Source organism: Mustela nivalis (genome assembly GCF_964662115.1).
Source record: "Mustela nivalis genome assembly, chromosome: 20".
NCBI classification, from domain to species: domain Eukaryota; kingdom Metazoa; phylum Chordata; class Mammalia; order Carnivora; family Mustelidae; genus Mustela; species Mustela nivalis.
In genome coordinates this window covers 33,456,643-33,528,731 of record NC_139039.1, presented here as the reverse complement: position 1 = coordinate 33,528,731, position 72,089 = coordinate 33,456,643, and the positions used below count along the sequence as shown (strand labels likewise).

General features: G+C 38.8%; 1 long non-coding RNA gene and 1 pseudogene across 3 annotated transcripts; one reads left to right on the top strand and one right to left on the bottom strand.

Annotated features, from left to right (window-relative positions):
* Positions 1-30,871: 30,871 nt before the first annotated feature.
* Positions 30,872-52,279, bottom strand: LOC309855479. 2 transcript variants are annotated; one of them, XR_014306825.1, is made up of 3 exons: positions 51,729-52,279; positions 40,976-41,143; positions 30,872-30,975 (listed from the first exon to the last, which is right to left on the bottom strand). It is a non-coding gene; the product is annotated as an uncharacterized lncRNA (long non-coding RNA). The 2 variants fall into 2 exon arrangements; XR_014306826.1 differs by lacking the exon at positions 30,872-30,975 and adding an exon at positions 32,741-33,817 and having other exon boundaries at positions 51,729-52,278.
* Positions 42,908-43,592, top strand: LOC309855478 (large ribosomal subunit protein uL22 pseudogene; annotated as a pseudogene). The gene has a single exon. The product of its transcript is annotated as a large ribosomal subunit protein uL22 pseudogene (transcript).
* Positions 52,280-72,089: the final 19,810 nt, after the last annotated feature.

Here is a 72,089-nt window from a genome sequence, read left to right as displayed (position 1 = left end):
AAATAAAGCAATAGGCTGCTGGCCTGGTTTTGATGTTCAAGTTATCTTTAAAATTCTCATTCATTTTACCTAGCATTCTTATTAATATTTTGCCCTAAAATTGAAGTACAACAGTAGTAGTGTAATTTATTTTTTTTTAAATTTCTTTTCAGCGTAACAGAATTCATTGTTTTTGCATCACACCCAGTGCTCCATGCAATACATGCGCTCCCCAATACCCACCACCTGGCTTCCCCAACCTCCCACCCCTCGCCCCTTCAAAACCCTCAGATTGTTTTTCAGAGTCCATAGTCTCTCATGGTTCACCTCCCCTCCCAATTTCCCTCAACTCCCTTCTCCTCTCCATCTCCCTACGTCCTCCATGTTATTTGTTATGCTCCACAAATAAGTGAAACCATATGATAATTGACTCTCTCTGCCTGACTTATTTCACTCAGCATAATCTCTTCCAGTCCTGTCCATCTTGTTACAAAAGTTGGGTATTCATCCTTTCTGATGGAGGCATAATACTCCATAGTATATATGGACCATATCTTCCTTATCCATTCGTCCATTGAAGGGCATCTTTGTTCTTTCCACAGTTTGGCGACCGTGGCCATTGCTTCTATAAACATTGGGGTACAGATGGCCCTTCTTTTCACTACTCTGTATCTTTGGGGTAAATACCCAGTAGTGCAATTGCAGGGTCATATGGAAGCTCTATTTTTAATTTCTTGAGGAATCTCCACACTGTTCTCCAAAGTGGCTGCACCAACTTGCATTCCCACCAACAGTGTAAGAGGGTTCCCCTTTCTCCACATCTTCTTCAACACAGGTTGTTTCCTGTCTTGCTAATTTTGGCCATTCTAACTGGTGTAAGGTGGTTTTAATTTGAATCTCCCTGATGGCTAGTGATGATGAACATTTTTTATTGTGTTTGATAGCCATAAAATCTATCTATGAAAGACACATAGAAAATATCATCCACAATGGGAAAAAGCTCACAGCCTACCCGCTGAGATCAGGAACACGACAGGGATGCCCACTCTCACCACTCTTGTTCAACATAGTATTAGAAGTCCTAGCAACAGCAATCAGACAACAAAGAGAAATAAAAGGTATCCAAATTGGCAATGAAGAAATCAAACGCTCTCTCTTTGCAGATGACATGATACTTTATATAGAAAACCCAAAAGACTCCACCCCCAAACTGCTAGAACTCATACAGCAATTCAGTAAGGTGGCAGAATATAAAGTCAATGTACAGAAATCAGTTGCTTTCTTATACACTAACAATGAAAATACAGAAAGGGAAATTAGAGAATCGATTCCATTTACTATAGCACCATGAACCATAAGATACCCGGGAATAAACCTAATCAAAGAGGTAAAGGATCTGTACTCGAGGAACTACAGAACACTCATGAAAGAAACTGAAGAAGACACAAAAAGATGGAAGACCATTCCATGCTCATGGATCAGAACAATAAACATTGTTAAAATGTCTATACTACCTAGAGCAATCTATACTTTTAATGCCATTCCGATCAAGATTCCACTGGTATTTTTCAAAGAGCTGGAGAAAATAATCCTAAAGTTTGTATGGAAACAGAACAGACCCCAAATCGCTAAGGAAATGTTGAAAATCAAAAATAAAACTGGGGGCATCACGTTACCTGATTTCAAGCTTTACTACAAAGCTGTGATCACCAAGACAGCATGGTACTGGCATAAAAACAGACACATAGACCAGTGGAACAGATCAGAGAGCCCAGATATGGACCCTCAACTCTATGGTCAATTAATCTTCAACAAAAAAGGAAAAAATATACAGTGGAAAAAAGACAGTCTCTTCAATAAATGGTGCTGGGAAAACTGGGCAGCTATATGTAGAAGAATGAAACTCAACCATTCTTTTACACCGTACACAAAGATAAACTCAAAATGGATAAAAGACCTCAACATGAGACAGGAATCCATCAGAATCCTAGAGGAGAACATAGGCAGTAATCTTTTCGATATCAGCCACAGCAACTTCTTTCAAGATATGTATCCAAAGGCAAAGGAAACAAAAGTGAAAATGAACTTTTGGGACTTCATCAAGATCAAAAGCTTCTGCACAGCAAAGGAAACAGTCAACAAAACAAAGAGGCAACCCACGGAATGGGAGAAGATATTTGCAAATGACAGTACAGACAAAAGGTTGATATCTAGGATCTATAAAGAACTTCTGAAACTTAACACACACAGAACGGATAATCATATCAAAAAGTAGTCTAATTTATTTTTATTCTAATATTGAGGTATAATAATATACTTAGTCTAAATTCATTATCTATAGGTATAATATCTATAACCTAAATTCACAATACAAGATATAGTTGAGAAAGCATGCTAAAAAGAATGCCCTCCTACTAAAAAATTTATTGTGCTTTTTAGATGTATTAGAGCTACAGATTCCAAGAATTTAGTGATTTTTTGGTATAATATTGCATCCAAATTTCTTTTATTCTCTGTTTCATGAAAGTATGTTAGGATATAGCTTTACTAACAGACATTACTCACGTAAGAAAAACTGACATTAAGAGTTAACATGTTCCTCTCCATTTGGTTCATCTAGACTCATAATTTTTAAAAAATAGGTAGTCAGTGAAAATTTTACAGTCAGTAATACTAGTACTTGTGGCATCTGTTCTAGTGATTAGACCTTTCAAAGTGGTAAAAAGTACTTTCAACAGCTTAGGGGATAAAATAATCATTCCAGGTAACTTTTCTTTGTTTAAAATACTTTCCGTGGGCAAAGGGTAGATGATAAATGGGAGCAATATTTTAAACACTTAGCATTAAAAATCCCACCCAATGCCATGGTAACTGGATTAGAGCTGGTAGCTGGTAGTTATTTATTTGGTTCTGAGCCTGACTTTTCATTGTGTAGACAAACTTAATTTTTCATAATTCTGTCATTAACAAACACTGCATTTTCCTGAGAGTAAAGATAAATGACAATGAAAACTATTTTCGGAAGAAAATCTTTTCAGAAGAAAATCTTTTCAGAAGACTTCACAGATTTAAAACATCATTCTGGTGCATGAAAAATCCAAGATTCATATCTCTGGGTTAAAGAGCTAAGATAAGCACCTTTACAACGTCAATTAATTATTTTTATTTGCTATTTTATCTTGAGATATAGATTTTGAATGCTAATTGAAACTGCAGTCCAGTTGCTGCCAAAGAAAGCTAAAACCTTAAATCTTCCTTTTTTTAATATATAGTGTTTTGTAGTAATAGTTTAAATAATGTCTTATGTAAGTTGCCTTAGATGAGTAAAAATACCCTTCATCCGTAGGTATTTTATATTCAGTATTATTTTTCCAGATCTCACAAATCTGCTAAGAACTTTCCACTCCTTTTTTTTTTTTTTTTTTTTTCCTGTTCTCCCTTCAAGAATTTAAACAGATATTTTTCCGGGATCTTTCTCCAAAGCCCTAAATTTTATGATAAATCATCTCTTTTCCTATTTCTTTCAAGTCCCTGATTTTCTTTATTTCTCTCTTTGTTACATTGTGCACCTTTGTTGCTCTCTGCAATATTGATTAGAAATGAAAAGTGAACAAAAACTAATACAGCTACCAGAGAAATGTATTGGTCTGCAATCTTGACTTCTGTTTGCTTTATTATTTCTTTTGTAAATGATCCTAATATTTCTTCTTTCCTTTCCGGTTTAGCTAATTCAACATTTCTTATTCTCCAACCTGTGAAAGCTCATTACTAGGTTTCTGAGATTAGCAGTTTCTCTGTATTCTACTAAAAAATACTTCTTATTAACTTTTTGGTGTTCGGCCAGTTTTACATATGGTTGCCTCACATTTGTCTTTATTACAAGAGAATGATTTATAGCTAGACATTCAAGGAAGCAATCAATGGCCGTGTGTTCATATATTTTAGGTTTATCTTTAATATTAAAAAATTAATAATTTGACCCCACCATCATCCTCACAGGGTATACAAGATCAAACCTAAGGACAGCCATGTTTAACATTCTAACTGGCCTTGAGAGGGACACAGCAAGTCATGCCATGGATTGCACTCCACTTAGAATTTCTTCTTTTAGAAGAGTTTCTCTGTTGAAACAGGAGAAGAATGCACATCTCTGTGTCCATTCGTGTATCAGGTTATTTCATATACAGTCCCATTTTGTATTTCCATCTTGCCTTCCCTGTTTTACACATAAAAATGTTGAAGCCAAGAATTTAAGTAATCTTCCCAAAGTCATAAGAGCTCTAGGTAATGGATCTCTGATTCAAGTCCTTATAGGTCTGCCTTTGAAATACCACCTTGGGTGAAATATGTCTCTGCCTCCTTAAAGAGAAAACGTATGGCCCTGTAGGAAAGAGGTCTCAACACTCTTCTTTATCATTTGGGGACTTAAAGATAAACAGAGTTCATGTCTTCTCACAGTTTTCTCACTCCCTCCCCCAAACCACCCAACATCATAATCTTAAGATTTTTGAGATTGTTAATCTAAGCAGCCTTCATTGCACACGCTCCTGCTACTGATAATGGTATAAAATGTGGAGGAAACGTAAAGATGAAATACGGGCTCCAACCCCCAAACGTAGCTACTTCCCCTCTCCTTAAGACTTTTGTTTCTTCATCTGTAAAATGAGTAAAATCATGTACCTTGTTTTACTAACGAGGGAACTGAGGCATGAGAAGTTAGGCGGCTTTCCCCAAGGTCAGGTAGCCAATCAGTGACAGAATCGTGATTCCAACCCAGGTATCTGGTTTCAGTGCGCATGCGCACGCAGCAGCTCTGTCCCGCTGTCTGAGTGATCCGTAGACATCACCTGGGAAAGCCGTGTGACGTTATCTTCTTTCAGTTTCCGTACAGGTGGGGGATAAGCTCTCTTGTTTCTCCATTTGTGAATCTTAGAGCTTTTGGTGCCACTGTTAGAAAACTATGTCAGATGCCTTATGTGTTAGTCTAGGAAAACACAAGGACCTAGGAAACTACTCTGTCTCTTTAGCCAGGTTTAAAACGAAATAAAATTAAATTTTTCTTTTTTTTTTATAGTGATAACAATAAATAACTGATTTCTCAGAGCTGTTTTGAGAAGCAAATCAGATAACATAATCCTATAATGTTTTAGGCACAGGATAGATGCTTAACAAATTTTATATGCTATATAAAAAGAAACTTGCGGAGGTATTGTTGCATTTCCTGCTGGGAGAGATCTGTTCGTATCTTTCAAGAATGAGAGAGAAAATAGACTTCTTGTTCTAAATTTGAAATGGTTCGTTAAATCTCATTAAAAGTAAATCTTACCCCACACTGAGGTCACAGGGTGTGGATCTCGCTTACTGCTCTGCCCTTCCCCCGCGCCCCCCAGTCCAGAGCTCAGGCCTCGGTCATTGTACATGGTTGAGTATAAGAGGGTAAGGAATGCATTTGTGATGGTGAACAAAATTAGAAATCAATTAATATGTTATTTCTAATTTGATTTTGGAGGACAAAAGCTGTAAAGAATGTTCCAGGAAAAAGGAAATAAAAGTTTATGCCCATAAAATCCCTAGTGTAAAATGTGCTATATAAAATGCAAGGCATTTTCTCGAGTATAACCGTATTTATTCTTTTTATAACAACCCTTATAAACACTGTCAGTGGACACTGAATTAGGCTTTCTCTAGGACTTGGGAATAAGCAAAACCACCTTGCCCCTGACAGGTTAACTATGAAACCTGCACATAAAGGATGACTGTAGAACTACTCACAGTCATCTGCCAGATCTCTAGGTCTAACCCTCTGCGGAGAGGACAGCGGAGTGAGAAGGGGGAGTGGTGCGCAGAACTGGAAACAGGGATAACTTCTACCTAACGAACGCTTACCCAGTGCCAAGCAGTATACTGAGTACTTTTCATTCTTTTTCCAACACTGTAAGAAAGTGTCAGAGTTGGAACTTAATGCTCCGTCTGCTGACACTGACGTGGATACTACTGAAAACCCCGCCACAATGTCAGCAGCTCCTGACCTACCACACCACTGTCTGGGGGAGGAGGGTGCTTATTGTCGCCACAGGAATATTTGCTACTTTTTTTTTTTTCCCCAACCAACATCTAAATTCTGTTCCTGAGCTTGGAATATCCATATGGCATGTGTCTTGGTAGGAGGCTTAGCCAGCTGGAAGCACCTATCAGACCTAGAATCCAGAGCTAAGGAAGCTAAGGAAGCAGAGAAGCAGAAGCAATAGAGACACTGTTGTGACTCTAAAACACGGCTATAGCACATCGAGGTAAGGGACCCAGTGTTGGAGGTGCACTGGTGGCCCCAGTGACCAGCACCAGCTATAGCCATAGGCAGCATAATTCTGTTCATGGAGTTCCCCTATCGTGGCTTTAGCACAGCCTTACTTTATTCTTGTTCATTTTCTGATTCTGGCGCCCAGTCCTTGTAAGATCCTATGAGTTAACCAATAGCCGTTCAATAAATTCTTTTCCTGCTTCTACTAGAGCGCTGCCCAACACTAGCATCATAGTTAGCATAGCTCAAGGAACCGCTATAGGGATTGGGTTGAGTTGTTTTGACCTCGTCCACTAAAAACTTAGTCATAAATTCACTCAACTTGTTCTTCTCACCAAGCAAAATTTTTCATCGTGATTTGCTTTTAGTTATTTGGTAAAGAATGAACTAGTCATGCTCACGTGAGAATTCTTAGTCACCAGAATGGTTCTGCTCGTTGTGTGGAATACGTTGGTCTTCTGACTTTTTTAGAGTGCCGGGAGTTTGGTTAACATAAATGTTTTTAAAAACTAGATTCAGGGGCGCCTTGGTGGCTCAGTGGGTTAAAGCCTCTGCCTTTGACTCAGGTCATGATCCCAGGGTCCTGGGATCCAGCCCTGCATCAGGTTCTCTGCTCGGCAGGGAGCCTGCATCCTCCTCTCTCTCTGCCTGCTTCTCTGCCTACTTGTGATCTCTGTCTGTCAAATAAAAAAATAAAATCTTTAAAAAAATAAATAAAAAATAAAACCTAGATTCACTCTACTAAGCCAATAACCCGTGTATGTACCCAAGGGCCAGAATGAAAAGATTTTGGTGAATTCAGCTATGTCCACTAATAGAGCCTCTTATGGGAAAAATCTGCTCATTTCCCAGCTCTGCTGTTGGCTCAGGCTTGCCTTTCTCCAAATTTTTCCATCATGTAAATAAATACAAACAGATTTACATAGAAAAAATATCTGATAATAGAAGTGTCCCCAAAAATGACATTTGAAGTTTTTAAAATTCAATTTGCATATGGCACCCGTATTGGAAATTTTCCAAATTGTTAACAGTATCAGAAAATTCCAAGATGAAAATTTATTGAAAAACAAATGGAAGAATATAGGATGGAGAAGTAATCTCTGAATTCTGCCTGAAGGTATACAGAGCCAGAGACAGAATATAAAATCATGTCTGAGAGATCCATGGTTAAAAGTAGAGCGGATTCCCTTAGCAGATTACAAAGCAAGAATAATCTGAGGGCAATACTGGCAGACAGAGTTCAGCCCAAGATTTTCAAAGAGCCACAAGTAGAAAAAGGAACTCCAGGGCAAACATCATAGCTAAGTCTTTATCGGTTCCCAGAAACAAGGTATGTAGGTGCACAAAATCCAGTTGGTGAACCTGAGAGTCAGTGGGCAGATGAAGTGGAAATAGTACATCAGGAGACACTGGAGGTGAGGGGCCAAGCTTGGAACTTGGACCAGAACTATGAGACAATGGATTTTAAGCAAAGGGGATGGAAAGAAGATGGGTTTTGTAGCTTCCATCGAGCTTAACTATAGTGTTTGTAAAATTTGAGATTTTAATATCATGTATACACCCAATGCCTCAGATCCTTCTTAGGAAAAAAAAAAAAAAAAAGACTACATCAAACAAAAAAATTCTGCCCAGCAAAAGAAACAGTCAACAAAATGAAAGGCAGCCTATGGAATGGGAGAAATATCTAGAAACCACGTATCTTGCTAAGGGCTTACTTATAAAAATATATAAGGAATTCACACAACTTGATAACAAAAAAAAGGAAATAATCCAATTTAGAAATGGGCAAAGACCTGAATAGATATGTTTCCAAATTCAAGGAATGCCTGGGTGGCTCATTCGCTTAAGTGTCTGCCTTTGGCTCGGGTCATGACTCCAGTGTCCTGGGATCAAGTCCCACATCAGGCTCCTTGCTTATCAGGGATCCTGCTTTTACCTCTGCCTGCTGCTCCCCCTGTTTGTGCTCTGTCTCTCTCTCTCTGAAAAAGAAAAAAATTCAAATGGCTAATGGGTACATGAAAAAGTGCTCAATATCACTAATCATGAGAGAAATGCAAATCAAAACCACAATGAGCTATAACCTCACACCTGTTAGTATAGCTATCCTCAAAAAGACAAGAAATGACAAGTACTGGCCAGGACAGGAAGAAAAGGAAACTCTTGTGTACTGATGGTGGGAATGTAAATTGTTTGTAGCCACTATAGAAAACAGTAGGGAGGTTCCTCAAAAAGTTAAAAATAAAACTAGAGGGCGCCTGGGTGGCTCAGTGGGTTAAAGCCTCTGCGTTCAGCTCAGGTCATGATCCTAGGGTCGTCAGCAGGGGCCTGCTTCCTCCTCTCTCTCTGCCTGCCTCTCTGCCTACTTGTGATCTCTCTCTCTCTCTCTCTCTGTCAAATAAATAAATAAAATCTTTAAAAAAATAAAAAATAAAACTACAATATGATCCAATGCATATATCTGAAGGGAACAAAATCACTGTCTCAAAGAGATATCTGTTCCCCCCATGTTCATAGCAGCATTATATACTATAGCCAAGGGTTGAAAATAACTTGTGTCTATCAATAGTTGAATAAAGAAAATGTGTGTGTGTATACACACACACACACACACACACACACTTATAGATACATATATATACACAGCCACCATATGTATGTGTATATATATATATACACGCATTATAATGTATATACATAAAAAAGAAGGAAGTCCTGACCTTTGAGACTACATGGAGGAATCTTGAGGACATTATGCTAAATGAAATAAGTAAGAGAGTGAAAGACAAATTATGCACAATCTACTTACGTGTGGATTCTAAAAAAAAAAAAATTAAAATTAAAAAAAATCTGACCTCATAAAAAAAGAATTAATTGGTGGCTTCCAGTGCAGGAGATTGGAAGGTAGTGGCCAGAGCAACCTGGAAATGCAAATTTCCAGGTATAAAATGAAAAAATTCTGGGGATGTAACGTACATCATGGTGACTAAAATTAATAATACTGTATTGTATATTTGAAAATTGTTAAAAGAGTATATCTTAAAAATTCTCATCACAATAACAAAAAATTATAATTACCTGAGGTGACGGATACATTAACTAACTTTATTGTGATGATGATTGGCAATATATACATATATTAAATCATTCCATTAAAAACTTACACAATGTTGTATGTCAATTATATCTTAATAAACCTGGAAAAAATTAAATTGCAATTGCAATGTCAACAAAATAAATAAATAAAATCTCTTAAGATTTTTTTTTGTTCAAATTGACCGAAAATACACGGTATTTTTTTACTATTTCTGTTTGAAAGTGTTGAAATTTGAGATGCATTAAATAATCTGTTTGTTCAATCTCTAAATGAAAGCAGTCAAACTGGTAATATGAATTCTCAGGTCCCCAAATAAGATTTTATGCATCCAGCTTTCGTGCTGTAAATGCTATATTTTGTAGCTTATCTTTTGTCCATGTTAAAAGGATATCAGGGGCTTCATTCTTTGAATTTCTGCTGAGAAACTAGTTATTTTTTTACCCATCACAGAATCAAGAAAACTTTTAGTTTCAGCTAAGGCTGATCTTACGTGTTGTGCTTTATTATTCAAAACAACCGAAAAAGACAGCCCCGTATTTTATATCAGTACCTTTAACAATGTATGAGGTTGTGCTCATATGGTATTGTCACACGATTTTAAGACATCATCGATCTTTAAGAATCGTCCTCCTAAATCTACACCAGTGTTCTCAGGTCACTGTAAAACATACATTTTCAGATTCACAGCATCTTAAAAGCTTCCAAGAGTTTAAGCTTTGAAAGCTTTTAAAATGGTTTATTGATCTAATGCGCCTGTTGGGAAAGTCTAATTTATGTTTCCCAGTTATGATCCTATTGTCTGTAGTAACCTATATTCTTCTGTCTGTTGTAATCTATATTCTTCCAAAGTTTGACAGCTTTATTTTCCACCATACTTAGTACCTTCACCTACTCCATCATTTCAGACATAATCTACATAGCTAAAACCCAAAAAATCAATTAAAAGGGGAGAGAGGCACATTATATACAAAAGTATAATTATTTCTTTTATTCTGTTTTAACAAAAGTAGATGCTAACATAAATTTTCTACTGAAACATTGCGTCAATAGGGAAACCTCTCTTATTGCAACTAACCAAATTTTCCTAAAATCTCAATAGCTAACTGACACTGAATTTAGCTTCAGATAAAAAGAACTGAACTGTTTGAATAACTTATTTTATTTCAAAAAAATTGACATATGAAAACGAGTTGTGCCCCATTACTCCCAGGGAATAAAGAGCCATTGTCAAGGTGTATCTTAGTGTCAATGAATCCCCTCCGAGTAATGGCAGCTTTTCTGATTTTACCTCTCAGTGTTTTAGTTACTGTATCCAGTAACTAAATATAATGTAATGCATTAAATATGCAATAGAAAATTTATAAACATTTTATGTCACTTAAACAAGACATAGCAATAGATAATACCTACAGAATTAACTACCCCATCTACATGAATTAGATAAAGACAGAAATAAGTGACAAGGCAGAGTTTGCAAACCAATAATAATATGGTGACAGAGTTAACTGTATTTCTTTATCCAGACTCTTTGTCACAGGGTCTCCACACAACGTTCTAGAATCTCTTTCTCACCATTTATCCTTAAGAGATGTCTGTCACCGCTGAAATGAAGCACATATAATACACTCGTGAAATATCACGCCCCAGTGGAAGTGTTAAAATGCTGATTGCTTTATCAAGTCTTATGCTTTTCTTTAAGCTCCACTTATCACGCATTTCACAACTTACATTTATTTTATTTATGTTTCTGTAGCGGTTGTTTGTCTTTCATTTGACTATTAGCTCTCTGAGAGGACATTGACTTTTGCGCACTGTTAGGCTCGTAATGCTACATGGTAACTGACACGGACTGGGCTCCCATTGAACAGTCAAAAGGGGCATATGTTTGTCAGACATTTCTCATGGGTCTGTTGTGAAGCCAGCCCAGTAGCATTCCAGAACCTCTGGAATACACCAAGAAGGAAAAAGCATAAGAAAACAGAGGATGTGGGTTTATGATTTTGTGATACTGCCCAGCTGTATGATAATTCACTGTTGCTGCTCCCAAACTTCCTCCCCAGCAGTGGTTACTATCTCTACCATCCTACTAATCCCGGCTTTCAAACTGGCTTTAGCAAAGAAATCCTCGTCAACGCTATCTGGTGGGTTAGTGCTGGAGCTGAAATGTACTTTTCATCCCTGTATTACTCCTTCTCTGTCTTAGGTTATTGTCGGAGTTGGGGGGAACATATTCTTCCTACTACATAAAACAGCTGCAATGATTCAGAGACAAAGACAGCAATAAACTAGAATGCGGTCCAAATATTGTTGGAAGTCGTATAGACGTGTCAGAAGTTTTACACAAATTTTAGAACATTTTTCATCATGTGGAAGTTGAATAAAAATGCTGATGTTACTCGTATTTCTAGGCTAATGTGTAAAGTATATTAATCTTGAAATGTATAAAGAAATACTTTTGGGGGAAATTATAAAGAAAAGATGCACAAGAAAAATAAGTCTCATTGGTAATGACTCTTTGGGAAACTAATGTGTTGGGGCAGAAAATGGGTGACTACTAATGACTTGGTTTCTTTACCTGGAATTTTAACAGGATTCCAGAGTACGGATACAGAAAAAACACCTCAGGTGAAATTCATTCATGGCTCAATTCAAAAGAAAGCAATTACAATCAATTATTTAAAACCCAGAATTTTAAGGACATCATCCCTGTGGCTAGTTGTAGTTTTTGTTTATCTGTTTGTTTATTTGCTTGCTTGCTAATTTATAGATGAATGACAAAGCTGTCGTATTTTGGAGAAGAACCAGGAAACCATTCTATGCTACATAGAGCCTTATTGGTTCTCTCCGTCATTCAGTAACTGGATTGTTCAATTTTCTAGCATATATTTATTGAATTCTTAACATTTGAAGAACTTAAAATAAGTTGCACATTTTGCATTTACAGAAAGATACTGTCCCCAAACTGTAATGATTTGGGTAAAAATGACTATCAAGAATAAGATGCTAAGCAGAACATTTTGAGACCATAATCATATTTAATAAACTTCTCTAAGAAAAAGTGACATTTCACAGTGAGACTGTAACATTATTTTTAGAATAACAGTTTGTATTAAAAACTAAAGCTTCCATCATTAAATATTACTTTTTGCTGAAAATAATATGTTGTTGCCTTAAGACTCTCTTACATCCATATTTGAAAGTTGGAAACAGAATTTCTTAGCTTTTTTAAAAGACTTTCCAAGATGTCTTAACACCTGCAACCAAGATTAGAGTTTCCAAGCACTATTTCCCCAAAAAAATAGTAGTTTGAATCTTGGCTTAAAAGTATAAAAATTCAGTGACTTCTGATCATTTTTTAAAAACATTAATATATAAGAGGAAAAGAGAAATTAGACAAACCATAAGTGACTCTTAATCTCACAAAACAAACTGAGGGTTGCTGGGGGGAGGGGGTTTGGGAGAAAGGGGGTGGGATTATGGACATTGGGGAGGGTATGTGCTTTGGTGAGTGCTGTGACGTGTGTAAACCTGATGATTCACAGACCTGTACCCCTGAGGATAAAAATATATGTTTATAAAAAATTAAAAATTAAAAAAAAGAAATCTTCTAAAAAAAAGCTCAATTTAAATTAAAAATTTTACATAATTGAAAAGATTGAAAACCAAGGATATTTTCATAAGTCATTTTATTTAAATCTTATATATTGTTTTAGCTTGATAGTCATTAAACTGAAATAATAAAATAAACCAAATTAAGAAATGGACTTGAATTTTCAAAATAATAAAGTATATTCAATTATCTTATGCTCACTAAAAATAATGCATTAATTGTGGTAGTGAGAGCAAAGAAGTGTTTGTACTGTTAATAAAAAATTAAATTTTATATTTATTTTACCTTCTAATATTTCTGAAGTTGTGAATATTTTTTAAAAAATACATAATATGTTATATTACCACATGTACATTATTTTTTATAAATAGTTATATATTGGGAGTACTTTCTGAAAAATAGTACTGGTAAGGGTGAGGAATCCAAAAATTTGAAATATCAATTCTAAATAAGCATGTCCTATGTGTGTAATAGTGGATCCTGTCTGAGAGTTGAGGTAGAGAGCAGGGGTAGAGCCTCAGAAATTACCCACCAATTCTTCTCACCTCTGTCCTCCCAAATCCACAGGAAACTGTTTAGGTGCCATGCTTCTAATTGTCACATTATCAGGTCAATGTGGGATTCTCCATGGCATAAAGCAGAACAGAGAGCAGAAAGAACCAGCAACTGCCTGGAGTAGGGACCCCAGGCTTTCTATTATTAGTATTCCACTTCTCAGTCTATGGGATCAGATGCCCTCCTGAAAAGGGAATTAACTGACACTGAGACAGATTCTTTCTGCCTCGTGGCAGAGCAAAAATACAACTTGAAGAGAAAAAAGCCTTCAGAGCTCCAAGCCCAAAGCTATGAAAATTTAGAAACTCCAGAAAGGTCTGGGCATGCAGAAAAATAGGGATTCTTTCACAGAAACACTAGAAAAACAGGGATCTTGGCAAGATGATTGTGTCAAATTATCTGGAGAAGGGAAGCGAGAGTCCAGGGAGCATCTACACACCTCTGCCTACCACCCCAGCGGGGGGAGACTCCAAGAGGCTTTGGGAGCAAGAAAACTAGACGAAGGGGCACATCACCTGGTTTTCTCCCCTCATGCCCACTTTTTCTCCACCCATACTTAAAATGCTTTATGGGAGAGATTAGCCAAACCCTTTCTTGAAATAAATTTCTAATCCTTGTGCAACTGAGGCAGATGAGGGAATATTTAGAACAGACAAAGCAAATAGCTTTCCCCCCACCCAATCCATAGGAAGCCTATGGACTAGCCAGTGGCAGCAGAAGCAGGTCCAGATGGAGAAAGCATGGAGTCTGTCTCCCTGATCGCTCTCTCAGCAGAGCTGGATTCACATCCCAAGAGGCTGAGGAAAAGGGGAGGAGGAAGAGGGAGAGGAAGATACCATGGTGACCATGGAATTGAATTACTGAAGAAGTTTCATCAATTTACTGAATGATTCTAGTCGACCACCAACAGCAAGAGTCTAGTGATGAGGAAATATCAGCCCATCAATCTTCTGCACAAAACACAAAAACTGATTTCAGAATAAAAGATTAGCTCCCTATTGCTTCACCATAGTGAACAAACATTAACCTTTGATTTTTAATTAAAAGTAGTGTGAATTTTCTCACCAACATAATTTTAGTCAATTATATAGGTAACATACTGCATAAAAGCTGTTTTTATTTTGTGAGAGAAATGTGTTGTGTAATTATTTTGTTTTTCTAAATCAGAACTAATTTTTTTTTTTAAACACTTGGGCAACATCTAGAACCCAGTTCTTGACTTCTAAGTACCATTCTCAAATAAAAGGAACCAGCTATTTGGAGAAATGGCAGATTCCATGGCTGGACAGGGAAAAGTTCAAGATGAACCTGAGCTGTCTTCTGGTGGCAGAAGTCAGTTAAGTGTTCAAAAAGTATGGAAGCCTATCAAAGGGAAGGAGAGCCCACTGGCAGGAGTTCCCAATGGCTAAGGAAGGAATCATTTGAGTAACAAATAGATTATTACTTGTAGAATAAAATATATATCCATGAGTCCATATCTATGTAAATATTCAGTTGAATAAATGGGGAGAAGGAACAATTCTTCCTCACAGAAAAACATTCAACTAATAAGTGTGAAAGGCATGAGGGAAGTACAAAATCACTGTTAGGCAGGGGTGCCTTGTTAGCTCAGTTGGTGGAGCATGTGATTCTTGGCCTCAGGGCCACGAGTTCAAGCCCCATGTTGGCTGTAGAACTCACTTAAAAAAAAAAAAAAGAAATCACCATTAGGCAGATATGATAGTAATGATTGTAGGAGAGAAAATCCACTAATATATGCTAAAAATCAGTGGATAAAAATGTTAGGGAATATAGAATATTACCATAGCCTCAAAGAAGTTTGCCCCAAATATCAATCAAGTATGAAGGAAAAATAGCAGTTTTATAATGGAAAACCCCAGTAGACACCATCCTATTTGAGTAGTCCTAGTCAATTTCACCAGTAATGAGACATACCAAGACCATGTACTCCCTGAGAACGACTCCAAGTCCCTTCTGTGTTGTTTTTGGTAAAAAATACACAACAAAAAATCTGGTCACGAGAAAACATCAGACAAACCCAAAATGAGACATTCCGCAAAGTAACTGACATTTCACCAAGAAACAGACTCTTAACTCTAGAGAACAAACTGGTGGTTACCAGAGGGGAGGGGCTGGAAAGATGAGTGAAATAGGTGGTGGGGGTTAAGGAGGGCACCTGTCACCATGAGCATGGGGTGACGTACGAAGCCTGAATCACTACGGTACACACCTGAAACTAACCTAACACCGTATGCTACCTATATGGAACTGAAAATTTAAACAATAACTGATGTGTTCTTATCAAAAGTGCCGAAGACATGAAAGACCAGGAAAGAACAAAAAAGCTGTCACAGATGGGAGAATAGTAGATAACACAGGAAAATGCCATGTAGGGTCCCGGATTAAATTCTAGAGCAGAAAAAGAACATTGGGGAAAACTGGTAAAATCCTACTAAGATGTGTAGTTTAATATTGTATCGTTGTTACTATTTTGGGTTTTGATAGTTGTGCTGTGATTACATACGCCGTAAATATCAGGGGAAGCCGGGTGAGGGATATGTGAGAACTCGTCACAATTTGCAGATTTCCTGTACGTGTAAAACTATTTCAAATTAAAAAGTTGCTGGGTGCCTGCGTGGTTCAGTGGGTTAAAGCCTCTACCTTTGGCTTAGGTCATAATTCCAGGATCCTGGGATCCAGCCCCACATCAGGCTCCCTGCTGAGCGGGGAGCCTGCTTTCTCCTCTCTCTCTGCCTGCCTCTCTGCCTGCTTGTGCTCTCTGTCTGTCAAATAAATAAATAAATAGATCATAAAAAAATTTTTTTTTAAATTAAAAGTTGCTTATTAAAGTGTGCTTGTTCACTTGTTGTAGCATTTATAGCCAATCTGTATAAAGAGAATTTATCATGATAAAAAGCAATTTAATTAAGTACCGTGGAGAGAATAGAGAAATGAAGAGCATTTCAAAAGTGATTTAGCAATGCCTTGAATAATGCAAATTGTACATGCAAGCCAACAGCTGAAGTGCTTCTAGAATAATCTCAATAGAAGAATAAATGTTGACCATTTTACTAGAGCAGTAGATATGAAACCATCCATGTGCACAAAAAAGTGAAAAAATTAATAAAGATAGCTGATGTTTATTGAATCTTATTTGCCAGGCACATTAAATCTCCTAGCAACTGCTGAATTAAATACCCGATCTGACCTCTTCAAACAGCTGAATCCCTTCCACAAGGTTACACAGCTAACAAGAATCAGGGCTGTGATTTTAATGCAAACCGATGATGCTCTAAGCCAGCACACTCGACCATGAACCTACACGATATACCTTGAGTCTCTCTGCTCCATGTCTATTCTGTGGCAGAAATGCTAGCCTTGCATTTTACCACTTGAGGCGATGACTTGATGAAAACCAAACCGGCATCCAAGACTGGAGGAAGGCCTCCGGTTTGTGGCTGCCGAGCAGCTTAAGTCTTTGAGAAGCAGGGAATGATCACAATCTTGAGTTCATGGTCACCATACACTAACCTACTCAGCTAAATCGGTGAGAGTGCGCTGATGTCACAGGTAGGCTATGATGGCATCTCAACCCGTCTGAGCAGTGGGGCCCTGCCTGGGAGTCACAGATTCAATCCAGTATCAAAGGGTACCATGCTGAGCCACAGTCATACAGCAGTGGAAGAAGTCCCAGACACCCGCAGTGGTCCCTCAGCGACTTGGTTTTGCATTTCTTAACTGCGTTATGGGGAGCTTTGTTCTGCATCCTATATACACTCCTCACAGTCCGCATCTCCAGTCCCCTAAAGGTCTAAGAGTGGGGAGGTTTCCCCAAAGGCAGCCCATAACTTCAGTCTTGTATTTCAACCCAAACACATCATTCATTAACGAGGAGTTTAAGGCAACTACCTGGTTCTCACCACTACAAAAAACAGCTAATAAAAATAAAAAAGAAGAAAAAAAAATAAAAAAATAAAAATAAAAATAAAAAAGAAGAGAACAAAGTTTCCTACGGAAGAGCTGTATCTTGTTCTACTACTACTGGCAACCTTGGCTCTCTTAGAGGTCAGCTTTGCTGACTATGCCTAACCATGTTAGATAATAGTATCTTTTAAAATCTGAAATTCTGACATATGTTTCAAATTTATAAAATGAAAAGTAAGAGGGGGTTTCCAGTCCACAACATGTTGGGATGGGGAGGAAGAATTTTAACATGAATACTTAGCCAAAAGTGATCTGAACATTCCTAACCCACTGAACTAGAAAATCTTGAAAGGGCTAGCTTCTAAGTTATGCGGTACCTACTGGTGACAGCCAGACTGGAGAAGTCATAAGAAAACTAAGCCAAATGTTAATTCCCTAATATTCCCACCATTTAGGTCTCTGATGGGGGGCAGTGAAAAGGGTCATATCTGACTATTGAGGGACTTTTTTCTAGCAGTTTCTGCCAAAGCTTGAAATAACAGTCACATGATTTCTGGTCAACATAATGAACTTCTGTGAACCTCAAAAAAACATTGCAAGTTCACTTCAGTTTGGTGATCTAACCGAAAGTGACTTTTAAATAGGAAATTTGAATTTTAAATTAATTTTATTTTAATGACCAGTGTGGTATAATTTTAATGACCAGTGTAGTGTATTTCCGTAGACTTTTAAGAAAGTCTGTGTATGATAGATGAAGAACTGAGAGTCTGAGTTAATTTGACAAACATATATTTTCTTCAGCTTTTATTTGATCAGTTGTAAAGGTACCTGGCAAATCCCCCCCTCCACCCCTTTGACTCCAGAACCTTCCAGAATCTTTGACTCAGTGCTAATTAGCTCAGTGCCTCTGGGCAAGTCACTTAACACCCTTGGCCTCTGGCTTGTTATCTGCAAAACGAGTGTTTGTGAGTAGATCAATTCTAATACAGAGTTCAGTTCTGGAAAAAAAAAAAAAAAGATTCTAAATTTAAATTTTATATTTACAAAAAACAGATACTCACATTTTAGGGTTTGTGGGAATGTACTCTTTCAGAATGTTTTATAAGTTTTGAAGTACAGCTTTGTTTCTCTTTTATCTCAAGCGGTTAAAAAAGAATTCTACAGATAACTGGAGAGTGGTGTTAATCAGTTTACCCACATCAGTAATTGCTGAAAGAAAATAAGTTTGAATGTCAAGCTGGAATCTGGTACCTCCAGGTCATACTGACTGTTTTATTTGTTTCTGGCAGCCCAGTTTTGTACCATTCTGTGTGAATAAAAAGATCTTTTCCTAAGGGTATTTTTTGAACACTAAACTCATGATTAATGACTTTGTCCTGAGACTAACAAGAAGAGGTAGAGAAAGTATTTTATTTATGATTGGACTGCAAAGTGTTACTCATTAGATATGCCTTCTAAAATTGTCTCACCACATTTCATCAAACTAGTCTACATATGAAAATCTTTGCCTTTCCTTTTTCTCCTTGTCCATTTTTTTCTATAATCCTCTCTCCGAATTGTCTAGGAAAACACAAACCTGTGATTGGACCTACTGTTCATCAATTCAGAGGACCTGATTCTCTCCTTACATATGACAGACTCTAACCACAATGGCCTGAAAGTTTTGGTCTGAAAGGGAGGGACTTTAGCGTGTGGCTCCGATCCATATTTATATTTATTCATTACAGGATTGTAAACCAGACGTTTTTTCTTTTCACATCTGCTGATTCAGAAGAGTGAGATGCTTTCATTGTCTTTGTAAGCTCTGAAGAAACAAGATTTTCCCAGCTGTTTACTTGAACGAGTGGTTCCTGATTAGCATTATCATTTCTTAAATATCACTTTTTGGACGCCTGGGTGGCTCAGTTGGTTAAGCGGCTGCCTTCAGCTCAGGTCATGATCCCAGCGTCCTGGGATCAAGTCCCACATCGCTCTCCTTGCTTGGCGGGGAGCCTGTTTCTCCCTCTGCCTCTGCTGCCACTCTGCCTGCCTGTGCTCACTCTCTCTCTGGCAAATAAATAAATAAAATCTTAAAAAAAAAAATATCACTTTTCAATCTTGGGCTAAAGAGAGCAAGTCGGCTTCATTCAAACTTTCCCTAAGCAATGGGGCCGTATTGCTGTTGTTCAACCAAACTCAGAGCCTAGTGTAACTGGTCTGCAGATTGCATAGGTCATGGAGAGCTATTAACTTGGCTGGCCACAAGATCCCAGCGTCCTGGGGTCAAACCCCACATCAGGCTCCCTGCTTGGCAGGAAGCCTACTTCTCCCTCTCCCACTCCCCCTGCTTGTGTGTCTCTCTTGCTGTGCCTCTCTGTATCAAATAAATAAATAAGATCTTAAAAAAAAAAGTCTATGTAAAAAAATGTTTGGGTCATAAATCGTCTCCTAGCCGTATATGAGAAACAGTTACACACTTTTCATTCTTTAAAAAAAAAATCTAACCCCCCCCCCAAAAATCTAATTCATTCTACAAATTAGTCAAATATGAAATTGAAGGCAACACCATCTGTGGGAGGAACAGCAGGTCGGGCTTGTTGAGGGCCGACGGGAGTGAGCCAGAGCCACCAGCGAGGTATACGATTTGGACGAGCTGCGGTGGAGAAGCAAGAACCCAGCACATTCCCACACGGGCCATTTCGTTTTCCTTCCTGAGGCTTCCATCCCCAGGTCCTTCTCCATGTGGATCCTGACAATGCCTGTTACATGATTATGAAATTAAAGTCGTGTCTTCTATAAGATTATGACCTCAAAGTTTGATGTGTCACGAGATGTGTGACCAAGCGCATTCAGCAGTAACTAGCCAAGGGCTGGGAACCCCAAAGGATGCGAGTTGTGTCGCATGACAGGGAGTCTGGGCTTTGGAAGTGATTTTGTGATTATTTGTTGTTGGTCTCTAGAGAGCGTGTTTCATGTATTTCTTCCTTTTTACCCAGAATGTCATTGAGCCTCAGTGGTGAGAACAGTGGCGCTGTGGGAAGCGGGTTTGTTCAGTTTTCATTGGAATTTGAGCAGTCTCGATAAGCAGTTTGTCTAAAAGCTGTTCATATAAAAACACACAACTCCGCAGTAGCTATTTTTCCATGGCTGTGAGACATGGCGGCAGACTGACTGTCAAAAACCGATGCGTAGACTAATAACAAATGTTCTCCCAAGAGATTGTCTTTCTGAGATTTCCCCACACCTGCCTTTATATTAGAGCATCAGGAAAACAAAACAAAACAAAACACGGACAGTGAGTCAATTATCAATGCTTGAAATTTAAAAAAAAACAAAAAAAAACTTGGGTCTATGATGTAGAAAAATCAGGTAAAATGTAGAGCAGGATGATACTTGGATTTGAGTTGGCAGGAAAACCCCGAGGTCATTACTGATCAGTCATTGATACGGAGTCCTGGAGGGCTGGGGCTGTGCCTGGCTTCCCATCTGTCATTCTCAGTCCTTGATATTAGAAACGGGGGAATCAGATTTGACTCTTGTCACTTTCTCTCTACATCCTCAATCATCAATTCTAACTTCACCTTCCAACTATTTCTCACTTGTGATTCCCCCCCGCTCCGGATCTCTGAATGCTATATTTGCTCAGGCACCATCATCAGGTAACTGAACTACTGCAACGGTCTTGTTACTCCTCTTTCTGTCTAGAATCTTGTTTCTCTCAATTTCATCTTCCAAACAGGCACTACATGACAAATAAAATGCAAATGTCACACTATCAGCGTATCCTTGGCTGAGACTCTTGCTTAAGGGCACATACGCTGGTCTCTGTCTTTGTCTCTTGCTACTCCGCCTCCCAAACATCAACCAAGCCCAAGTCAAAATCTTGTCTGGTTACTGTAACTGCTTCTTCACTCTTCTTGCATCACTCACCTCTCACCTAGTTCCCACCTGCTATGACCAGAAGGATCTTTTATTTTATTTTATTTATTTTTTAAAGATTTTATTTATTTATCTGACAGAGCAAGAGATCACAAGTAGGCAGAGAGGCAGGCAGAGAGAGAGGGGGAAACAGACTCCTCACTGAGCAGAGAGCCTGTTGCGGGGCTCAATCCCAGGACCCTGAGATCATGACCTGAGCCAAAGGCAGAGACTTAACCCACTGAGCCACCCAGGTGCCCCCAGAAGGATCTTTTAAAACTGCAAATCTAATCATGTCATTCCCCAAATCTAGAATTTAGCACAAGTTTCTGAGCAAATCTAGGGTGAAGGGAAAACTCCTGACCTGGCTCTTGAGACACTGTGGCAGTCTGTCCCCTTCTCCCTCTCTGCATGCCCACCCTGCAGAATATTCTCTTTGCCTCCTGGCCGGCCCTCTACTTCCTCTCTGTTGTTAAATGCTCCTTATCCCTCAGGGCTCGACTTCAACATCGATTTCTTAGAGTGGCAGTCCCTGACCCTCGTAACTAGGTGAGATTATTTCCCCTGCATGACCGTAGCATCGCTCCTAGCACACATCTCACTTGTAATTACTTGTTTAATGTCTGTGACTTCCTCAGAAAAGCTCTCCCTAATGCCCTGAACAAGGGGAAGTGTCGGTATTCAACATTCTCTTAGGCCCTCGCACTTCTCCTTAGCATGCAACACAGTTCAGTAATTATTTGTCGAGTTGAATGAAAAACACATCTCTAGTCCTCAAGGAACAATGAGGTTTGGCTCCAGCAGTACCTACATCCTCCTAGAGAACGTGCTCTCGTGTTTGGAGTCCCAGCTCACCCGTGAGCAACTCTTGGAGCCTTTGCTGACCAAACTGTACACCACTCCCCAGCTAGATTAGAGCCCTGTTCTCTGTCCTCACACAGTACCTAGTGAGCATTTCTGTCACTGTACTCACTAGGAACGTGGTACAGTTTCACACAGTAGTTTCTCTGAAATGAGGGATGATGCCTTATTCATGGTGTGTGTTTCAGGGGTATTGGGGCCCACACACATGCTCACTCCATGAATATTTATCAAGTGACTGGATGGACAGTTACATGGGACATAGGAATTAGATGACCGCTTGTTTTCACGGAGCGTAGGAATGAGCAGGGATCAGAGGCATCTCAGCAGCAAACGTGTGTGGACTAAAGGGTGAGGGCCATCTTGGGTGCCCCCCCGCAATTTCCACCCTGGGCTTTGACATTTTATGGGCACACCCTGACTTGACAGAAACTGTTCTGGAGATCCTTATAAAATCAATGATCAAAAGATAAATTAAACTGATTTATTAAAAAAATCTCCAACATTATATCTCTTTTAGTCCCAAATTTGTACACTGAGAATTATAGCCACAAGACACATATACTTGTGTGGGAGTGACATAGAATCATGGTCCCCCAAGGACGTCGTGCTGTATCTCCTGTGCCTCCGTTGCTGGATGAGCAAAAGGGACTTTGCAAATATGATTACGGTGAGGATCTTGAGATGGGGAGATTATCCTGGATTATCTGGGCAGGCCTAGTGTAATCACGAGGATTCTTGTGAAGGGGAGGTAGGAGTGTGAGAGTCAGAGAGAGATTGGAAGGCTCAGTGCTGCTGGCTTTGAATATGGAGGAGGGGGCCTGGCTCCCAGAAAGGCGAGTGACTTCTTTGTTCTTGAAGAGAGAAGGAAATGAATTCTCCCTGCAAACTTCCGGAAAGAGCACAGCCTTGCTAATACTTTAATTATAGCCCAGAGAGACTTCTGACTTATAGGAATATAAGTGTGCGTTGTTTTACGCAGGTAAATCAGTGGTCATTTGTTACAGCAGCAATAAGAAACGTGTGTGTGAGTGATATGTGTTTGTGTATACCTGTTGTCCAGAGCTCCAACGCTGTTGCTTTTGCCTCGCTTAAGAGTCTAAATGGGGTGGGTGTGCCTGGGTGGCTCGGCGGGTCGGCGGGTGAAGCATCTGCCTTCAGCTCAGGTCATGATCCCAGGATTCTGGGATCAAACCCCGCATCGGGCTCTCTGCTCGGTCTGCTTCTCCCTCTCCCCCTGTAGCGCCCCCGTACATGCGCGCGTGCACGCTCTCTCCCTCTCGCTCGCTCTCTCTCAAATAAGTAAATACAACCTTTAAGTAAAAAAAAGTCTAAAGGAAGACACAGATAATAATGAACTATACACAGATGATTACATACTCACAACAACGGGGTATTAAGGAGAAGGACGTCCACTTAACCCTTAACACCCATGTTTTCCTTGTCAAGGATGAAGGACTTGACATACACACACACCCTTTTTCCAGTGGGTCCAAAATTAGACAGACATAGTGATCTGCCTGTATTTCAGGAGATTTGATTCTGTATCATGTATATAAATTCAAAAAATAACTCTCTGGAAGAGAAGTAAGATCCTGGGAGTTTTTAAACACACCCCCTGATTTCTGACTACATCTTCCTTAAATCTACATTAGCAGTGCACAAGTGGAGAGGATTCAGACATGTTTTATTAAAGCAAAAAAGTTAATGATAGAGATGTCAAAAATAAACTTCTAAGCCTAGGAAAATCTTAGGAGATTTTAGTAATTTGGACTATTTCAGTCTCAAAGATAGAACAGCACCCAAATCCCCACATATTTTCCCCCTATTTTAGAATTCTGTGCTGATGAATACAATTAATCTCCTTTCAGTCCAAGATGTTTTACCACTAAGTAATCAAAATGTTTGTGCTTATGTCTTTTACAAGACTTTGAAAATACACTTCTTCCCTCCTTTACTCATTTCAACGGAACTGTTTCAAAAACAATAATTACATTGGTTCAGCATTTCCCCATTGTATCTAAATCATCATGATTGCTTTTATTGTCAAAAATAAAACCACCTCCCTCACTGCCAACCAGTATATTCTTCCAGGAAAAGATCACCCCCAAATTCTGCTAATTAGATAGTGCATATTAAAGATAACAAAACAGGGGCGCCTGGGTTGCTCAGTGGATTAAGCCGCTGCCTTCGGCTCAGGTCATGATCCCGGGGTCCTGGGATTGAGTCCCGCATCGGGCTCTCTGCTCAGCAGGGAGCCTGCTTCCCTTCCTCTCTCTCTGCCTGCCTCTCCGTCTACTTGTGATTTCTCTCTGTCAAATAAATAAATAAAAAATCTTAAAAAAAAAAAAGATAACAAAACAATATTGATATAGCCATCAGTTGGCATACTCAAAAAAAAATTGAAATTATACATAAAATCACAACCAATCTGTACTACTTAATCATGGCTTGTAGGTTGTTGTTGTTTTTCCTGGCACAACTGATTCTTTGTTGCATAACAAGAAATGTGTGGAAAATTCATTTGAACCATTTATCATAGCTTCCCTCAAGTATTATTTTTTAATATGCTCTTCCAGGAGAATATGTGGTGAAGACCACAGAAGACAAATATTCAAAGTGGGTTTTTTAAAATAGTTTTCTTGAAAAAGGGATTAGCATTGGAAATATGCATCTTTTTAAAAATATGTTGATATTTTAGGTCAGAGAGTCTGAGGTTAATCTTATTTTACCCCAAGAGTTTATGATAAAAAGATAACTATCTTGATAATTTTTCTGGTTTCACAAGAATTGGATTTACATTCCAAAATTATGTTAAGGAAGAAATGCCCTTTAAAGAATTTAATCGAGAGAAATAAATGAAAAAATTGAAACTCAAACAGTTGATTTAATTCAAGATAGATACATGTAATCTTCCTTTTCTTAAGGATAGGACCACTTAATAGATCTCAGATGTCTTATAATACCCATTTATGATGACTATATCCAGTAGTAGTATTAAGATTTCAGTTATGCCCATGGTATTCTAAAGAAACTCTAAAAATTTTAACATTTCATAGATGAAGAATATTTCAGCCTCCCCTAAAAGTCTTAAATGCATTCTGTACCAAATATGCCTGAGAAATTCTTGATATAAAATAGCAATTAGATATTTTTACTACAGGACTTATCAGAGTCTTAAAAATGTTAATGAGTATAGTACATTTCCCAAAAAAGTTAAGATGTAGCATGCAGTGCTTCCTCATCTAGGAAAATCAGTCCTGGTTCTCTTCACCCTATAATCCTGACCTCTTGCTGCAGGTAAGGGGTCTAAGTTGAAATGAAGTTACTCCCACGTATACCCAAATTCTCTAGGAAAATCTGTTAGTTTTGTTCTCTCTTCTTACCAAGAACCCTAGAAGCTGAGGATATTCATTGAATTGAATTTTGGATTTAAACTGAAATTAACTTTGATGATTTATGGATTTACCAACATTCATTCATCCTTATGAGGATTGAATCCCTATTTTTAGAGGTACACTTCTCTAATCACCTTATTCACCCTACCAGTGAGAGAGGATTCCCACCCTTGGCTTATGGAGATGTCTGAAGACATGACACACAACACTGGACAGAGGAGCTTGGCATTTCTTAGTCACATTTCGTTACAGCCATCTGGAGAAGGACATGGCCGGCCACATAGGGCCACATGGAGGTTGCACAGAAAACCAAGTGCCCAGAGACAAGAGGAGGCAGGCTTTGTAGCCTCAAGGGAGTAGTGTGCCCTTTCATTTCTTGCAGGGGGATGTGATTCGTTCATTTGAATAATTCCACAGGCTGGTAGGGATCTAAAATCCACCCCGGGGGATAAGCAAGAACTGTATTCGGTCCCCTTGAAAAGAAGTGTTGATTGGCTGGGGGCCTTCCCTACACAAGACCCCAGGGAAGGGGTCTTGTGGGGTCAGCTATTCCAGGCCCACCCGGTTTCAGACGTCAGGGCGCACATCATATCACATGCTATTTTGGACTTTACACCCCTCCCTCTTTCACCCCCACTTGGTGCATGTGGTTTAGGTAAGTCCTATCCAAGCCCTAGTATTAGACCTAGGTTTGCGTTTACATGGCCCCATCCACAGAGATTAATGAGGATTGAGTTTATTGCCCAACTCATGCCAATGTAAGCCAAGCTAAGGAGTTTTGAATGGGGAGGAAAGAAATGTTCTGTCTTCTATGCAGCCGCTAGCAGTGAGAGTGATGGGAGCCGGTTGCTCTCAGGGGCCACGGTACAGGGTCTGATAAGCAAGCCAACAGGGACAAAACAGGGCCGAGAAATGGCAACAGATAGTCTTTCCACCTCACCTGATCTGGATCCAGCATGCCTGATGCCTTTCTTTCTCTGGTCTTTCTCGGCATGTGAAACATCCCTTCTCCATTTTATGATTGAGGTGATTTGAGTTGAATTTTGTCACTTACATTTTTAATAGCTCGGATTGATACATGAACTATATTGAATAATGCCTGTCAGCCATGCTGAATGATTTTGGTAAGGACCACTTTTGCGAAGTTACCTCAGGCGGTATTCTGGAACTTGGCAATTTCTTCCTTCATGACCTAAACTAAATCACGGCTCTCTTTCAAAGTCACTTCAGTGGATAACTCTTCATGTACTGTTATTGTTATCCAAGATGGATCAGCGTTTCTGCTACTATATGGTAAGCGATCTTTGATGGCCATGTGCACAAAAATAAGAACACAATGAAAAAGAAATGAAGGATAATTATCATCATGGCATGAGTCTATTTTAGAAGACAGAAATTGATTTGGTCAATTCAAAGTCAATCTATCTCAATCTATTTATAATTTGAATAAATATTACAAAACCTTTTAAAGAACCCTCATCTCAATGATAGGAAATTAGAAATTAATTTTTAAACTCAGAGCAAGCAGTCGGCACGTTTTGTTAATAAAGAAGAAAGACATGCTCTAAGAGAGGAGGGCAAATAAATGTGATGATTATGGCTCAATGAGTATCTTTGAAACATAAGGAAATCAAATGGTAGAACTTGTGCCTCTTAACTTTTAATATTTTCTTAAGGAAACGTTAGGGGAAATATCAATAGAATTTACACACTCTTTGATATTTTCATCCAGATAAATCCTGCAGCCCGTCGCCACTCAGCAGTGATTTGCAGCAGCCAAGCTGCTGTTAACATTTACACTTGCTTGATGAGAAAATGCTGAAATACTCAGAAGTACACTTATTAAGTAAGAGAAATGACAGTGCACACCGCCTGTCTCCAAATGTTGACAAGGGACACAGAAGTAAAGGAAGCAAGTGCTTTCGAAATGCTAAGTCACCCATGAAAAGAGAAGGAAGCCAGCTTTTTAATGTTTGTTGACTCATCCTCATCCATGGCTGTTGATCTGTCCTGACTGTGTTTTCTAAATATAAAAGGAAATATATGCTATTGGAAAGCGATGGAGAGGAATTTGAATGTAGAGTCACATCATCTGTGATCTCTATGATTGGCCAATAAGATGCTTCAGCGCGTGAATTAGTCACGCATGCCCATTTGCCTCTGGTGACTGTGGGCACGGAGGCAGTCATGAAAGTAATGTATTTATCTGCTAATTTAGACACTTAATTGATGGATATAAGAGAATTTTGCAGGAAGGCATCAAAGCTACTTGGAAATACTTTTTCAGTGCACTGGAATATTTGCAACAAATATAGCATATAAAACTTTCTACATACATTTGAAGTATCAGAAGACTAATTCGTTATAGCACTGTAAGAGTGGGTCAAGGTGGAGAGGAGTGGGATTGCTTTCATGTGCTTCCTATGGGCACAAGTCGTACACTTCATGGGATCCCAAGAGCTGTAGTACAGGGGGAAAGACGGGAATGTTCCAAATGTGCTTTCGCTGAGCTGTGTTTGTGTTCTTTTCACTGGCTGCATTGGAGACCCAGAGGTGGAGGTTTAACAGGCTGAAAGGGAAAAGACGCGGTGTATGGAATTCTTGCTAATGCCGTGGGAAGTCCATCTCCCATCAACCATGCTTCGAGTGGTGGTTTTGTCCCTTTACAAGCTAGAATTTCATAAAATATACTAACCCTATTTCCCTTTGAGTACAGATGTTAGTCTGGTGTAGTATCCAGTAGACATATTCTTAAAAATCCTCTGGTTTCATGAGCTTTTAAGGCAGTATTTGTAAGATAATATGTGAAGATACACCTGCTGTATGAAGCATGGCTGGATTGTTTCAAGGGTAGAGCCGATGGGAAGATACCGTTTATGGGTTGGCTTGCTATGTTTTTATTACAACATACATGCAGTATAATAGAGGCAACATTTAAGAGTAACACTGTGTTTCTTCAGTCTCTCAGAAGACGATTTCATTTTATGTTTTTGTTGTGGATAAGATTGGCACATTTAATTTTTTATGTCAATATTTCTCTTGGATTAACTTTTATATTTTTCTCAGGTCAGGCTATTGTCAACTTGGAATCAGAGCCAAGAGTCTTTCCATGTTTAAGTGTAGATCAGTATTACCATGGTACAAATGGCTTCTACCAAGCTTAGTTATGTTGAAGCTGCGGATAAAGGCATATGCCAGATCTATGGATTTGCGAGGGCTCCCTCTGCCTAATCATCCGCGCGTTGCTTTTGTTTCTTAGGTCTCATAATATAGAAAACAGAGCCAAATTCTCTTCAAAATCAAAGGTAGGTAACTGAGACATGAGGCCAGTTACATGTCATACCATGATATTTCCTAACCACTCAGTACATTTGAAATGATAATAGTATTGGCAGTAGTAAATGAATTTTCAAGAAAACATCCACCGGTAGGCCACGATGAAAAAGTTATATGACAGTATTGAATATTGTGATTACAAATGAGAAAACACAGCAAAGTTACTAAACTCAAAACATGGAAAATAGCATTGGCTGTGCATTGTTCCTGCTACATTTTGGACCATCAAAGATAGAAAATGCAAGACGATACTGAAGATATTCTAAGAATCAGAAAGTCCATTAATTTCATCACCCACCAAGTGTCACCTCCAAATGGGTGACTTCTCTGAATGAATCACCCAGGAGTAAGCTCTCTGTGCACTCACTGTCAGCTTCAAAGGTATATTTTCATTTTCATTTCTACAATCCATCCCTGGATTCTGCCTCAAGACTGCAGCATCCAGACCTGTTTAAGCTTCTAGCCTACCTCCTAACTCTGTGAGTTTCAAACTCAAGCCTGGGACATCAACCCTTGCCTTAGTTACCAGCCTATTTGGTCTGCTGGACATAATTCAGACTTGAAGGATCTCACAGTATCACATAAGCCAATTCCTAAATCAGTCCATCAACCAATCACTCACTCTCTCTCTCTCACTCACTCAATCTGCTCTTACTATCATAACAAAATGTCTTAACTGGGTGGCTTAAACAACAGAAATTTACTTCCTACAGTTCCAGGGTCTGGGAAGTCCAAGATCAAGGTTCTAGAAAGGTTCTCCTGGGGAAGACTTTCTGGCTTGTAGATAGATGGTACCTACACTCAGTGCCCTCACTCGGAGAGAGGAAGAGAAAGCAAACTCTCAGGTGTCTCTTCTTTTAAGGGCACTAATCCCATCTTGAGGACCCTACCCTCCTGACCTCCCTAAAACCCAGTAAACTTCCCAAATCCCCATCTCCAAATATTATCATATTGGGGGTTAGGGCTTCATCATATGAATTTGGGAGGGACACAGTTCATTCAATCCGTAGTGTTTGTCAATCTCTTTATCATCTGTCAGTCTACGGATTCATACCCCATTGGTTCTGTGTCTCTGGAGAAAACTGATGGAGCATCCTGGCATCTAACGTCCAAATGGCTCCCTCTGACCAAACCCTATTTTCAGGTCCCTCACAGCTCACTGCCATTTCAGTTCTTCCTCATGTGCAGGGAGACCTCTAATCCTTGGGCCTCTTGATTCATACAAACCAACAGGCCCCTCTTAGCTTCAGTTTAAACTCAGCTGAACATTTGATGCCACCTTTGTAATCTCCTCAGAAGCCATCTCTCCTGTAGAGGCACCTGGGAGGTGTAGTCGGTTGATCTTCCCACTCTTGGTTTCAGCTCAGGTCCTGATCTCAGGCTCCTGAGACTGAGCCCCATGTTGGGCTCTGAGCTCAGTGTGGAGCCTGCTTCAGATTCCCTCTCCCTCTGTTCCTCCCACACATGCACTCCTGCTCTCTCCTTCTCTCTCAAATAATATATAAATCTTTTTAAAAAGAAAGAAAGAACGGAAGGAAAGGAAGCCATCCCTTGTGTTACCTCAGTCTTTAATCATGGAGGTTATCAACGGCCTTCATTTGCCTTGCTGATCAATACTTTTCTCAACTAAGATCTTTGTGTCTTTTGACTCTACTAATTCGGTGGGTGACTCTGTGTACCTTGCCATCTTGTTTGCTGCACACATGAGGAATATGTCAGGATGACTTTTACCACGGGAAGGTCACAGGTCTCTCCATTTTATTTTACTTGGTATCTGATCAGTAGTAAATGCTGACTGAACAAATAAGCCCTCTCACAAAGAAAAATTCTCTGCTGGCTGATGGTGGCCATTAAATGATGGGAAGATATGGGTTATTGACATTAACATAGAAAATGGAGGACACATTGAGACAGAGGAATTGAGTTCACAGTAACAATCCTTTAATCTTCAATGAGTGGCAGCAAAAAGTTCAGTCAGCCCACAGGAATGATGGTGCAGAGATGCTGTCCCCTCCATTCTGTCCTGCAAATGAAGCAAAAGATCCGTGAGCTTTCCTGTAGAATAAATCTTGTAGTTAAAGTACCGTCTCATGGTCTTTAAAATACATTCTCCATGAACATGATGTCCAGAGGCACAGGCCGGTCAGAGGAAAGCATCCCTGACAGGCACAGCAGGCCTCAGTCGGGCTTCTGGTTCTAACTAAGTTGCTGTGTTTTCTAAGGGAAGTTAGTTAACTTCCGTAAAATTCAATGTCATTACTTGTGAAGGGATTGGATATGATCATTTCTAAGGTCTCTGAGAGCTCTAAATTTCTATTCTAGTCTAATGAGATTTAAATTTTTAAAGGCCTTACTTCTTACTTTTTTAAAAATGTAAAATTACCAGGCAGCACTTTCCCTTGCCAAAAAGAAGCTACTTTGTCAGCATTTCAGGATGCTTAGGCATAAACCTTTATGTCCTCTACCACAAAAAATTGGTAATTTTGCAGTCATTTTACTGCTTTTAGTCTTCCTAAAGTCTATGTCATACTATTTGTTATTTTAGTGAGACTAGTAATGAACAATATAAACTAAATCTTTAGAGTTGGAATATATTTTGCCTGTTTTTTTTTTCCTCGTAAATGGGATGTTACAGTATTTTATGCCAGATTATCGTATCAAACTCAAAACAATGCAACTGCAGTTATAGGACATCTACTAACATCTTGTATTTATAAAAGCAATGTAAACTTATGCTGAGAATGATGTTCATTCACTTTACCATTTTAAGATTCTCAGATGAAGATTGACCTACTAGCACTGTTAATATATGGTACATTTCAGCATTTCCTGTTCAATTTATAGCATAACATACTATAAAAAATTCTCAATACAAATAAGAGTATTTCCAATCCTTAATTAACAGTTATTACAAGCAATATTTAATGTGGTCGTATTAGGCAAGTATGTTGAAATTAACATTTTGCAAACCAGTAACCAGAGCAGAATATGAAATAACACATAAAATAAACTAAATTTAATTTTTCTTTTATTTTTTTCCCACCTGTCAAATAAAGGGATTAAGTTAGTTGACTCAAGATAGAACATTTTTTTACTCCATGAGGAGTCACTATCACGCATTAATTACCCTGGGTAATTAATGCGTGATAGTGAGGTTTAAGAAATTCCCTGAAAGTGTCACAGGTGAAGAAATAGACAGGAAGTACAGCTTAGATATGTCCTGATTCATGTTTTGTTTAAATTATAGAGTTAAAATGAAAATTAAAACTACATTTATAGTCCTGTGTTTTAACTACTAGCTAAAGGTGGCTATTACAATTTAATTTTAAATAGATTTAAATTAGATAAAATTTAAAATTCATCTCCTTAGTCTCACTAAACACATTTCAAGTGCCCAATAGCCATATGTGGCTACTGCATTAAATAGTTCAGATATGGAACATTTCTATCCTAACAGAAAATTCTGTTGATCAGCAGTGGGTCTGAATAATAATAAAAATGGGGACAGAGAAATTCAATGCCTATTTGATTGTAATATGGACTGCATCTTGCTTATGATAGAAATCACTTTTGATAAAGATATAATGAAATATGTTTGCCAAAGAAATAAGAATAAGATCTGTATTCTTCTCCATGCATGCAGAGAAAAAAAGAAGGCAGTGTGGAGAATTATCACCCCAAATAAAAGTCGCAGAAGGAGAAAAATTATAGGAGAAAGGGTGTACATGTTAAAATTGGATTCTGCTACAGGAAACATGCACGCACACAAACAACACTACACATACTGATTTACATAAGGAAGGAAGGTGTTTATTTTGTGCTCATGTTAATCACATAAATGTCCAAAAAAGTCCAGAACTGGTATGGTCACACGATTCGATGCTATCCTGAGAGACTATCCAACTCCCCATTCAGCCATCCCTAGGGTATGGTCTTCATCCTCATGGTCCAAGGAGGCATCCATATACTGATGGAAGGGACAGAGAAGAAGAAAGGGCATCCCCAACTGTATTCTAAGGGAGACTGGATATACATTATATCCCATGGCCAAAATTTAGTCACATACTCACACTTATCTCCAGAATGACTAAGACACGTAATATTTATTCCAGTCAGCCTTGTGCCCTGCAAGAAGTCCATTCACTCAGAAGAAAGGGAGAAGAGATACTTAACATTGACATGGTTAATCAACACAAAATTAATGTTTTTTTATAAAGCCTAAGATATATCAGTAATTAGAATAAATATTAATGGATTAAATTTTTGTATGAAAAGATAAAAACTGTGACTATATTTTCTAATCTAACTATAAGTTCCTTGCAAGAAATATGCATAGAACAAAAACATACAGAAAAGGTGAAAATGAACAAATGGGAAAACTATACTTTGCAAATAATGATTAAAAGAAAGATATTCTAGTAATATGAAAATTAGACAAAATAATATTAAAGGCAAAAGGCATTAATGGGGATCAAAGTAACACAGAATCCTCCATGAAACAGAAAAAATATGGGCTTGCATGCCCCTAAGCACACAGCCTCAAAATCCATAAATAAAAACAAAGATTTATTAACAGAATTTATAATCCCACAGTAAGAGTGGATAATTTTCATACAACTGTAGCAGAAACTGATTAAACAAAAAAAAAAAGGTTTATGTTCAAAAATAAGTCTGTTCTGTACATGTATAGACATCCTGCATACAAGAAACATTAAATATGTCTTCTTTCATTTGACCAGTTTTCCCACTGATGTCCTTATTCTGTGTAGTGTCCAGTTCAGGAGACCACACTTAGTCATCGTTGCTCCACAGTCTTCAGTCTGTGCTGGTTTCTCAGGCTTTCCTTGTCTTTCATGAACACCACACTATGGGAGAGTGCCCGTTAGTTATTTTATAGCATATCTCTCAGTATCGTCTGATATTTTCTCATAATCAGATAGAGTTTATGCATTTTTGGCAAGAACGCCAGCTACATTGTGCCCCTTTCAGTAGTACATCCCGTCAGGGAGAACATAATGCCCATATGTCTTATTACTGTGGGTGTTAACTTCAATCACTTGCGTACTCTGCTGCCTGCTTTATCCCCCATAAAAACCATAACCAAAAAAAAAAAAATTAGTTTTATAGGAAGCTGTTCTCAAGTCCTCAAAAAGCAAATAATCTGTACTCACTTGAAATTCAGAGTAGACAAAGACAATACAAAAATAGGGATCATTTTAGATAAAGCTCCTTTGTGAATATAGAGAAATTCTAAATAAAATATTATTAAGTTGAATTCAGTATTTTATATCTATATACATATATATTTTTTAATATCTATTTAAGTAATACCTGCATCTAGTGTGGGCTCAAACTCACTGATGACCCCAAGATCAAAAGTCACATGCTCCACCAGCCACCCAGGTACCCAGTATGTATATATTTTTAAATATGTGACAACTAATAGTCTACTTCCCATAATTTTAAGGATGTTTCAACATAAAAAATGGGTTAATTGAATAAACTATATTAATTGATTAAAGGAGAGATCTTTTTACTTCAGTAGATAATGAAATAGCATGCGCCAAAATCAGTGCACATTCATGACAAAAGCAAACTCAGAATAAAAGAGTACTCTACCTGAGCTGATAAAAGTCATTATCTCAAAATCACCACAGATACGGGCAAAAAAAAATTTAGATTTCCATTGGGATAGGAACAGGGCAAAGATATTCTCTACTGTCATTTCTCCAACTGGATATGGAAAATAAACCATGCATATGAAACTTAAAAAGAAAGAGACAAATCTGCCTTTAATTGCAGGCAATATTATTTTTCACACTGAAAAATCAAGAATCTGCATACTACTTGAATTAATGAGCTCATCAAATTTCCTAGATAAAAAAAATCAGCATATGACTCAATAATATCCTGATAACAAGCAATTAGAAATAAAAAGAAGTAAGATTACATGAGCCATGACAGCCACTATATCTATTAGATGCTGTTCAATGCTATTTCTGGTATCTTGGAAAGGTGCATCAAATGCATATTTTGGTCAAAGAGCAAGTGCCCTAATGTTAAAAATCAATATATAACCACAGTGGAGACAAAGCCAAATATGAGTACCGCAGATGAACTCCTAGAATACAAGAATAAATCTGAAACTTGATGAAAAATAAAAATTTTACTACAGTTTTATTATTTAAAAGGTGTGTTGTCAGAATTATTTTTTTAAATTTCATAGCGCAGGAAATATTATTTCTTGATGATTTCATCTGCTAGAATATTTGGGCATTCTAGCTAATCTGATCATAGTTGCTTCAGGAGAAAAAGTCCTTCAAGTGAGTTAAATACCTAAAATTTATTCTTTGTTTCCTTCAATTTTTGGATATTGTACACTGAACAATTGCACAAAGATTAGAATTATCACATAATTTCTAACATTCTGCTTTGTGTTATTTAAATTGTATAAACCACTCAGTTCAAAAAGTATTGAATACTATTTCTTATGTAGCTAACAAACTGTTAATATTCAGATTTCATTATCAGATTCTAGTTTAATTCTCAAATTTATTGTTTTGCATATTTAACTATTCAAAAGTTTATAACAGTGTTTTCATGATATTAATATTTTAGTCATTATTAGTTGCTGCAGCATTCTACTTTTGCAATAATAAACATTTTCATTTCAAAATAACAGATTTTCACCACAAAAACAACATAAGGAGAATTTTTGCTCTGAATAGCATCTAGAATATTTACACATATTTGTAAATGAACATTCAGATATTCACAGTAAATCCAAATAACATGTCTTCTTTGTATTACTGATGTTGAAACTTTGTTTAAATATGAAAGAAACCCTGGGATCACAAAATTACTGGTCGTACTCCAGTTCAGGGATGCTAGGAATTACACTGAAGTTGGACTGCAGCTACTTAATGTTCTAAAGACCAAGGTTGAAGCCACACTAAATATCTGGTTTGATCCAAATATCAAAGCCAAACAAAATCTCCGTACAACTCTAACAGCTAGGAATAAATCTAGCAGAAATTATAATACTGTGTTGAATAATATAAATAAAGACTTGTGTAAATGGCACTAAATCATGCTCGTGGTTGCAAGTTACAATATTATAAAAATAAAATTCTTTCAAAATAATTACTAATTTCAACTCAATTCCAAGTGAAATTCCAATTTTTTTCATAAAACTTGACAGTCTTATCCTGAAATTCACATGGAAGGGCAATGAAACAGAATTAAACTTAAAAAAGAACAATGGGGGCGTCTGGGTGGCTCAGTGGCTTAAAGCCTCTGCCTTCAGCTCAGGTCATGATCGCAGGGTCCTGGGATCGAGCCCCGCATCGGGCTCTCTGCTCAGCGGGGAGCCTGCTTCCCCCTCTCTCTCTGCCTGCCTCTCTGCCTACTTGTGATCTCTGTCTGTCAAATAAATAAATAAAATTTAAAAAAAAATAAAAATAAAAAAGAACAATTGAGAAGACAAAACAGACCCATGTATGTTTAGAAACTTGATAACATGACTGAAGGGGTATTAAAAATAAGTGAAGAGGGTGTTCATCAATAAATTTACTGTGAGAACAAATTTTGTCATACATAATTAAAATAAGAGATATACCTAACGTTTCATTCTAAATGAATCAAAGACCAACTCCAAAAAGCTTTTCAAAGAAGGCATACTAGAATACCTTTACAGCAACAAGGGTAGGAAAAGAGTTCTTAAACAGTATTCAGAAGCTCGGGGCACTTGGGTGGCTCAGTTGGTTGAGCATCATTTTGGCTGAGGTCATGATCTCAGGGTAGTGAGACTGAGCCCCAAGATGGGCTCTGCACTGGGCGTGGAACATGCTTAAGATTCTCTCTCCCTCTGCCTCTCTCCCCCACCTCTCTCTCTCTAAAAATATAAAATAAAAAATAAAAAAACCCGCATGATTCAGAAGTTTAAAACATAAAAGGGAATATCCATGAATTTGAATACATTAAATTTTTAACCCTTCAACTATTGAGACCATACAGGAATGAAAAAAAAAACAGTTACCATTTGGGAAAGACTGTTGCAAGCCGTGTATGTAACTGACAGTGATGAGTTGTGAGAATATGTCAAGGGCTCCTACTAATTAATAAGAAAATAGTCGAACAGCCAAAAAAGTGAGAAAAGGATACAAATATATAATCCAGTGACAAACTAATGTCCAAAAAATGTATGGAAAGATACTCCAACTCATTTCTAAGTAGGGGAATAAAAAAACGGTAGTAAAATATTACTTCATACCCATCAGACTGACAAGTCAAATATTTGATATCAACCATTAATGAGGTAGTGAGAAAGTGGAGAACTTTTATACACTGCCCAAAGCATAGTTATACAGATAACCAGGAGGGCGGCAGGGAAGTATCCTGGTCAAGTTGTAGTTCTGCACAACAATTCAATGTTTAGGTATATATTCTTCTAGAGAAACCTTAGCACATGTGGCAAGCAGACATATGGTGGGACATTCATGTTCATAAAAAATCAGACACGGGCCTAAATGCTCATCAAATAAAATGTGATATCTCCCTCAAAAGCATAATATACTGTCCTTAAAAATGAATGAACTAGAGATACATGTGTTAACATGGTGAAAAGTCAAAAATAGAATAGTGAAAAATAAAGGCAAGCTAAATAGTGATAGTCACTGTCTCAGACTATTTGTATAAATAACTGGAGATACACAAAACATTCCATAGTGCTCATGCATAAATCCTTGAGCAGTGATAGTTTAAGTGTGTACATGAAGTTTACAAACATCTACTTGGGGGATATGAATGGCGGGAAAGGAAGCCATCTCGAAGGAGTAGCCAAAACACGCCAGTTCTTTCCCTAACCTTTTTTTTTAAATGTAAATCTATCAAATTGTTAAAGATTTGATAGAGCTCAGCAATATTTTCTTATGGGATGATTTTATTGTTTCCATACCTTTCTATGTATCTCAAAAAATTTGCTGATAGAAATGGAGGTTGTACCGTGTTCCTTGAACAAAAAAAAAATAACTGATCCAGAACTAATGTAGCTGTTATGGAAAACACAGATGCAAGACAAAATATGTAAGATAAAAAAGTAAAATAAGATAAAAGGAACTGTAGCAAGCATTGCACAGTTTCCCTTCAATACAGCTATAAAATGCCACCCTCGATTAATAAGGAAGGACACACGGGAGTGACGTACAGCTCGTTGCGTTATGATCCTATCAGCAAAGAGGAGGTAAAGTCATTTCTGTTGTATGTTCAGGAAAAAAAAATCCTATCAAAAATAAAGGCCTCTTGCCCCAAATTAAAATAACAAGACCATGGTGTGGCTAACAGCAAAGATGAGAAAGCGATCCCTCTGAAATTTGCAAACTGCCAAAATTATGTATGATGATAGAGTCGTATGCACTTAAGACACATAGACTTTATTTTTTAAGAGTAGAAATTAGAAGTTAAAATTGATTTATTCTGCGAAGAGCATGATGTTTTAGATAAATAATCTTGAGTCATTGAAATGGCTGATCACGAAGATTTTCATTTACCAAAGTCATTTGTTTTGCAGGTAACTATGATCGTTTTCTCCAGACTTTCAATGGCGTAAGTTCCAAGATGAGCTTGTGCCAACCTCTCCTCTATTTATAAATCTCATGTACCCTTTTGCTACTTATCATCACGAATACCTATTTGTAAACCAAATGGTGATACATGATGATAGCCAAAGGGCAGGGCTTTACCTGGACAGAGATTCATCATTTTTTAATGTAGCACAGCTTGAAGTGTGCAGTGCCATCAAGCACTCGGAAAGGTTCTTGCCAGAGATTGATGACCTGAACAATTACTGAAACTTAATATATAGCATCAACAGCTCAGGCAGATATCGCACACAACAGACGTACGCCTTTCGTTCCTGCTCACACTTATCTTTGCCCAGGTTATATCAATAGTTTGAGCAGAGAACATGTTAGAGAGAACTGCTGTCTTATTCTGTATTCCTAGTTACCTGCTCTTATGATTTGGTATTAGCAAATGCCGCTGCAAAAATAATTCCCTTGAACAGACACCCAGAGGCAGGATTGCTGGATCATGCGGTAGTTCTGTTTTTAATGTCTTGAGGAACCTCCATACTGTTTTCCGAAGCGCTGCGCTGTTTTACATTCCTCGCCAATAGTGTTGCAAGGGTTCCAATTTCTCCACATCGTCCAGTTGAGATCAGGTTCTCAGAGAGGTACCTGCACTGCCATGTTCATTGCAGCATTATTTGCAATAACCAAGGCAGGGAAACAACCTCAATGGCCATTGACAGATGGCTGGTCAGTAAAACGTGGCATATACATGCAATGCAGTATCGGTTAGTCTGAAACAAGGAAATCCTGCAGTATGCAACAGCATGGATGAAACTAGACGACCTGAAGCTAAATGAGATAGGCCAGTCACGACAGGACAGACAGGGCACAATTCAACTTCTATGAGATGCTAGAATACTCAGGTTCATAGAAGCAGGAGACTGGTTGCCGGTTAAGGAGAATGTGGAGCTGTTCAACTATTATGATGTTTATTTGTGTTGGGTACTTCAGAATTTGTTAAGGGGGTAGGTCTCGTTTTCTTATCGCAATTTCAAACATCATTCACCTGTAAATCAACTATAAAATATTATGTAAAAAATATGTGGGTATATTGGGACGATATTTTATTGACTATATGACACTGGAACATCCCAAATGGAAATCTAGGAAGAAAATAACATGATCCTGGTCATGTATGTATTTAATGTCAAACATATCCCCCAAAACTCATGATATATTTAATTTAGGTCACCTATAATATACATCTATGCGACAAATGTGTCAAAGAACATCATTTTCTGGGTTTCCTCTGTTTTTTCCCCTCCAGAAAATTCTTTGCTTCCTAAAACTAATATTTTATTAGTTTGTTTGATGAAAATATATTTTGCCGGAACGTGCCTCTATTTGGAGTAAAAAAGATTTTTCTATGTGTACAATTTAGCCAACTTCAATAATTTCACTGAGAAGTATTAGAAGTGATGGCACGATCCTTGTGAACACAGCGTTATAAAGACACAGTTTCTGTAATACTTCGGAAGTGGCCGAGTTGTCAGTGTGAACACCATGGTTGATTCGCACTCATTTCATAACTTACTATTTACATCGTTTTTAAAGCTCCTTGACTGTACATAAAATTCAAAACTACAGTTGAATAAAATACAAATCAGTGAGTGATTTTCTAAATTTAAGTTTTGTTGTGAACATTACCAGCCATAGCAGGCCATTAACAAGGTTCTTTCTTTATTAGTGAATTAATGATAGAAGGACAACCAGTGTAAACTATTCCGCAGGCAGGCTGATAATGAAAACATAGTTAAAGCAGTAAAGCTTGCCAACTACTGATGGGACTCAGGAGAAATTCCTTAACAGATGTTTCCCTGAGCAAATATATACTTTGCCTACTCTGATTATGATGGTCTTGAGAATTCGTGATTTGATTCAACATTCAGCAGCTCTTCAGCAGGCTCATAAAAATATGATTTTTACAAAGAGTATATTCTATTTTTTTTCCCAAGAACCAACACATAACATATTTATGGTCTTCAGTCCCATATGGTGAAGCGGTGGTCCAACAGCACTGTTTATAACCTATAATTAAGATTGTGTCAGTATTTTATTATGAAGGAAAGGAGGCAAAGCCTTTTTGTTTTGTTTTGTTTGTTTTCCTTTTATAAGCTTCTTTTAGCTGAGCACCCACTGGCTGCATTGAGGGGTTCTTATCCACCAAGAATCTGTTCCAAGACCCCCAGGGGAAGCCTGAAACGGCAGACAGGACCCAAACCTGTATATACCCATGTTTTTTCCTGTCCATGCATACCTGTGATAAAATTGCTTATAAATAAGCACAGTAAGAGATTGACAACAATAATAATATAATAGAATGATGACAGTATACTTTAATAAAATCTATGTCAATGTGGTCTCTCTCGCTCTCTCAAAATATCTTGTACTCACCCTTCAACTTGTGATGAGGCGAGATGATAAAATGCCAGGTGATGAGATGCGGTGAAGGTGAATAATGTAGGCGCTGTGACTTGACATTAGGTTTCTTTTTTGACCTTCTTGATGCTAAGTCAGGAGATGGTCTGTTTCTGGACCATGGTTGACCACAGGCAAAGGAAACTGCGGGAAACAGAAAGGAGGAGCACTGGCCAGGACCGTCATCTCTGACCTTTGTTTGCCGCCCCGTGAGAATTTCTGATGTGGGGACGCCTGGGTGGCTCAGTTGATTAAGCGGCTGCCTTCAGCTCAGGTCATGATCCCAGCATCCTGGGATCGAGTCCCACATTGGGCTCCTTGCTTGGCGGGGAGCCTGCTTCTCCCTCTGCCTCTGCCTGCCACTCTGCCTGCCTGTGCGCTCTCTCTCTCTCTCTCTCTGGCAAATAAATAAATAAAATCTTATAAAAAAAAAAAAAAGAATTTCTGATGTGTTGCTCTTGACTGACTGATTTGTGAACGAACAGTTTTAAGAGGGTTCTTTTTTGTTTTGGTTGTTTATTGTTGTTGTTGTTGTTTGTTTTTTTTTTTTGAAAACTGGGAGACTGCTCCTGACAGTCCAAACTTTCAGGTGCATGCCTACCTTATAATATTCTGGAGACTTCTGTCTGGAATGAGCAATAGCAGGAGAAGGTGGTGGTTCCTAATAGCAAAAAACCCCAAAGCATACAGGGAGGGGGGGGTCACAATTCTTGAATCCCATTATGATACCTGTCACTGGCATCTCTGTGGTTTTAATAGTATCTAGTTGTGTGTATCAAAGCCCTAACTATTTTAACTTCTCCTTTTAAAATATCTTCCATTTTCTCGTTCTTCTGTAGTTGGGTGGGAAATATAAAAATCTGCACTTACTTGTTGTGTGACCTTGGGCGGTCCATTTAATTGCCCCTCAACTTTAAACCTCCTGAGTATCCTCATGTGAAAAATCTCGATTTCATCAGCCTGTGCGAGGGTCCAGCTGGATTGCCCACGCCAGCATTAAACACGGTGCCGGGGGCACAACGGTCACACCCTCCACCCTTCCCTTCTGTGGTTCCAACTCCGTTATTACCGTCAGCTCCCTTTTCTCTCATTGCCTGAAATAATCCTTAGGTGTCTAACTTTCTACCCCAAACTAATATTTTTTAAACATTCTACACACTTTTTTATTCAAACACAAGTGACAAATTAACCAAATCAATGATGACTGCTGTAGTGGTTTAATTGGTAGTAATAATTAATAATATAATAAAGTAGTAGATTAATGCTAATAATAAAATATTATTAAAATACTTTAAATAAATAAAATAAATTTAAAAAATAAAATAAAAAAGCTAATACTAATAATAAAGTAGTAGATTAATAAAATACCCTCTCGGCTCCATGAAGGGGAAAGTCCATGTCTGTTTTATTAACAGAGTGCCTTGTGCCCAGTGTAGACATATGTGCTTCATTAAAATACTGGTCTTTAGAGCTATTAGTTATGCTATTATGTGCAGTTACACAGAGACTTAAGTGAAAGTATTTGCAAAGCTGTGAATTTGGTTTCGGCTGTGGTTGGTAAGTGAAAAGGACAAACTTGCTCTGGAATTATTTTATTTTAACAGCTTTTACATAACTGATTATTAAAAGTAGCATTAACTCACAGTCTCAACATAAGGTTTTAAGCTAACACCAGAAAACATGCGTCATTGCTGTACACTAAGCAAGATGCCGGGACACAGTGAATGGAAAGGAACCAAAACCCCATAGAAATCCAGAGACAAGGAAGAGTTCAGTACACCTCTCTATACCCTCTCTCCCGGGCCTGAAAATATTAATTACATTTAATGCCTCTTATGCACTTGTTCCCACCACCCTTAATTTATATTTGCAGAATTTCTGGTACTTGAGGAATATCTCCTATCCAGCTCCATTTAAAAGAAGTATCGTGGTTCCTCTTCCTCTCAGCGGCCTGGGGTGACCTCTGAAAATGGTTCGCTATTCGCTTGACCCGGAAAACCCTACGAAATCATGCAAGTCAAGAGGTTCAAATCTCCGTGTTCACTTTAAGAACACACGTGAAACTGCCCAGGCCATCAAGGGTATGCATATCCGAAAAGCCACCAAGTATCTGAAAGACGTCACTTTGCAGAAGCAGTGTGTGCCATTCTGTCGCTACAATGGTGGAGTTGGTAGGTGTGCCCAGGCCAAACAGTGGGGCTGGACACAAGGTCGGTGGCCCAAGAAGAGTGCTGAATTTTTACTGCACATGCTTAAAAACGCAGAGAGTAATGCTGAACTTAAGGGTTTAGATGTCGATTCTCTGGTCATTGAGCACATTCAGGTGAATAAAGCCCACAAGATACGGCGTAGGACTTACAGGGCTCATGGTCGCATTAACCCATACATGAGCTCTCCCTGCCACATTGAGATGATCCTTACTGAAAAAGAGCAGATTGTTCCTAAGCCAGAAGAGGAGGTTGCACAGAAGAAAATGATATCCCAGAAGAAACTGAAGAAACAAAAACTTATGGCCCGGGGTAAATTTGCACAGAATAAATGCAAAAAAAAAAAAAAAAAACCTGGTAGCTGGTTCTAATATTAGTTCCCACTTATCTTTGAACTATTCTGTATTTTTTAGGTCACCTTAAAAAATGAATGAACTGGGGCACCTGGTGGCTCAGTTGTTAAGCATCTTCCTTGGGCTCAGGTCATGATCCCATGGTCCTGGGATCCAGCCCTGAGTCAGGCTTCCTGCTTCTCCTTCTCACATTCCCCCTGTTTGTGTTCCCTCTTGCTGTATCTCTTTCTGTCAAATAAATAAATAAAATTTTTTTAAAAAGTGAATGAACAATCCCCTGTATAATTTGGTCAGAGCCCAGTGATCATTTGGCTGTATCAAAAATTTACCAGGGCACCTGGGTGGCTCAGTGGGTTAAAGGCTCTGCCTTCAGCTCAGGTCATGATCCCAGGGTCCTTGGGATCGAGTCCCGAATCAGGCTCTCTGCTCAGCGGGGAGCCTGCTTCCTCCTCTCTCTCTGCCTGCGTCCCTGCCTGCTTGTGATCTCTGTCTGTCAAATAAGTAAATAAAATACTTAAAAAAAAATTTACCAATGGTAAATTAACTAGCAAGACTGCTTTTCGATAGAATCGCTAGCACATATTCTAGACTGTATCTGTAGGGTTCTTTTCATTTGCATTCTCAAATCTGGCAGGTGGCAATTCAATAATACAGTCTTTAAAAAAATAAAAGGCACTTATGAAGTGCCTTTTTTTTTTTTAACCACAACCTAAATATTTTCGAATGTCCTGATAGGGAAGAACATTCAAATCTTTGAAGGATTTCCCTGACTTATCAAGAGATAATTCCCAGGTGCCACCCTCCGTTACCAACTGTAACATTCTCAGCGTTTGAAAGCTGCTGGAATCATTAACTGACTCTGCATTGTGCCATTCCTCTTGCTGTCTAACCTGTCACCCCCCTACTCTTGCAGTAATTCCCTGCTTTAGCGGCTCCTTCTCAGAAACGCCTGTCAGATCTCCCTCCTGCTGCCGGACAGGCTGCTATTCTCCCATCTCCCTCCAGGGGGCGCTGGCGGACCGTGAGCCTGCCCTGGATGCTAAGCGCTGAGCTCCCTCCCGCCGGTCTCCCCACAGCCCGGGGAAGAGAAATATTCTTTGTTAGACCAAGAGCCCCTGCTTTTAACCAGTGTTACAGGCCATGGTGTTTACTCCTGATTCGAAAAGACAACCTGTTTATACGAATGAGCTACAAACACTGAGCAACCTAAAAGTAGCTGTGTTCTTTCCCTAGGTGGTGGTTTTGCGAAGAATACGCATTATCTGGGCAAACCTGTTGGTTTCAGTAGTTCACTATACAGGTCAGTGTAAGTACTTTTTAAAATGCTAGCATTTTTGCCTTTTAATTCATTGCATTTAAAATATGGGTGAAATAGTAAGCCTTAATCTGTCTGTTAATGTATTAATGTAGTAATGTATGTATTAATACTTATAATAGTTACATTTTGTCTATCATTGCAATCAGGACTCCTTATAACAAATATCATCTAAATATCTAAGTATATTAATGTTACTTAATTCACACATAACCTCCAATGAGCACTGGATGGCTTTGGAAAAGTTACATGTGGTAACTTTTATCAACAACAGAGTGAAGCACTTAACAGTATCTCTGCCACATATCTTCTCCTTTATTTCATAATAACACGCAAAGATCTCATAACTTTGCTTTTTGTACATATTGTATTTATGTTAAAATATACTTTATTTCAAAAATGGTTGTAAATAGGTGTCCTGCATTCAGAAGCATTTTCCACATGGTGTCTGCGATACAAGTGAGCTAGCTCAAATAACGAAGAAAACATCTGTTAAATGGAATAAATAATCCTGTCAAAAAATGTGCTACTAATCATCGTGGCTATTTATTGCTGTGAAAGTATAAAAAGCACAATGAGTGATATTTATAAAACATAGATAGGATCATGTCACATCCCTGCTAGAAACTTCCATTGGCTTCCTCGTGTAATGAAGATGGCATGCAAATGTTTGCACAGTCTAAGAGATCCAGCAAGATGTGCCCTCCCTGTCCAACGTCCCAGTGGAATGTTCTACTTTCCTTTTCCCTGTCCTGCTCCCAGCTCCTAAGGGCACAGCACAATGCCTTTCTCTCACTTTGGTAAATAGCAGACAGTGGGCCTGCCCCGCACTGGACCTCGCACACGGCTCCCCTTAGCCTTCCTGGCTCTTAGCCTGGCTGACTGCTCCGCTGCTTTCAGAAACCAGCCTAGGTTTCATTTTCTCAGTCTTACCCTGGCTCTTCTTCCAGTTCACTCTTTCATACATGCCCTCTGCTGTTCCTCCACAGCACTTGTCATATTTGTAAGTTTTTTTTTTTCCATTTTATTTTATTTTCTTTATCTTCAGTGTTCCATAATTCATTGTTTAGGCACCACACCCAGTGCTCTATCTAATATATACCCTCCATAATACCCACCACCAGGCTCACCTAACCCTCCACCTCCCTCCCCTCCAAAACCCTCAGTTTGTTTCTCAGAGTCCACAGTCTCTCATGATTTGTCTCCCCCTCCGATTTCCCCCAGCTCACTTCTCCTCTCCATCTCACAATGTCCTCCATGTTATTCCTTATGCTCCTCAAGTAAATGAAACCATATGATAATTGACTCTCTCTGCTTGACTTATTTCACTCAGCATAATCTCTTCCAGTCCCGTCCATGTTGCTACAGAAGTTGGGTATTCATCCTTTCTGATGGAGGCATCATACTGCATAGTGTACATGGACCACATCTTCCTTATCCTTTTGTCCGTTGAAGGGCATCTAGGTTCTTTCCACAGTTTAGTGACCGTGGCCATTGCTGCTATGAACATTGGGGTATAGATGACCCTTCTTTTCACTACATCAGTATCTTTGGGGTAAATGTCTAGTAGTGCAATTGCAGGGTCATAGGGTAGCTCTTTTTTTTTAATTTCTTAAGGAATCTCCACACTGTTTTCCAAAGTGGCTGCACCAACTTGCATTCCCACCAACAGTGTGACGGTTCTCCTTTCTCCACATCCCCTCCAACACACGTTGTTTACTGTCTTGTTAATTTTGGCCATTCTAACTGGTGTAAGGTGGTATCTCAATGTAGTTTTAATTTGAATCTCCTTGATGGCTAATGATGATGAACATTTTTTCATGAGTCTGTTACCCATTTGTATGTCTTCTTTGGAGACATGTCTGTTCATGTCTCCTGCCTATTTTTTGACGTGATTATCTGTTTCATGTGTACTGAGTTTGAGGAGTTCTTTATAGATCTTGGACATCAGCCCTTTGTCTGTAGTGTCATTTGCAAATACCTTCTCCCACTCTGTGGGTCACTTCTTTGTTTTGTTGATTGTTTCCTTTACTGTGCAGATGATGAAGTCCCAGAAGTTCATTTTTGCTTTTGTTTCCTTTGCCTTTGGAGACATGTCTTGAAAAAAGTTGCTGTGACCGATGTCAAATAGGTTACTGCCTATGTTCTCCTCTAGGATTTTGATAGATTCCTGGCTCATGTTGAGGTCTTTTATCCATTTCAAGTTTATCTTTGTGTACGGTGTAAGAAAATGGTCGAGTTTCATTCTTCTACATGTAGCCATCTAACTCATATTTGTAAATCTTGATAAGCATTGTGTGATTATGTGTCTTTCATTTCAACTAAAGTTGGAGTAAGGACCATAGCTTACTGATAAATAACATGGCTTCTAAAGAATGGCTTTGTAGGTTCTTGATCCAAGCTGTGCCAGTTACAGCTTTGGCTTTGCAGACTTCATTTTATTATATGTAAATGTATAGAAGGTTCAGTAAGTATATGTATGTGTGTGTGTGTGTGTGTGTGTGTGTGTGTGTATGAAATATATGTGTATATATCAAGTACAAAAAGTGCACAGTAATTACTATGTAAGTATTACATGGTCTTTCTTTGTTATTGTGTATCTAATAGCTACCAAATAATAAGCCCTCAAAAAATATTCACTACTGGGGTGTCTGGGTGGCTCAGTTGGTTAAGTGTCCAACTCTTGGTTTGGGCTTGGGTCATGATCTCAGGGTTGTGTGATGGAGCCCCTCATTGGGCTCCCCCCACAGTTGGGAGTCTGCTTGAGATTCTCTCTCTCCCTCTGCCCCCCACCCCCACTTGCAGGCTCTCTCTCTTTCTCAAATAAATAACTCTTTTGAAAAAATATTCACTATCTAAATTAATTAATGAAAATCTTTTCCTTGTCCTTGTAGAAAACTGTATGCCAAATGAAAGAACTGTTCTAGCTGTGTGGAGCGTGGGTCTTAATTTTCCTGAGCATTGTTGAGTAACAGTGAGGATGAGAGCTAAGAGGGACAGGGGACTCCTGTGATGGACATTTGACATCACTTTCCATTCTACTTTGCTGGTCTCTTCTGTACTCCAGAGTTTAGGGAAAAATCTGGTACACAGTAAAGTTATGATCTGTGGTAATTATTTAATTCATTTATTCATCTTCTTTTGGGTACCTGCTATGGTCTAGGCATTATGCTAACTCTCGGGGATAAAGAAGAGAACAACATAAACAAACCTTCCTGCCTTTGTGGAACATGTTATTAGTCTGAATGAGAATTCAGGGGGCTTATCTTGAACTCTTGGCAGATTTCTAAAGTAAATGTGATGAGATATCTTGAACCCTCTCCCTTACTCTGGAAACTTTCAAACCTGTTCATTCGAGGTCCCCTGAGCAAGTATGCAACTTGAGAGCATCGCTGGGATCTGCAGGTACCACGTAGAGAGCCTCACTAAATCAAATGAATCATTTCCCAAAGTGTACACCATAGTAATGGTGTTATGTTAACATCCATGTTAATGGATATTATTCATAAGGCACATTCCATGAACAAATGTATATAGAGAACCACGGTTTAAGAACTTTTAAAATCATTGTTACTGTGGCTTTTCTTGCTTTGTTTCATCTTGTGTGAACTCTGGGATCTCACCAATATATCTGCCTAAATATCAGTTCACACTTTTCCGACTGTGTGCAATTGGGAAAATTACTAACCCTTTCTATGCTTTAGTTTCCACATCTGTAAAATGGTGATAACAACAGTTATTATCTCATAAAACTGTTAAGGGTTGAAATAGGTAAGTTATATAGTTGATGCCTTTGACACATGGTGACTACTCAATGTTAATTTTGTTATTGTTCTTCTTGTCTTATGCCTCCTGATGAACCAAGAAAGTCTTTATTCCCAGAATTGATCTCTATAGAAAACACTTGGGAGATACTGAACCTCATCAGGACATCAGGCAAAATGAAAATGCCAACTATGTTCCTCCTGGCAACTTTGAGAAATACCATCGGTCAACAGGCACAGTCAAATCAGCTTTTGTGAGACAGGCAAGTAGATGAGAACCAACCATCCATGCCATAGGGGAGTGTTAAGGGCCATCACAGTCATGAGAAAATCTTGTTGCAACCCAGGTGACCTTCATGACATTACGATGAAATGTAATTACACGTGTTCTGTGTGGTACGTAGTGGACAGACTAGCTCTATTTTAAGTTAAGAGCTCTAATATTACCAATAACATCTCTTGGGTTTTCTCAAGTAATGTAAATATAAAAATAAGAAATACAGATAGAATATTGTCACTACGAATGCCATGTAACCCAAAGCTATTCTCATGTATGACTGATAAATTTACAATGAATGCCCTACGTATAAATACTATATAAGGCAATTTATTCTATTGCCTCCATCCCAAATAAGTCATTTAAATTCTTTACCCAGAAAGTCCCATCCTCTCAACTTAAACCTTCAAATGTATCACCAAACACTATAATATAAAAGACAATCTTCCAGTCAGAAAAGATGTAGATAGTTTAATGTCTTTAATCTTCTTACTTTCTCTTCCAAATCGCTGCACTAGGGCAATAGCCAGGAGGAGAAAAGGGTCAGGGGAATAAACAATTTTGAGAATGACAGTCAGATGAGGAATCAGGAATCCAGAAACACAGATACATTGCAAATCAGGGCAACAGATGTAAAAATTCAAAAATAGTAGAGGTGGGGGCTTGGTTATGTGTGTCCGTACGTACAGTTTGCAAAGCGCGCACAGATTGATAATTGCACCTGGTTTAACCACTATCCACCCTACTTCACCTGTATGATGCAGGCCTATGAAAGTCCTTTGGTACACCTGAGCTTGGACTCTCCAGACACCAAATTCCTCACATGTATCAAGGTGCTTTGTATCTGGAGAGGAAGTACATCTTCTGTGGTTGAGGAAAGATCTTGATGGACTATGCCTAGAGATGTGTGAGCCTTGTCATGATTCGTGATTGCCTGTGATTTCTTTCTGCTCTTCCACATCCTTTATGCTTGTTAAAGCCTTGCATGAGTGTTTCCTCTGGATACTTGTCCTTTCGAATATGCAACCCAGCAGCATCTTTGCACCACCTTAACTGAAGCATTGGTTTTCAATGCTAATATCAAGATTCAAATAATCACGTTTGGTTCTTGTGATTCTGTAGCTTCATCTTATTAGAAGCACAAGTTGTAGTTCTCTGCTCTGTAGACCTACATTCTAGTATAACAACAATCAGATATCTCTTCTGCTTTGCTTCAGTGATATTTGTGTATGTGTCATATTCTGAACCGGTGTGTAGTCGGGTCATATTCTGATTGCGGTGATATCAGAAATAGGTATTTTCAGTCAATTAGAAAAATACCATGTGAAATGACATTTAAAATTTTGTGCCATCTATCTCTTAAGGTTATCCCTTCCACCAAAGATTAATCTACATCATTCAGAGAAATGTGGAGAATGGAGTGAAACTTCTAGATTTACTTGATAAGAAGGGAAGATGTTATATTGACCCCTGAACAGAAGCTGACGACTTCAGAGCAGCCGGAGAGTTTTGCCTTGGGAAGGCGTTCTTAAGCGTCAGCTTCTCCTAAACAAAAATCCAGCTAATAATTGGAAACTTGGCTCTTACATACCGCCTTATTTTCTCTATTCCCTGATGGAGGAGATCCTTCTCATATCAAAGTTTGGAGAACACATATGCTTAGTCCAGAATTACAAAGGTTACTCTGTTAACTAGTAAAAGTTTGCAAGCATAAGTTAAAATGTGAAATGCAACAAAATAATTTACCACAAAATGGAAACCTTCAAAGAAGATCTCAAATAAAAAGAAAGGTACTTTTTAAGAAGTTCTTTTCTCTCATCTTCGTCTTTTTCCCCCTTTCATTGAATTTCAAGTAATGAGTAAGTCCTTGCCTCGAAGAGCTAAACAAGTATAAATAAAACAAACACAAGGAAAGTTGGCTTATGTATATGCACCTCTTAATCAGACAGCATTGCAAGCCGGCTGAGCTTTCTCCTGTGGTTTCCGTATGGTCGATACTTTTCATGCTGTGTACCAGCATTTGCCTTTCAGTGGACTCTTCCACAATAAAATGAATCCCCAAAGCTTCAAAGCCAATTAGCCTACAGTTATAGTTTTCATTTCTTTTTCCTATGATTTTCTACTTCAGTTAAAAACGCAGTCACGGATAACAGCAACAACATAAAAAGGGATGCTCACAACTGTATCAACAAATACACTTAACTCGCCATTCTGTTAGTTAGCAGCTAAGACTATGACATATGCTTAACAGACTCCGTTTAACCCCGTCACCTCAGTGAGAAGGTAAGACTCTCCTTTACTCGGGGTGGGGGTGGACTGGATCTTCCATACCATTTTGTTAAAAAATCAGCTTGTTCTTGCTGCGCCCAAGCTGTGGATATGTTAATGAGTCATATGCAATTACTGTTTAATTAACTTTAATATATCAAAGCTTTATTAGGAAAGAAAAATGCATTAAATATAAGACTAAATATCAAAATCACTACAGTCAGAAGCTAGATGCTATTTATTTTCATGATTTAAGAATATTAAATAAAGGTGGAAAATAAGTGTCATAGACTTCAGCCCAAGGAAGCCAGAATCATCCATTTTATGAGTTTCGTGAAGTATGATTTATAAGTACACAGTGTGAGATCTGAGTCAAGTATTTACTGCTTACAGCTCTCATTAAAAATAGATAAATGGGGTTGATTGCACCTGAGTCTAAGTGCGGCAGTTCTCACCGGTGAACCACGCTAAATCTCGTGGGTGTCTTGTTCAAACTAGATTTCACCGTTTCATTGAGAATTGGAAAAGCTGAAAATAGCATTTACCCGTCGCAGCGCTGGTTCTGGATGCAAAGTAGGCGCCTCGGATTAAAAGCTCTGGAATGGGGTTTGCGAAGTGCAAACGAGGCAGAGGACATTTTCTCGTTCCTTTGGATGTTTTCCTGGCTAACGAGGTCATGGAAATTTGGAGATTTTCTGCCTTGTTAATTGTCCTATTTCCTATTGGATTCGTTTTGATGGGGAGTCCGATCAGAGGCAGCAGTGGTATTGACCCTTAGTACAGTACGGAAGCCCGGATCCTGCGCCGCGCTCACTTCCGGTGACGTCAGCGCAGGGCGCCCTGCGGAGCTGGTCTCCTCGTAGACGTCATTTCCGGCGCTGGACTGGCATCCATCCCTCCAGTTTTCCTTAATGGAAGCCTGTGATTCTGTCTTTCATCTCTTCCTCTTAAAAAAAAAAAAAAAAAAAATTAGACTAAATCCTGCGTTTACATTGAGTGATACAGTCTCTACTACTAGAAGTAGCCAGGCCTGTCTGGGAGTGAAGAAGGAGAGTTCCCGAAAGCTCCCCCCAAACTGGAAACCACCGGCCCATGCACAGTGACTTATTTAGCCTCTTGAAATAAAGTGCCTACTAAGGGGGCGTCTGGGCAGATCAGGTGATTGCTGTGATGGACGGTGGTGGCGACAAGGAAGAATACAGACCTCTAGCTATTTCTCGTGCCCCTGGAGAGTTTCAAGGAGAGTGGAAAAAATAGGACCTCTGGGTTTTAAGTTCTCAGAAGGAGACATGGTTAGAAAATTAAGGAACCTCTAGCATGATCTCTTGCAGCCGCAACACTGACATGTCAAGCCAGAAAGCAGTCAGTTCCTTTAATTGTCTAAATCAAACATAAATTGAATGGAAGTCTTCATCGTGTCTCTTATGTCAAAGCTTGAGTGTTTATTAAGAGAAAGTAGAATTCTGAAGACAATTTGGTGGATTCAGATGAACCCAACTACTCTATATCCCCAAAGACCAGAGACTATCGCTTTACCAGCGGAAACAGTTCTTCCTTCTGTCTGATGATACAAACCAGTTATTTGGGGACCCTGCGATACCTTCCTCTCTCAAAGGATGGCAGTACCCTTCCCCAGCCCTGCCTGTACTGGGCCTCGTAGACAATATCCATATGACACGAGTTGGCTTGCAGCTTGTCCCAGGGAGACAAATACAGAGGCTAACATGGAAGGCATTATATTACATATCAAAATAGATCCAAGATTTGGCTCATATGTAAGTAGCAGAAAGCTAAGGAATCTGTATGAGAATGGTTCTAAGACAGGCTAACAAGGGAAAAAGAAATATAACAATAGATCAAGCCAACTATATCAATATGATCATTATTCCAAGTATAATCATCAATGGATGCTAGAACTAGGGGGATAGATTCTGATAAGGTGCAAAATATTAGTCTGATCTTCAATTATCCTTCTAATCATTTCTTAAATGCAAAGGGGAAAATAGTTAACTACTCAATGGAGAAATGACAATACTTTGACAGGGTGATAAAGATGTGGATAGACCTTGTGTACCTACTATCCATTTAATACCCTGAGGGGGACATCATCACAGTATCCTGTGTGTCATACTCTGGCTGGGAATATGTAACCTCAGTCTAAAAATGAGGAATCAAACAAACTGAAAGAGAGCAACACTGTATTCTGTTTTTTGAAAAGGGGGTTAGGATTGTATTCTGCATAAAGGCTAATGTAACAAAAGACAAAGAAAAGTCTTAGAAATGTACCAGATTAAATGAGCCTAAAAAGACTTAACCACTAAGTGCCATACCGAATCCTAGAGTATTTATACTGGAGAACAAGCAAATTCAGTAAAGGGCATTATTGGGTTGGTGTGACGAGATTAGAATATGGATGGCAGATGAAACAAAAGTATCGAATTAATGTTGAATTTACTAAAGGTAAGAACCATACAGCTGTTACATGAGAATACGTCTTTCTTCTTAGAAAATAAGTCATTTAGCAGTAAAGGACCAAGGGATATGCAACGTACTCCCAAATGTTGAGACCAAATCCAAATGAGAGAGCAAATAGGGCACATTGTTCATGACAAAGGAACCCGGGGAGGGGCATATTGTTGATCTCTGCAGACGCTCGCTTTTGTGCCTTTGCTGTAAATTGGAAATTATTTCCAAATGAAGTATTTTTAAATATGGATTTTTATTAAAAGGTTTTCACCGCACCTTGAAAGATGCTATAATGATGGCTGTTTCTAGTAGGAGGCTAGGCAGGAAGGTGGAAAATCTTATCGCAGAAATAAGTTCCCTGATTTCCATGTGGATGGTTGTGTCCCGCACTGGGAAAGACTAAGCAGTGAACTGCAGGAAACAAGGTGCTCATGGTTATAAAAACAGGCAACCGGGACAGAAAGGTCATCAGAATAAATCGCCCTAGAGGGAGCTGTAGTAGTTGTTAATTAACCATGGTATCTCTTGGACTAAAGTCAGGCTGACTATGAGAGTTTAACTTGATTGAGACAAACAAACACATTCTAGTGTTATCAGCAGAAGCCTGACTGTGACATTATAGAGCCCGCAGAAGACCACTCCATGTAATTCCTTGACATAAATCATTTCTCAAGACCAAGGGTCCCTCGAATTAAGGAGTAAGAATCTCTGAAGAAAAGAGACTGAGATTGCTAATCTTTTCCAAAAAGGGCTAGGGCCACTTCGCATGAGACTGGAAAAGGAAATTCACAGACCTTTTAGGTCTGAGCATGGATGGACTTATTTCTGAGTTTGGACTGATATGTGGAGTTTTAAGGTCCCCAGTGCACTGTACCTCTATCTTTCCTGCCTACACTCAGAGTCACTGGAGATTTAGACAATCAAAGGAAATTAAATATATTTGCAATACTGGTAAATATATTGGAGAAGTTTTGTCAGATACAGTCAAGTAGGTCTGATAATACCTCAATCTCCAGGCCCCTAACCATGGACCTAGCCAGGTTCCGATTTGGTGCATAACATAATCTCCACTCTAACATACACCTTATGACATCAGAGTGGCCTAATGAACAGCCTCTTTGAAGACCCTTACCTTAGTGTCTTAAAGTCTGAGACTAAACCATGTCGCCAATTTTAATGACCTGCTTGGCCATTCAACCCTTCATCTGCGAGCCACTGAGAGGATAACTTGTCCCAGTTTGGCAATTTAACCATTGGAATGAGCACTGAATTAAGAAACAAGCTACAGAATCGATAGTAGGACAACAAATATGCAATATTTACCTGTGGAAGGTTTCAAATTCTATTTCATTTTCAGACCAGGGAATATGTGAGAAGTTATGAATCATGTCAAAGACATAAAGGGATTACTGATAATGCAAATTTTGTTCCAGCCTAACAGCTGTGCAGAAAATTTTTCATAATAATGATTGCATTTAATTATATAAAGAGCAGTAAAGTCTCCTCATTTTATCTCCTATTTTATCTCAATAATGAAGCCATGATTCTAAGATAATCCTGGCCTTTCTCTGCCAAGGCCAGCATGTGAGTAACAGTGAATTCAATTCCCAGTCGTAGCTGTCCTCAGAGGATAACAAGAATAATTTTTCACATACATTGTAAAGATGAAAAATATTACTTTAAGACATATTTTTTAACACATTCTAAAATATATAGATTTATCGACAAGTGTACAAAATGAATTAGCCCCTGAGACATCTCTAGAATTAACTATAACACCTTCAACAAAAATTAAGTAATATGGACAAGTGTCTCTTTTTTTAATTAAAAACCAGTGATTTGTTATATTTTCTAGTACCCATGTCTGTTTGTGTGAGAGTCAGCCATGGTTCTAACACCTCATATCTTCTCTCTTCCTTTGTTTCTGGGCACATCAGTAGTTTTGTGAAAATAATTAGGGAGCCCAGCTCTGCCATGTAAACTGGAGTCTTGAGGTTAATTTAAAGGAATGAACGGTGCACATTTGTGGCCCACCAATAAAGGCTGGTGGTCAGGGATGCAGAATTCTGTCGTCTGGTGAGAACACAAGCCAAAGAAGATCGCATCGTAAATTGACTGGGGACCTTCACGTTCAGTCTTCAACTGACATTGACATTTGTCACGTTATACCCGTGGAGTCTGTAGCTGTATGTACTACACTAACCTGATACACAGTATTCAAACATTTCCAAACTATTTCTGTGCATTCCTAATATGTGGTGAACTACTTTTCCTCTGTTTTTAAAAGAGAAATTGATAGACACATTTTTAAATAGGCTCGCTCAGTTCACTGAGAATGTTAGATGTCAGCCAGCCTAATTAATGGGCTACCTCTGACAAAATTGCAATTTCAAAATGTAATTATTTCCAAAAGCAATTCAAAAAAATGGTGGTGATGCCAGAACTAAACAAACAAAAACCAAAAAACGGTTAGAATGGCCTCCTTCTGGGAGAGAGTAGAATTAGGAGATCTGGGTTTAGAGTCAGAATCCATTTCTTTGCAGGACAGTGACGTGAGCAAATCTCTTAAACTTTATGAGCCTCTGTTTTTTAACTATCAGATGGGCACAAAAAACAATACCTTGACTTCTTGGAGTTTTTATGAGGATACCGTAAGTAATATGAGGGCACTTTATACTGTAAAGCACAATTACATTAGAATTTTATTGTAGGAAATGTACCCCTTTCTTCTTTTAGATAAGTAGGTTTTCCATTCTCAATTTGTTTTATGAAAGCAGCTTAGTGGGGAGCAACTTTGTAAAGTTGTGTCTTTACAAATTCAGAAAGTATGGACCCCTACCAGGTAGTTAGAATTTTGCAATAATGGACAGAAATAGAAATAATAATAATAGAATTTTGCAAAAATGGACAGAAATAGCATAAAATTTTATAGGTGATCTAACCAGTACCAGAAGGTAATACAAGCCAGAGATGGAATGCCCATCCAAAGTATTATTCATAGATACATATGCAGATATAATAGATAAATAAGATATGCAACAACTGAGAAAAAAATCTCAATCGAAAGTTAATTGAAAAGTTTCAGGAAACTAAATGAATGTTAGTTTGTCTCAGGATTACAGTAGTTAACAGAGCTAATGCAGAGCTTCTAGAAGTCTGAAAAGCATTACTCTGTGCCTGTGATCCCCACGAGAATTCCTTCGTGGCCTCAAAATGCAGTTGCCAAGTTGGAATGTCAGAACAAAGAAATAGGGTAAGATTATTATCTTAACATTGTTATTATCATAATGTTGTATTTTTATCCATTTTATCCATTCTTAAACAGGCATTGAGGGAAGAACTTGGGGGTTCTTAATGAAATTCAAGAGCGTGAACTTCACCTCATGGATTTGTAACATCTTTATTGAGAGGTCAATGGCTTTTCCCCTCTGATTCTCTAGTCTGTTGTCTTCTGAACCATAGCTGATAGAGTGTGGTGCATGCATTCTGTCTTCACACAGAACATGCACAAAAAACATAAACACTCACAAACTTCTTTACACACACAGCTACTTCTTAATCGGATGGGAAAATTAAATTATTTCCCACTGTTGAATCTACTCTGCTCTCCAAATGGCTACATTTCTCATACAAATCTAGGACTAAATGGTTACTTCCAAGATTATGCAATACCAGGTTACATCAGTCCTTGTCTGGATAATATCATCATTTCATTCATGACTCCCAAGTCATTTGAAAAAGCTCCTCATGCCAAACAAACTTAATAACTTGATCTAGCTCATTACCATAACAGATTTAAAACTTGAAGGGGATCAGTTAGGATATTTTGGCAGCAGGAAGCAGAGTGCACAGTTAACAATGGCTAAACCATAAAGCCACGATCTTATACCATGTGAGAAGACTGAACGTAGGTGGTTCAGAGGTCAGTCCAGCAGCCCGGCAGTGATAGCATCTTAGTTAGCACTGACGTCAGTGATAGCATCAGCACTCTGTTATCACTTAGCCCGTCAGTGATAGCATCAGCACAGCTATCAACGGTTTGGTCTTCCCTTCGTGGTGAAAAGAAGACTGCCAAAGATCCAGAATATGTCTGCACATAACCGAGTTCCCAAGGAACAAAGTGGGAACACACTTGTATATTCCTTTCTATATGTTTCCTTTTAAAAGAGGAATAAAATCCTCCCCAGATAGCTTTCTGGACTTTCCCCTTCGGTTTCATCTTCCAAGACTTATTTATATGTCTATGCAGACAAGTCACTGGTAAAAACAAATGGAATGGCTGAGACAGGCTTCGACCTACCACATTTCATCCCTAGAGGTAGGTACAATGTAAGCCAAACAGAATAGGAGTTCTGTTAACAAGAGTAAAGGAGAATGACTTTGAATAGGCAGTTTCCAGGGTCTACCTCCCTGGGTAGCCTCACTCTACAAATTGGTCTGAGTTCTGACCAAAGAATATATATTTTTTTAAAAAGTATATATTTAAAAGTAAAGATGGGTCTGCAAATAGTAAATATTTAAGGCTTTGTGGGTCATATAGTCTCTGTCACATATGCTTCATTGTTATTTTTACAAGACCTTTAAAAATGTGAAAAAGCATTCTTAGCTTGTAGGGCATACAAGAACAGGCCACGGGCCAGATTTGACTCTAGTGTGCTGACCTCTGGATGGACACATGGTGTGCATGGTTTAATTGTCTTTCATTCAGTTAGTTAACAGAATTTACCAAGGGTTTGATGTTGTCAGTCATCAACTAAGTTTTGAGGATACAATTGTGAATGATAGACTGTAGCCGTTAATAAAGTTCCTAATCTAGTAAGATGTCCCAGATAAACAAACCTCAGATTTAAACCTATCTTCATTTCCCTAAAGTGAATATTCTTTAGAATATAAATTTTACACAGATAAAAATAATCACAAAATCAGTTATGAACTTATTAATTAAACTGGGGAAATCGTACTTCCTAAGGAATTACCCATATTTGAAGCATTTATGTCCTACCTACAAGGAATATAGGAAAGATGCAAAGCAGGTAAAGTGTAGCAGAATATATCACCCCAAAATGTGCCGCGTTGGCATATTGATTATTTTGAGCTGAAAGCAGTGAGAAGCAACAAAACAGGGAGAGGCTTTCTCTGAACTCCTTTATCTGCCTTAATACAGATCCTCCAGAGAGAACCACGTGTCATAAATCCCTCTGCTGGGAGCATCATCAACCAGGGAAGAGTGATTCTTGTCACAGGAGAGGAGCTTAGAAGTCAACCCCACACCCAGATACACTTTGTCACAAACTATCACACCCCCCCATCTGTTCTTCCAAGGGCCCATTCATCTTTCTGCAACATGGGGGCTTAAGTGGGTACGAGAAGAATCAATGAAACAAGATGGGATTGGGAGGGAGACAAACCATAAGTGACTCTTAATCTCACAAAACAAACTGAGGGTTGCTGGGGGGAGGGGGTTTGGGAGAAGGGGGTGGGATTATGGACATTGGGGAGGGTATGTGCTTTGGTGAGTGCTGTGAAGTGTGTAAACCTGGTGATTCACAGACCTGTACCCCTGGGGATAAAAATATATGTTTATAAAAAATAAAAAATTTAAAAAAAAAAAAAAAAACATTTCCTGCCCCCTGAGAGGCCTGCCTCCCCTTCCCTTTCTCTCTTAGTATGGTGCCGAAGGCTGATTTCCAAACCACCTCAGAACATTGCTCATTTTCCTTGGCACCTCCCGTGCGTATTTGAGGTGTACGTGTTAATCAGATGCCTATTTGTTTTACTTTTGTTAAGGCGTCTTTTATGATGGGGGAGTCTCAGCTAAGAACTCTAAAGGGTAGAGGGAAAATTCTTTTTCCTCTCCTCCATGATCAAAACAGTAAACAAATGTCCAGAAATACTGATTGAGTTGCTGGTCCTGGTGCTAAATTCCTATTAATTTTCTCTCTAAAAAAATAAACACACACACACACGCATACTGAGGGCTGAAAGCACAGATTTAGGAAGTGTGGAATCAGTAATTTTAATAATTACCTTAATAATTACCTTTTGACAAATTAAAATAATAATTTGTCAAAAGAAAAAAGTTCATATGCTGAATGTAATAGAAGCCAAGATTGGCCACTGTAAGTAAATGTAAGCCAGTTCTTAATGTAAGATATTAACATCTTATTACTGAGATTTCAGAACTTCTAGAGGGATTTCTTAAAAATACTACAGAAAATAAACATCTCTTAGGAAAGAAAAAAAGAAAAGAAAAGAAAACATTTAATCTGAGTCAATCTGACTGGGGCTGCGTTTGGAGAGTTTTTTAGCCTGATTTGAAATGTCTTCACCAGTGTCACCTGGAGTACCTGTTTGTATTTGAGAGACATTCTCCATCCACTGCCTCGAGGCCACCAGAGGATCATTGGGTTGCTTGTTCTTTTCTTTCTTTTTCATGTTGACTAAAGAGGAGCATCTAAGCGGTGCTTCTAAGCAAAACGGAACAAAACAACAACAACAAAAAATCACCAAGGCATTTCTGAAAAGAATAAAATTGTCCTTTGGAAAACTGAAATTGCATTTGGGAGCCGCGCGTTCTATCTTTAAATGTAGTCAACAAAATTGTTGCTTTCTTAGAAATGGTTTGTTTGGGATGAAAGAGCATGCTTTCTACCCGACAAAGCCCCCAGAGGAAGTTTCCACGACCATTTCTTTTCCTTGGACCTTAGAAATTAGAGCCTGTGGATAACATACTTGCCTAAGCAGCACAAAAATGTTCCTAACTTCTTGGAACTTCTGAACAGTTGTGGGAAATCGTAGCCCGCCAAACTCCCTGGGGAGCGCCCCAGAATGTTTACGGGGACCCTAATTCTCTACAGACGCACAGTAAAAGTTTGTGGCAAGTTTCTCAGTTGGCCTTCCTGGTGTTTTTGTGCTGAGGAAGTTTATGGCTGTTTTACGATCCTAAACATCATAAAACTGCTAGAGTCAGTGTATGAAGTATTCATAATACAATCTTCTGAAAGAAACGTGACAAGACAGGTCAGCTCGAAAAACCTGCACAGCTTTAATGATTTGTGAATAGAGGCAGCCTGGAGTAATTGAAAAGATAATGGCTCTTCAGTCAGAAGATAGGGTTTTAGTCTTAGCGCTACCACTTTATCTTTCCGGTGACCTTGTAAAATATTCCTTAATTAACCTGTCTGATCCTTTCTTTCCTCATCTGTCTAATGGGGATAATGCCATGAGCTTCAAACGTGATCATGCTTTCATCCATGCTCTCATTTATTTGAGTCAGGCATTATGTGTCAGGCTCTAAGCTAGGGGCTGGGAACACCACAGGAAGAAGACAATCTACCCATAGTCCTGCCTTAGGAAAGCAGAAGTCCTGGAAAACTAAAGCAATTGCTACATGCTGGTTACTGTCATCAGAAGAAAGATGGAAGTTGCAGGTGTATAGCAAAACCGAGTCCGTTTCCAGTGATAAATATTCTTACCCTCTCCTAGAGCGTCAGAGACATCATGTAATTAGCCCCAAATCATGGAGGTCCTAAGTGAGTATGGCCAGAATTCAAATCTAGGGAGTCAGACTCCAGAGGTTCTATTGTGTCGGAGGCAGGCCCCTGGCCAGGGCGGCCTCCGCCATTAAAAGATGGCGCCTGGCTAGTTGCCAGGTGAGGATTGCCTCGTGAGACTAAGCGGAAACGCCCAAAGAGGAAGTAAACAGCATTGGTTGCTAGCGAAGTTGTTCGTTTAGGTGCACAGCCTGATTCGCTCCCTGCTGTACCCTGCTCGCTGATTGGTCATGTAAGCGTATATAAGTGTGTAGACTTGCGGAAATAAAGAGAGAGAAGATGCATTCGAACCAGGGCGTCTTGTCCTTGCGCGTTGAGGGCGATACTATTGGTGTAGTTCAGAGCTTGCAAACCAAGGCCCACGACCGAATCCCCTCCACTGCCTGTTTCTTTTTTTCTTTCTTTCTTTCTTTCTTTCTTTCTTTCTTCCTTTTTTTTTTTTAAGATTTTATTAATTTACCTGACAGAGATCTACAAGTAGCCAGAGAGGCACGACAGAGAGAGAGGAGGAAGCAGGCTCCCTGCTGAGCAGAGAGCCCGATGCAGGGCTCGATCCCAGGACACTGGGATCATGACCCCAGCTGAAGGCAGAGGCTTTAACCCATTGAGCCACCCAAGCGCCCCGTCACTGCCTGTTTCTGTAGAGCCCACAGGCCAAGTGTGGCTTTTATATTTTCAAGTGGTTGCAAGTACTACCCTTAACTACCGCTCTCAGACACGAGTTGGAAATTAGCTTTTAGTGCCGACTTAGTAACTTTTCTTAATGAATTCAACACAAAATTACAAGGTAAAAGTGGATTTAGATGCAACACTTTCACTACAGTAAAGTAATTTCTATGACAACTAATATTGTTTGAAACAGAATAGTGGGAAACCTCCCTTATATGTGTCATGTACTATTTAACATTAAAAACAAAACAAGATCTCCATTCCTACACAAATTTGCAGTAACTATATTTTCCAAGTTCAAACCATATATTTCCAGTAGCGCTTTTCAGACCTTCATCAAAATGCAAGGGGGGGGGGGAAACCTTTGTATTTCAAAATTCAATTAACTGTGCAATTGACGGGTTTCCACCTAATCTTCCTTTGGTAGTTACTAATATGCCATGTAATGACATATGAAAATCAAATATCAAGGGGATAATAGAATGTTATATTTTCTATATGCCTTCCAGCTGATAAATATGTTCCTAAACGAACACTGGTGTCTGGCCATACCTCCCTGTGTGAAAAGATATCTTCAAAGATGAAATACTTCAAGTTTAATTATGGACCAAATTTAAGGGTGAATCTGCAATTGATTTTGATGATTGCAAAAACTAAGTGTGAACCTCAGTTAAGCAAAATATTATCCCCCAAAAGATAATTCCATTCTTCTCATTAGTAGACCTGTATTTTTATTTATTTTATTTTATTTTATTTTATTTTTTAAGATTTTTATTTGTTAGAGAGAGAGAGAGATACAGAGCGCAAGCACAGGCAGACAGAGTGGCAGGCTAGAGGCAGAGGGAGAAGCAGGCTCCCTGCCGAGCAAGGAGCCCGATGTGGGACTCGATCCCAGGATGCTGGGATCATGACCTGAGCCGAAGGCAGCCGCTTAACCAACTGAGCCACCCAGGCGTCCCGTAGACCTGTATTTTTAAAAGTGATCTGAATTATCATTATTACATTTTGAATCTTATCAATATAAAATTAGTGGAAATTTGTTTTCTCTCATGTAAATCCCTACTACTGTCCTCAGTTTTGCTTCAGAGCCTGCAAAATCTAAAATATTTACTATCCGAAACTTTACAGAAAAAGATTGCCAACTCCTATTTGAATGCCAATACATGTTCATTTCATATAATTTCTCCTCTGAGGTTGTCTGCTAAATATTTTACCTTGAAGATAGTAATTTCCAGTCCCATTTCAATTGTCTCCAAATGCTTTAGGTTCAAATTGCAGGGTCTTAAAAACAACAACAACAACAACAAAACCCTTCTTTATGAACTTTCTGTCTTTCTAAAACCTTTCACCTGTTTCACCAAGTTCTTCATATCCTCTGCCACACTTCACCTCTGGAGAGTCCCAGTGTTTTCAAGGTGCCCACTCATTGTCCATTGTCCTCATCACCACTAGAGCCTTTCTTAGACCCTCAGATTTCCTTTCTCTTTTCCTGACTCTGTGACACAACTTACTTTTGAGTGCCCAGCTGTCCTCAAGTCTACACCATTCAGCGTGACAGGGATTTGGGATCCCCAGGGAGTGAGGGTCCTGGCTTCCTCTAACTGCCATGCTATCTAAAGGAAGCTCTCAGGCTGTGTGACTGACGCTCACACAGCCTGAGAGCAAACCCATCAATATCCTACCATATTTTCCCCAAGACCAGGCACAACTCTTTATGAGTGACTGGGCTATGGACAACCAGCTCCCGAGGTTTGAGGAGGGGAGGTCTTGGAGGGAGGCAAGATACAAGGCAAAGACTATGGAAAGTTCAACAAAATACATTCCAGGTATTGATGGGGTTCCCTGGAGAATGAGGGTCATGAGGCTATTTCTCTCAGAATGACTTCTGAACGTTTTCCCATTAGGCAAGCTTCACAGGATCTCCGTCCATTCAGGTTACCCTGTGTTCTAACTGGGAGAACAACAGGAAAAAACTGTGGGAGCGGGAGGGCCAGTAATGTTCTGATTAAAGGAATTTATACTGAGTACAAATATAATCGAATATTTTTAGAATTATTCTATTTTTAAAAGGAAGTATTTATGCACAAATGGATGTCTAACTGATAGCCTGTGTGAGGGATCTATTTCTGAGTAGAGGCTCTCCTCCCTTGAGACTCTTCTGCTTACGCAGAATGTGGCTGGTCCTTCCCACAGCCACTATTTGACATATAAAATCCTTGTTGATGGGAGGCTTTTTTTTTTTTTTTTAGAAGATACTAGAAGGAGGCTTGAAGAATCAAAATGTGAAGGGAAAGGGAAATTTAATTGTCATTGAGTGTTTGGAGTGTCATGGAGTAGAATGAAAAGAAGTAAACAGATATTTATATTGATGGAAAAATAATACAAAAAGAAATAAACTTAAATCACAAAAGAAATTGATGTAAAATAGAAAAATAAACCTTCCTAATGCCAGTGCAAGAATTCCCCAAATTGTGAAGAAATGGGTTGATTGTCTTTACCTGATTATTTGTTTTTTTTTATAGATGTATTTATTTATTAGAGAGAAAGAGAAGGGGGAGCAGCAGAGGGAGACGGAGAGAATCTCAAGCAGATTCCACTGAGTGCAGAGCCTAACGCAGGGCTCGATCTCACAACCCTGAGATCGTGATCTGAGCTGAAATCAAGAATTGATGCTTATCCATGAGCCACCCAAGCACCCTGTCTTTACCTGCCTTGTTTTGATTCACAAACGATCTTCTCTGCAACCCTCCATCAGTATATGAATTACACAAAATTTGAGTGATAATAAGAGTATGTGATATAACATAATTTCCATGGCATGCTTTATTAATTACATTCCTGTGACCAGAATCAACGGTGAATGGAATAGTTCTTCTTTTTTTCATAATATATTATATATCCATGGTCAGTTTTATATATTTATACTCAGCCTAAGCCCCTTCTTTCTTGTCCTCTTTTGATATCAACAGGTTTCTTCACTCAGCCTGGGCCTCCAGCTCTGTCTTCTTCTGTGTCCAACTCAGGGGAGCCTTTCTGGGTCCTTCCCTTTCTTTTCATTTTGAGATGGGCAGTTTTGACTATCTCCGGCTACCTTGTTCAGGATCGACTTAGTCCTTCCTTGTGGTTAATTCTAATGCATGCTGATTTTCTTTCAAGTGGGTAAAAATGGTATGATTATATGATTTCAAAATATACAAAGAACATGAAGTTTAATTTCCATGTATATTATAGACAGCTGTTGATATTTTACTTTTTCTTTACATTTAGTTTTGTTTTCTTTCTTTTTTTATTCATGCAAGCCTCTTCTCCTCCACTTGGTCTTTTTCTTTCAAAAATACATTTAAATCTGCTTTTATATTTTATTTTAGTCTCTGTTAGGCTTTATTACATAGCTGATCTTTTTTTTTTCTACTAACCATGTAATTATAGGGGGGAAGTACAGGCAGCAAAATAGTACATTATTAAATAATTGTCCTTGTCATCAGTGCCTGAATATCAAGACAGTGGGAGGCTAATGGAAAATGCTTTGCAAAGTTACGAACATGTTGTGTATCTCAAGGTACCAGGTGGAAATGTGGGTTAAAGGCCAGAGAGCATCGTATAGGAAACTGGAGATGAGTGCTACATCTGTGGGCTTTGGTATGTGACAGAAACATTTTTCATTGCTAAAGAACAGTTCGAAGGTTGAGTAACTCTTTGCAATAAATACTGTAAAGAAGAAAACATGCAAAAAAGATTTTCAAGATTCCTTTTCAAAGTTATAATGAAGCTTAAAATCATTACAGGCAGAATTATTAGGAATAAAGAAATTCACGGCACCTATGAACCAGAAGGCACAGTAAGATTCTGTAGCAGTCACAATGTGCAAACATTCAGGTTCTTACTGAATCGTCATTGAAGCGAGCTGGAGAATCAGGCTTGACCAAGTATAGACTCAGAGAAGATAAACACACTACAGAAAAGCCTTCTGCAATCGTGAAATGCCGAGGGGAAATGCAGGATTCTGAAACCTACTCAGGAAATAGATGTGCAGGTAGCGGCCCTCCAAAATAATGCCAGAGGACAACGAGGCGGAAAATCTCAAAAGCCCTTGAACAACAGGAAGAAAGCACATGTCCAATGTAGCGTCACACTAGAAAATGCCAAAAGAAAAAAGAAGCATTCTGAGTGAGGATAGACCATTAGAAGATCTGTCATGACGATGGAGAACTCGCTTCTGGAGTAAGGAAGCAAAATAGTGACGTAAGTATGTATGGAGAAATAAACCACATTAAACAAGAATATGATGTAATTTTAGTTCCTCTACATTAAAAGAGCATGGTATGTAATATACCTTGAAGAAAATAATAAACCTTAATCCTAAACCCTGATGCATTTAAGTACCTTCTCTTGCCTTAGGAAAGCATCTGCTCTCCCTCCCGCACGGTGCCCACTCGTGTCTCCGGCAGGTGTGGGTCCTTTAGGTGAAACTGAATTCACCAATGAGGGTTGGGTTTCGGGACCTCTCGGTGAAATACGATGACAGTTCTCAAAGGACAATACGCTTACTGTAGCTGAAAGATAATTAAGGAAGGACCCACATCCAAGTTTAGTTTCGATCTTTTACCAGCTTTTTGGACTTTGGACAGCTAACCTAAATATTTTCAGCATCCCTGGCTTCCTCTACAAAGTATGTGCGCTAATTATCCCTCTGGCAGGATAACTTAAGAATGCCATATCAAACACAGACTGCTGTCCCCGAAACTGGTAAATAGGAGCCTTTTCTTTTTCCTCCAAATCTTGAAGTTTCTGACAAACCTTGAACTCAGCAATGTCCTTGCGGAGTCTCATGATCAAGAAAACAGTACCTACTAATGGGCATGTTGAGGAAATCCATTAATGATGAAAAAACAGACCGAAAAAGTGGTGGTGTCACTTTCTCACCAGATTCCTCTGGGGAACACACACAGTATAAAAGGCTGTAGGTAGCTGGCAGCAGAGGACAGTGGTGCTTGTAATCGGAGATGAGCTAAGTGTGAACGAAATCTCGCTAACAATTTGGAAGCAGAAATAGGACAGTAAACATTATGCACAGTACAATGTCATGCCCCCATGGACACTCAAAAATATGGGATGTTGATTATGACAAATGATGAATGGGACCAGGCCCCGCAAGCAGTGCCTGGAGCCATTAGCGAAAAGTCGTGCACTTAGGACAGGGAAGCTGTTGCCTCCTCGGCCCTGATGGCGTTCCTCTTCACACACCGGGTTACAGGGCAGTGTTTCAAGAAGGGGAGGCCTTCAAGAAGACAGGAAATTGCATGTTTTGTGACCCCAATAAAATGCTGACTGCCTGTCACGAAGCAAACTTTCAATTTCTGCCCTCAAAGCTGATTTACATTTTTTGTTCCTCTTCAGTGCTCTATCTTTGGGATACTCGATTTCCCCAAGGTGGGGGGAAATGGTTGTTGAGTTATTTGTGTCAGAAAGCCATCAGCTTACGGATGTAGCTTGGACGTTGCTTTAACTCACTATCTGAGGTAAGGTCGAGAGAGTCTTTATTTTCAAATAAGGTATTAATTAGGAGAAAATAGGGGAAAGGCTACAGAAATAAACGGGACAAGAAGAATGGAGGTGCACGCCCCTGTTTTTCTGTCATCTTTTCTACAAGAGGCATATGGCAGAAACCGCTCATCACTTGCCACTACCTTTTCTCCCTTCCCTCCTTAAAACTTCAATGTCCCCAATTTATTATGTAAATGTCTTCACTTCCCCCAAGTACCTTTGGAGCTGGGGAAAGGCTAGGTTACCCAGTTCCGGCCAATGAGATACTATAGGCAGATTTATCTGGGGGAAAGCACCCTTTCTCAGTATAAGACAAAGCCTTGTGGGAAAGGTGTCTGGACCTTTCCCTTTCTTCTTGCAGGGGATCGGAATGTGATGGCTTCTCCTCTCCTTCTCCTAATGCTCTCTATGTTATTCCTTATGGCCACAAGTAAGTGAAACCATATGATAATTGACTCTCTCTGCTTGACTTACTTCACTCAGAAGAATCTCCTCCAGTCCTGTCCATGTTGATACAAAAGTTGGGTATTCATCCTTTCTGATGGAGGCACAATATTCCATTGATTACATGGACCATATCTTCTTTATCCATTCATCTGTTGAAGGGCATCTTGGTTCTTTCCACAGTTTGGTGATTGTGGCAATTGCTGCTATGAACATTGGGGTACATATGGCCCTTCTTTTCACTACATCTGTATCTTTGGGTAAATAGCCAGTAGTACAATTACAAGGTCAAAGGATAGTTCTAATTTTAATTTTTTGAGGAATCTCCACACTTTTTTCCAAAGTGGCTACACTAACTTGCATTCCCACCAACAGTGTAAGAGGGTTCACTATGTATCTTTTGACTTCCCCAAAACTTAACTACTAATAGCCTACTGTTGATGAGAAACCTTAAAGATCATAAATAGTTAATTAACATATATTTTGTATATTCTCTGTATTATATGCTGTATTCTTTTTTTTTTTTTTTTTTTGACAGAGATCACAAGTAGGCAGAGAGGCAGTCAGAGAGAGACAGAGAAGCAGGCTCCCTGCTGAGCAGAGAGCTCGATGCGGGACTCGATCCCAGGACCCTGGGATCATGAACTGAGCCGAAGGCAGAGGCTTTAACCCACTGAGCCACCCAGGCACTCTATATGCTGTATTCTTAAATAAGTTAGAGCAAAGAAAATATTATTAAGAAAATCATAAGGAAGAGAAGATACATTTTTAGTACTGTACTGTAGTTATCAAACAAATAATCTGCATGTAAGTGGGACCCACACAGTCCAAAACCACATTTTTCAAGGCATCAGGAGATATTTTTAAATGGACATGAAAAGAATATTCAGAGCAGCACAAATTTGAAACCTTAAATAGAAATGTTGCAAAGTTATAGATCCCTCGCTAATTTATGAATCATAGGATGGTGCCATTGATGTTTTCAGGCCAGAACCTGAGCAAAGGAACTTGCCATGTCTTTAACTTTATACTCCTAACTCTATTACAGAAAATACTTTGAGGCTATCATTTTCAGCCCTCTTTAGTTCATGGACATAGTCAGTTACAATTAAAGAGTTGGAAGGGTCCTGAGAGATCACCTTGTCCAAATCCTCAGGTTTTATGGGTAGTAAGAGCAGGATTCCAAAACATAGGTGATTTGTCCTGTGCTAAGAATATGCCAATAGCTGAGCTAAACCCAGAACGAGTTTTCCTGATTTTTTACTCAGGGCCTGATCACCAGACAGACGCAGGAGGGTAAATTCTCCAGCCTCAGAATCCCTCCTCTGCCGTGTAGTTGACTGCATGTACAGGCATCCACTTGGACCTTCTGTGTCACCTCGGGGGTCCTCAAGAAAAGGGGTCAGACTCAAACATAATGATGCTCATTCTGCTGCTGTCTGGGAGTAATAAAGTCATTTCTCTCTGATCCAGGAGTCTCCCATCTTCTGCCAGAACCTATGAAATAGTAATAGGTTAATTTATTAGCTTGTAAGGAGGGGAAAATTGAATGCAGGCCTCCTCGAAGCCTCCTAGTCAACGTGGGCAATTGTTGCCTCCTCTTCTGTTTTAAGTGGAACTATGTAGGATTTGCATTCTTTCTTTCTTAAATGTTTGCCAAAATTCACCGAGAGAGCCATTTAAGACTCAAGTTTTTGTAGTGAGGAGATTTTGACAACAAATTCAACTCTGCTATTATGGGGCTACTCGGATTTTCTGTCGTATCAGTTTTGAAACCTGTGTTTTTCAAGGAATTTGTCCATTTCAGCTAAATTGTCATGTACATTGTCATAAAGTTGTTCAAAATATTGCTTTCTTATTCCTCTAATATCTAGAGTATTTTAAAAAGCCCTCTCATGTATTCCTGAAAATAGATTTCGTTTTCTTTTTAACATTTTTTTCCTTATCAATCTAGCTATAGTTTGATGGATTTTATTTATCTTTTCAGATACTTTTGGTTTTGTTGATTTTCTACATTGTTCTTTTGTTATTTCTTGATTTATACTCATATTTACTATTTTTGTTCTTTTGTATATTTGGGTTTCAATTGCTTATCTTTTTCTAGCTTTTTGAGGTAGGAATTTAGAGTACCCCCCAATTTTTTTTTTTTAATCTTTAAAATCTTTTTTTCTTTCCTAATTTAAGAATTTTCTTTTTAGGAACTGCTTTAGCAGCATCCCACAAATGCTCATAGGTTATATTTTCATTATAATTTTAAAAGATTTAATTAATTAATTTATTTGTCAGATGGGTGTGGTGCACACAAGCAGGCAGAGTGGTAGGCAGAGGCAGAGAGAAAAGCAGGCTCCCTGCTGAGCAAGGAGCCCAATGCGGTACTCGATCCCAGGACCCTGGGATCATGACCTGAGCTGAAGGCAGCGGCCTAATCAACTGAGCCATCCAGGAGTCCCTTCATTATAATTTTAGTCAAATTAAGTTTTTATTTCCCTTGTGATTTTTTTTATCTTTGATCTCTTGACATTAAGGAGTTCTTTAATTTTCAAATGTTTGGGCTTATCTAGATATCTTATGCTATGATGTCTACATTAAGTCTATCATTATCAGTTAACACACTTTAAAACATCAAGCCTTTTAAAGTTATTGAATAAGTTTAATTTCCCAACATATGGTTTGCCTTGTAGATTTTACTACGGCATTTGATAGATTGGATTTGTCTATATATCCTGTTCTACCAGTGTTTGCTTTGGGGTTTTAGTATCAACATAGTTTATCCTTCAGGTTTCAACTCTCAGGGCCACTATGTGAAGAGTGATGGCAGATTTGCTTTTGACTTTGTCTCCAGTGTTGCCGACCTAGCACACCTCCCTAGCCTTCCTGCATGTATGAGTAATCGGGTGGTTGGTGGTATTTTTTTGGAACACTGTGGAGGAATGAATTTGAGCAACAACCTCTTAAGATGCCATTACTCCTTGAGAGCATCGGCTCTGTTCACTAATGTTATATTAAATGAAATCCTCTTCTAATCAAGCAAAATAAGGATAAGAAGGCATGGTGTACAAAATAAGAATCAGAATGTCACAGGCATCACTAAAGCAGAATGGATACGGGTAAATATCTTGAAGCAACATGTGATAGAATGTGCTGCTTGCCTACCGGGTATCCATCCCCTCCTTGGTTTTTACCAAAAGAACCCCCATTTACTTTTTATTGGCAGTACAGCCGAAAAGGAGAAAAGAAGAGAAACAAAGCAAAGAGAAGGAAAAAGGAAGGAGAAAAAAAAAAAAGAACATAAAAAATATCTACACCATTTCTCAGACTCTATTCCGGAATATGACATTGTTTGGTCAATGATATAAGCTGAAACTTACCAGGAATTTCTACATAGTTTTGCTTTCCTGATGTGGGTGCCAGCTCTTCCTCCTCAGAGCGTTCTTAGCCTTCCTGCCAGGAATGCAGAAGGAGTTCTACAGAGGTGGAGAATGCTATCTTGGAACCATGAAGTAACCATGAGACTGAAGGAACAGAAAGACAAAATAAGGCCAGGATGAGGCCAGGATGTTGACGATACCATGCCACGACACCAACTTTGCCTGCCTATGTCCAGACTTAATATATGAGAAGAAGATACCCTTGTCTGTTATATGCAGCTGAATATAAATCATCCCTAACTAACACCAAAAGAGAAATTCTTAAGAAATCACAAATCAGTCAGAAGCCAAATTCAAACTTCTGCTGGAGGCTTATGCCTCTACATTTTCTACTCTTCTAGAAGAGTTTCCATAAAGAAAACTCCTTAAAACTTTGTGTTCGTGCAAGGATGCTGCACAGACTTTCTCCCATCAGGCATCATTGTGGTAATCAGAAATCTTCTAAGTAGTGTTTTTCTGTCTTTGAAATATCACTCCTTTTTCTCAAATGAAGCACTAAATCCAAGTGATACTGAGGAAGATTATTGACTGCCCTGCTGTTAAAAAAAAAAAAGTCCACTTCCTTGTCAGTTCGAAAGACTCTGAGGTGAGATTTGTGCAAAATGATTTTATTTGGAACCCTTGCAAATGTTTCCGTAACTGGCTTGACCACTTCTTTCTGAGTTGTCATGCTTACCCCTTCCCTTCTGGGGAGTTGTGAATTCCCCATGTGTTGCGCTAAGCCGTCCCTTTCACAGTAACACTCAACCTGGAAGCAAGTCCTGATGTGCGTGCACCAAGGGATTAATCACACCATTGATAA